At 31.2% G+C, this 71656-nt stretch overlaps 5 protein-coding genes across 10 annotated transcripts in view; 2 read left to right on the forward strand and 3 right to left on the reverse strand.

The window, feature by feature from the left end:
* The window catches only part of LOC133676857 (glutathione S-transferase L3-like), a 2814-nt gene extending 2118 nt beyond the window's left edge, over window positions 1–696 (reverse strand). Inside the window, exons 1-4 of the mRNA XM_062098637.1 lie at window positions 515–696; window positions 333–416; window positions 178–238; window positions 13–99 (exon numbers count right to left, since the gene is read on the reverse strand). Of these exons, the coding sequence (XP_061954621.1) occupies window positions 13–99; window positions 178–238; window positions 333–416; window positions 515–528 (246 nt within the window). The 5' untranslated portion in view covers window positions 529–696. The remainder of the gene's footprint in view (window positions 1–12; window positions 100–177; window positions 239–332; window positions 417–514) is intronic.
* Window positions 697–18830: 18134 nt separating this feature from the next.
* LOC133677261 (tRNA ligase 1) lies at window positions 18831–39849 on the forward strand. Of its 4 annotated transcripts, XM_062099177.1 has the most exons (27): window positions 18832–19237; window positions 19314–19661; window positions 19782–19832; window positions 20127–20209; window positions 20460–20559; window positions 20997–21075; window positions 21530–21653; window positions 23481–23587; window positions 23960–24088; window positions 24481–24545; window positions 24664–24828; window positions 25031–25191; window positions 25309–25340; window positions 25917–26077; window positions 26958–27037; window positions 27609–27674; window positions 27771–28060; window positions 29704–29811; window positions 30855–30952; window positions 31986–32046; window positions 33085–33161; window positions 33268–33339; window positions 33430–33506; window positions 36739–36819; window positions 37616–37718; window positions 37879–38037; window positions 39274–39849. In XM_062099177.1, exons 1-27 carry the CDS (start codon window positions 19091–19093, stop codon window positions 39664–39666), a joined length of 3417 nt encoding a protein of 1138 aa, XP_061955161.1. In that variant the 5' UTR covers window positions 18832–19090; the 3' UTR covers window positions 39667–39849. The 4 variants fall into 4 exon arrangements, with proteins under 4 accessions (XP_061955163.1, XP_061955161.1, XP_061955162.1 ...); XM_062099178.1 differs by lacking the exon at window positions 18832–19237 and having other exon boundaries at window positions 19645–19661; window positions 19782–19839; XM_062099179.1 differs by lacking the exons at window positions 37616–37718; window positions 39274–39849 and having other exon boundaries at window positions 18831–19237; window positions 37879–38031.
* An 8426-nt stretch (window positions 39850–48275) lies between these two features.
* LOC133677275 (protein MODIFIER OF SNC1 11) lies at window positions 48276–51654 on the forward strand. Of its 2 annotated transcripts, none has more exons than XM_062099205.1 (6): window positions 48276–48695; window positions 49368–49466; window positions 49579–49707; window positions 49802–49859; window positions 49982–49997; window positions 50269–51654. In XM_062099205.1, exons 1-6 carry the CDS (start codon window positions 48409–48411, stop codon window positions 50280–50282), a joined length of 603 nt encoding a protein of 200 aa, XP_061955189.1. In that variant the 5' UTR covers window positions 48276–48408; the 3' UTR covers window positions 50283–51654. The 2 variants fall into 2 exon arrangements, with proteins under 2 accessions (XP_061955189.1, XP_061955187.1); XM_062099203.1 differs by having other exon boundaries at window positions 48278–48695; window positions 49982–50047.
* A 2870-nt stretch (window positions 51655–54524) lies between these two features.
* On the reverse strand, window positions 54525–57754 carry LOC133676822 (probable protein phosphatase 2C 38). The gene is made up of 4 exons (XM_062098574.1): window positions 56722–57754; window positions 55826–56193; window positions 55267–55503; window positions 54525–54883 (listed from the first exon to the last, which is right to left on the reverse strand). The coding sequence occupies exons 1-4, from the start codon at window positions 56999–57001 to the stop codon at window positions 54644–54646; spliced, it is 1125 nt and encodes a 374-aa protein (XP_061954558.1). The 5' UTR covers window positions 57002–57754; the 3' UTR covers window positions 54525–54643.
* Window positions 57755–67637: 9883 nt separating this feature from the next.
* LOC133677130 (uncharacterized) lies at window positions 67638–69686 on the reverse strand. Of its 2 annotated transcripts, XM_062098965.1 has the most exons (5): window positions 69324–69686; window positions 69154–69226; window positions 68945–69074; window positions 68348–68772; window positions 67638–68239 (listed from the first exon to the last, which is right to left on the reverse strand). In XM_062098965.1, the coding sequence occupies exons 2-5, from the start codon at window positions 69186–69188 to the stop codon at window positions 68218–68220; spliced, it is 612 nt and encodes a 203-aa protein (XP_061954949.1). In that variant the 5' UTR covers window positions 69189–69226; window positions 69324–69686; the 3' UTR covers window positions 67638–68217. The 2 variants fall into 2 exon arrangements, with proteins under 2 accessions (XP_061954949.1, XP_061954948.1); XM_062098964.1 differs by having other exon boundaries at window positions 69154–69686.
* Between the last annotated feature and the right edge of the window lie 1970 nt (window positions 69687–71656).

Here is a 71656-nt window from a genome sequence, read left to right on the forward strand (position 1 = left end):
GGAAGTATTGACCTTGTTTGGAGGGTAAACTTTCTCTGAATACCAAGCAGGCCTATTTTGAAGGATTAGAGGGACTAGCTTAATCTCGTCCTGTAATCCCTGCACCCATCAAGAAGAAAAAATAAATAAATAAAAAAGGAAAGTGACAGCAAAGAACAGAATGGATTGATAAGAGACCTTGAAATTCCTGGTGATCCAAACTCGATGGGCAAATGGACAAGTGTAGCATGTATACAACCTTAGACACAACAAAAGCAACAACTAATTTAGAAACAAAATTCTTACTACTGTCAATCACAGCAACAAAAAAAGAAAAAAAAAAAAAAACAAACTTGGTAGTTCCATCAAATAGTGGAGGTTGCTCTGCAGTCGCATCCAATGATGGGGGCAATTTTTCTGGTAAGCTCTTATCCAAACTTCCAATGCAGAAAACAAACAAAAAAACAGAGAGAGATCAATCAAACAGCAAAACACAAGTTGAAGAATTAAGAGAAAGCAAGCTACGGCTTCTTACGCAGCAGCAGCCATGGCAGTGACAGTTAAGAGGTGCGCGTGCGTGGCCTTTTTTTAAAGGTGCAAAAGAGTGGTGATTTGGGACAGAATCGTGTCTAGATACAAAATGATCTGGGTTGGGTTTATATAGCCGTTCATGACCTTAGCAATGACGAAAGGGATACGTGATCAGGCTCATCCAGCCATGATATCGAGTTTCATCCGGAAGGATATGCGTTTAATTAATTAGATTTTAAATTTATTTTTAAAAAATTATTAGATTATTAACTTTTAGGATCATAAAATTAATAAAAAATCCTAATATTTATATTAATTAAAAAAAATGATCATTGTGGAGCCTCCAAGTAGGACGAAGGAGGAGGAGGTGACGAAAAACAACATGTTACAAACAGGCACGGCACCCAGTCACGTCCCATCAATTGCATGTATCGTATTTCGACTCTTGATATTTTATCAGCATGGAACTCAGAGCAAGTGTTCATACAGTTTCTTTGGATTTTGTGAGACTTTTCAAGAGTTGAGATTTACTTGACATTGGAGATTATGCATTGTTCTCATATTGTCAAGTAACTTGTTTAAAAAATATATCCGTTGTAGTTGATTTTCTCATGAGTTCTGATAATAACATTTGAATCTTTTGAAACTTGAAAATAAAATTTAATTTTTTATTATAAATTATTATTGTACGAGCAGAAATATTTCATTATAACAAGGACGGCATAAGAGGTTTAACAATATAAAAAAGGTAAGCCATAACATTAGCAATGAAAAAGTAGTTAAACATGATTTTTTTTTCTTATAATATATTTTAGAATATTTAAAAGTGTAGTAGCTATTATTTTTTAAAGTGATTTTTTTTCAGAAATATATCAAAATAATATTATTTTTATTTTAAAAAAATTATTTTTAACATCAGCACATTAAAATAATCTAAAAATATCAAAAAATAATTTAAAATAAAAAATATATAATTAAAAAAAACACATGAAGAATTTTAATTCTCACTGATCATGCTCAAAAAAATCTTCTTTTAGTCTTATCCGTGAAAGGTGAGAAAAAGGATAATAATCTGGGAAAGAATGACAAAAAAAAAATGAACACATACTATTTACTTGAATAGTATTTTTCTTAAAGATATTTAAGCTACGAGCCAAAATATCAAAGTGTATTGGAATAGCAAGTGTGACAGGTTCATAAAAGAAAATTTTAAATTCTAGATTAATACTTTTAAAGTAATTAAATTTAATTATGATATTTAATTTAAATTTAATTGATAAATAAATTAAGTTCATATATTTTAAAAAAATAAAATTCAATTCATTTTATCTCCTATATTACTCTCGTTATCTTTATCTTGTTATTTCAAATATCTTTAAAAAAAATAATAGATAGATAGATATTAAAAAAAAAAAGTTTTAACATTAGGTTTTTTTCTTTAATGTCTCTACTTTATTTTTATATTATTTTTAGATATTAAATTTCATTCAGAATCTTCACATAAAAAATTTTATTAAAACTTTTTAGTTGAATTAATTCAAAAATTGCAAATAGTTTTTATGTGAAATTAACTAGAATGAAAGGGTCTCATTTCTTTATATATACCATGGTGTCTAAGAAATTGGTTTTTGAGACAAAGATGGCAATGGCCTCTCTCTATTATATCGGTGCTTACGTGTTTGGAAATGTAGTTGTGGTTGCTTTTTAATATATTTTTTATGCCGAAATGCATTAAAATAATTTTTTTATTTTTAAAAAATTATTTTTGAGATTAGCATATCAAAATAATCGAAAACATACAAAAAAATTAAATTTTAACAAACAAAAATCAAATTTTTTGATAACGCGATTTGCATCACGTTTCCAAATAGTCAAATATACATAAAAAAATATAAAATATGTTTGAAAATGCAACAGAAATTAAGATTAATGTTAGGTATAATTCAACTGTGTATAAATGTTACTCACAAAAATTATTTTTTCTTTTTTTTTGGGGTATAAACCGCAGCCTCTATTGTATTTTTAAATATACTTATAAAATATAAAAATTACATGGAATTGATTATTTTATTGTTGTCTCCAGAATTACACTATATATTCTCAATTGCAAACTCTCCTATGTAATATATTACAAATGAGGAACCATAAAAAAATCTCACTCTCACTCTTCTTTCTCTCTCCAAGACATTCTCTTCCCAAAACAAAAGTGAAAAAAACCCCAGATCGATTTAACCAAATTAATTTTTTTGAGATTGTTTGTGGAAGAAAAGAAGCAACATATTTGCGAGACTGCAAGACGAATATTTGGCAGTGGTTGGACCATGGGTGATTTATGAACTGCGATCGGTTCGCAAGGGAATGATTTGTTGTTTGCATGGTTGAATAATGGTTGTGCCATGGCTCCGCCATTGCAAACACCTTGTTTCTAACAATGGTTAATTCAGTTTTGGATTTAAACAAACTACGGTTCAGTCACATGAGATTTAGCTCTAACTTGTTTCTCATCCCTATCTATCTATCGATTGGTTTTCAATTTTATGGATTAAATTTTCTGTTCTGCCTCGAACAATATGGGCAACCAAACATCGGGAAGGTATTGAAATAAGGTTAAGAAACTATTCTGCAAAATTTATAATAGTTTTCTGATTTAGAATTTTATTTTATTTTATTTAGAATTTTTTGTTATTTTTTCACAATTATTTAAGAAATGTTTTACCTATTATAAATAAGGTTATTTAGCTTATTTTTATTTTTTTTTTATCTGGTATATTGCTTGTGTGTGAGAAGATACTTATATTTTTTACTTCTCTAGCGAACTGAATTAAACTTATCGAATAATAATTGTTTTTATGACATCTTTATTATACTTTTTGTTTATGATTTGCTAATTGTTGATGAAAATTTAATGTTTTGTTTTGGATAATTTATATATTATATTTTTATTAAACTTGATTTTTAGCTTTCAAGAATTCTGTTTATCTTCATTATGGGTTACAAAACCTTTATATCCATGGGTTGGCATTAGAAAGCTTGTATGCAGTTTCTCTTTTATTAATACAAAATAAAAATAAATTTCAATTATTTTTTTATAAAAAGTAGGCATACTCTAGCCTACACTGAACAATCCCATTACATCTTTCTCACCTATGCATATTTGTTAGTATTAAAAGAAGATAAAACTCTTTAGGAAAACACCGTGGCTCCACACTTAAAAATATTGTTTAGGAGAACAGTGTAAAGGAAATTTTACCCCTATACCTAAGAAACCTAACAATAGCTATCAAAGGCATTGAAGTTTTTTTCACTTGGTTTATTTATCATTATAAAATTATTCAGGAATAAATAAATTTTTTCTTATCTTAATTGTACAGTGAAATGACTAAATTTTTTAAAAAAATAACAAATTTAAACCTATCACTAAGGGACATTTTTGTATTTTTACAATGGTTTTTTCGTTATTATAATGTCAACTACGAGGTAATTTGATATTTGCACAAATATATAAAATAAAATAAAATACACAATGAAATGAATAAAATGTCCTTGAAAGAAAAAAAATTAAACTAGAGTCAAGGGTTTTTTTGGTATTTTTACAATGGCTTTTGCATTATTGTTAAGTCAACTCAGAGAAAATTTGATAGTTTCCTAAATAAATAAATAAAAAAATAGGTGCGTATATGACACCAGGAGACATATGGGAGGTATCTGTGCACTTTAGGTGGCTTATGCAACACCATGTCATTAAAAGCAATGTCATGTCCTTTTTCTTTTAGTATGACGTGTATCTTTGATTATGGTCTGATTTGTCATAGTGAGCTTTTCTTTATTTTTCTTCTTTTCTCTCTCCTCCCAAACAAATTACAGTTTGATTTCTATTTTTTGTTCATAATCATTTTGTAGAAGTTTTATTTGTTTCTAATTTCATTCTTCAATTTCAATTTACAAATATTATGTTTTCCAACTTGGTTCTCATTGTATTAATTTCTAATTTCTTTTCTTGGTTTTTTTGGAAAAGTTATTATTCTTTTTAATTTCACCCTTCAATCATAAATTTATTTTTATTTTTATTTTTTATGTCAATCTTGATCCTAATTATTTGATTTTATGGTTCCTTTTGCTAAATTAATTTTTCTTTTCAATTTCACCCTTAAATCAAATATAAAACTTATTTGGTACTTAAATTTTGATCTTCATTCTTTTAATTGTTGTTTTTGTAATCCTCTTATAAAATTAAAATTCTTTTTTTAAATTTCATCTTTCAATATTTTATTGATTGAGAATTGAACTTCATTATTTTTTTCAAAAAGGATGGTTCGGGTCTAACGACTTGGGTCATGCGTTTGAAAAGTTAACATGATTTTTTTTTAAAATAGCTTTATAATTCTTTTTTATTTTTTTATCACCTTATTCCAATGTTATGATCTAGGCCACAGATTTTTCAGGATATCCTAGTTGGCTCGATCGTGATTACGAGGATTATATGTTTGTCATGCTAACTCAAGTTAACCAAGTTCAATTATTTTTTGTCATTTTTTTACCCTGATTTGTTCTTCTATATTTAATGAGTTGTGAATTAAGATGCATTGTTTGTTCCATTTTGAAGAAAAAAATATTTTTCTTTTTAAATTTGATTTATCTACTGTCATTTTCTATATTTTTTTGTTTAGTTGAATTAAAGACAGCTTATTTGACCCACATACATCTATGACTTGAGTCACGTGTTTTTTGTTCTTTTTTAAAACACGCTTGCAGCAGCTGAACATCATTTTTTGTAAGAAAAATAGTTTAGTCATGCAGCGGAGCATGGACACCAAGTTTAATTCTTACTATACTGGTATCAATATATAAGTTTAGAATACTTTCACGAATAAGTTGAATAAAACAACTAAGTTCAATAAGCCCGTTAATTTAATAACATGATTTTAAAAAAGACATCATAAATAACATGGAAAAAAACTCAATAATTAATCATACTTGAGAGGAGAAGAAAGAAAAGTTTGTCGAGGTCTTACCATCGCTCAGTCATGGACATTGCTCAACCACCAGAAATAACTTATTAAGATGATTTAAATGTTATTGTGAAAGGCTCCATGTAGACATCAAGAGAGGTTGCATGCGTTGTCATAGCAACAAGCTAGAAAGCCAGCTATTCAAAATATCAACATCTCATACTTATATTCAATAATTTAATTTAAAAACAAAATTTTCAAATAAAAGATAAATCGAACAGACAACAATAAATAAAAAGATCCAAGATAACTTACATCATTATCAAAATAGTGAAAAATTCTATAAAAAGCAAATAAAAAAATAACAAAGTCCAATCTTAAATTAAATAAATGTTAAGGGATGAAATTGAAAAACATGAGCTTAAAAAAACAAAAAAACAAAAACTAAGCAAACCTAAATGAATTTTCTAAACCTGAGTAATTTTCCGAACTCCCAACCATAGTTTTGAAACTTGGCCCAGCCCGACGGGTTGACCTAAGACTGAAATTGGTTCGGGTTTAAGAAAAAATAGGAAAAGTCAAAACCCGGGGTGACCCAGCAAAACCTGATCAAAAACCCAGTTGCAACCCATTGATTTTTTTTACCAAAACAATGTTATTTTGATTTTTTAAAAAAAATTAAAATTGACCTGGTGACCCGGTCAAAACCCGAAACCCGGGCCGGCCACCGAGTCGAGTTTAAAAACTCTACTCCTAACCTGTGAAATCCTAAACTCATGCTCAATCAAGAAGGTTGATTTCCAACAAATTAAATGTTGGAACATAAAATTAAAAAAAAAAGATCAATATAAAAAAGTTGCCAAGATAGAAAAAATAACAATTAAAATAATGAGAATCAAATTGGTAAAAAAAAAACTTTAAAATGATGAAAATATAAGAAAAAAATAAAATTTTAAAAATAATCTCAAATAATAAAAATTAATTAAAAAAATGAGACTAAATTTGAAAGATATAAAAAGTAAAAGAGAATAAAATTAAAAAAAAACTTAATTAAATAAATTATTTTAAATAAAATAAATAATAAAAAAAATTAGAGATAAAATATAAAGAAATAATAAAATGAATGGCTGTTTTTATTTTTTTTTAAGGTGAAACATAAAAATCAAGAAAAAAAAAGACACATGGCCAAACAGCGTTAATTTAGAACACGTGCCGTACCTGGATGGAAGGAAAGCCAAGAAAAATCTAATGTTGCTCTGGAATGCAATGCTTGACTACTACAAGACATCTCATGTGTCACTCAGAAGGACATTTCACTTGCTAACACGTGTGCGTCACAAGCAGGCCATCTTTTATATATATATGTATAAAGTGAATTGCTGAATATCCCCTCTAAAAACTACATTATTACAAAAATAACCAATCATGAAAAGATGCAAAGACCACGAGACCAAAGCTATAAAAATTTTGATTCTAAAGGCAAATGTGTCATTTAATTGTTTAGAAAAAAATATATAAATAAAAAGATGATAAAGCCGCTGGATTCAAGTTTAGAAACTTTGTTTTAAAGAGAGATTAAATAATTTTACAATGTTGAATAAAAGTACAAAGACTTTATTACTCACGTCTAATTCCTAAATGACTCTTTGACAACTTCAAAAAGACTTTCTGCCTCCAATGCAGAGCTCAATGATTTCGGAGTGAAGGAAAAATTATCAATTCATTATTATAATCTATTGGTCCATTGTTAAAACCTGAGCATTTATAATTTATTTTTAATTTAATAATTATTCACTTTCAAGATTTTCTAGAGAAATTTTATAGTATTAATTGTCTATCAGTTATTCCATGACCTCATTTAGAAGAAGAAAATAGATATAGGTAGGAGAGAAATTTTAGGTTGAGATATATTTTTTTTTTCTTGTTAACGTAGGTGTCCAGGTCAGTTTGCGTGTACCATATAAGTCTCTAGCGGTTATCATATTAGCAGCCACATGGTTTAAACTTGAGACAACAAAGGAAGCAAATTCCTTGATTTTATGCTCATGAGTTGTATTTTCTCCCTCTTTTCTTTGTGTCCGTCTCTTTTTTAAGATGAATCTATTGAGTAATTTTAGGTTGAGATATATATATTTTTTATTAACGTAGGTGTTTGGGTCAGCTTGCGTGCACCTTAACTAATCTCACGGGTTATGAAGTTAACAATTATATAAGTCTCTAGTGGCTATCATATTAGCAATTATAGGGTTCAAACTTAAAATAACAAGAAAAACAAACTTCTTGATACCAAACTCATGAGTTGTATTTTCTCTATCTTTTTTTTGTGTTAGTCTCTTTTTTAAGATGAATCTATTGAGTAGCTAATAAGATGGTACATGAAAAAAAAATTTATGGATTTTCTGTGAGAAAATCAACTTGCGCTTCTTTTAGATTTATATTTTATTTTTTAGTTTTCATGAAGCAAGATTGTCAGTTTTGTTTTTTTCGTGCTGGAATAGCTAGTATATCTTATACCAATTCAAAATTGAAATAAAGTGGAACAAATTTTATTTCCTACGTAATCTCAAGTTATTCCATATTTCCTGCTTGCCGACGAAGATATTCTAGATGTATTCCCTGCGTTTTGTTCCGATTATTTTTAAAGCTACCGAAGTTTTTGTCATCGCTGTTTGAGTATCGCTCGAAGTTGATTGACACACCAAAAACCCAGGCATAAACCACGTAATCAAATTACTGCTCCTATTTGAGAGCAATCAAGGCACAAAATCCGGACCCATTTTAATCCTCCAAAACTCAATCAACATGGTTTTGGCCTAAGAACCTCCACTATCAATACTGGATTTCCTTCACCATTATTTAAATTATATTCTTGGTCCTCTAGTTTTGATAATTTACAATATTTACCCCTCCACTCTAATTTTGGTCATACAAGACCTGTATATTCGGCAACAATTATCAGACCCGACTTGAGAATTGACCCGGCTAAGAAACTGTATTTCGAGTTTTATGGATCAACCTCGAAAAAAAAGTTATCTACTCTGAATCTGATCGCTGTGCATCCATTATGAGGAACTTCAACTGTACTCACCTTTAGTGGATCAACAAGATTATATCTTGAAGGATCCTTATTGGGGTCAAAATTCCCAGATCCCCATCCAACCACGTAAAAGCTTTAGCCATGTAAATGGATGGGATGGTTATCAGCAGCTAATACATTTGTCCCTTGAAGAGTGATCTCAACACTTGCATTGTACTCCAAAACCCTCACCTCAGTACCAAAACTTGGTGTCAAAAGGTTGGCTGGGAGATTCTCAGCAGTGTAATTGAACTCATTAGGAGGCTTACGAGGAAAATTCCTTTCAAAAACACCAGCAACCCCATAATAGTAAGCTTGAAGGATATCCAAAGATGGAGGAGTTACAGAGCTAATGTTAAGGGACCCGCGCAAGGTTTATCAATACTGCAGTTAAGGAGGTTGACAGATATGGTAAAGAGCAAACGAGTGTCAACTTTTTGTGGAACGTGGGCTTTAACTGGACTCCGAAACTGCTTATGCCTGTGTTCCATTGTATGGAGGAACAGGTGAAAATGAGGAGATTTCGGCGGGTGATAAATGCCATGGTATTATATATATATATATATATATATATATATATATATATATATATATATATATATATATATATATATATATAAAACACCGGGTCTCGTCCGGTTTGCCCGGGTAATGAGTCGACTCATCAGGTCAATCAGATTTGCTGGATTATTATACCATTTAATTTTTTAATAAATCCAAATATATCCAATCATCAGATCAATCAGGTTTCAGATTAACCCACTAGAATACACCAGGTTTAATAATTATACTTCCAGTTATCCATCAACAACAGCATCAACTTTGTTTAATTGTGAAAACAAATGAGGGGAAAAAATCAATACTTTCATAATGTTCCGGTTTGTGTTGTGCTCCATGGTACAATTTATTAAGGCAATAATAATTTGTATTTTTTTAATTGATTCTTGGGTTTTTATACTAGGGTTGAGAAACACTTTCATTTTGAAATTCCAGATATGAGATATTATTAATCCCTCTTCTTAAAAAATACTATTTACTTGAATAATATTTTTCTTTCTTTGTTTGTTTTTTTTTAAATTGTTTTTTTTTAATTTCAATTTCATCTTTTAATATAATTTTTATTATTCTTTTTAATTTAATATTTATGAAGTTATTATAATTTCATAATCTAGCAGCATGTTTGACTACTTAACTTGGTTGACTCAATTTTATTTTATTTTCCTAATTGATTTTTTTTAAATTTTATACTTTAATATTTGGTTGATTGAGAATAAAAGTTTCATGATATGTTTCAATTTGCTTTCTATAAGTTTGTCTCAATTTCATAACTCAGGTCACATGCTTGATAGATTAACCTAACTTGACTCAAGTTGTTTTTTGTGTTCTTTTTTGTAATTGATCTTTTAATTTCAATTACATCTTTCAACATTAGATTTATTGGGGATTGAACTTCATAATTTGTTTCAATTTGTTTTCTATTAGGTTATCTCAGTCTCGTGACCTGGTTTGTGAGTTTGGCAGATTAACTCACATTGACTAAAGTTATTTTTTTAGTCCTTCTTTTAATTGATTTTTTTTTCAATTTTATCATTCAACATTGGATTTATTGGAAATTGAGTTTTATAATTTATTTTGATTTACTTTCTAACTTATCATAGTCTTATAACCCGACATACTGATTGACAAGTTAAGAAGAGTTGACCTGAATCGATTCAATATGTTGTCTTCTCAATATTTATAAAATAACATTATTTTAAATATTTATTTTGAATCAAATTATGTTTTTATCGATTGTTTAGATTATTTTTTAAGTTATCAAATCGATTAATCATGTCAGATCAATTCTCATATAATTTTAAAAAATCTTCTACTAAAAAAAACATCAATAGTACATTTTATTTTTATGTTAAAAAAACTTATTATACAATATACTAAAAGAGCTCAGTGCCCTTGTTACTGTTTACCTAGACACAAAGCACTGTTGATTGGAGCAATGTAATGACAGAATTGCCCTTACCACATAGAGTTGCAAAGACTGCAGGGGGAGGGTGGGGTTGTCTTTTTATTGGGATGCATTTAGCATTGAATGGATGGTTTGGAAGAAAACGGTCAGTGCAAAATTTGGTGGAGCATGGTGGGGCTGCAGACACCTGGCACTAGAGCTATCATGCCTTGGGCCAGACCCGCACACCTCGCTGCAGACCCAGGTAAGCGGTTCTGTAGGCTCGCATGCTAGATGCAAACCAGCACGTCTGGGTCTCTTCTGACCTGTGCTTGAGGTCTACAGACCCTCGAGAGATCGCAAACTCGTGTGGCTGGGTCTGCAGACCTTACAAAGAAGAAAAATGAAAAATAAATATAATAACAATTATTATTGTTGTTGTTGTTGTTGTTGTTGTTGTTGTTATCATTAATAATTTTTTAAAAAACAATTATTACTATAAAACCTGGGCCAAGAAAGTTTAATATTATTATTAATATGATAAATATTATTATTTGTATTCTAAATATTATTTTTATTTTTATTATAATTAAAAGTATTAATATTAAAAATATTATTATTTTGATTATAATTAATATTATTAATATAATAATTAATAAATTTGTAAAAAATATTATTAATATTGAAAAACAATAATAGATTTGATTTGAAAGGTAAAATTAAGAATTATTATTATTATTACTATTATTGTATTGTTATTATCATTAGTAAATTTTTAAAAAAATGTTATTATTACCATCGAAGAAAAACCATAATTTTTTTAAAAGATTAAAATATATAAGAATTTGGACAGACAAGTTAAATATTATTATTAAAATTAAAATAAATATTATTACTATAAAAAACATAGATTTAATTTTAAGAGTATAATAATAATAATAATAATAATAATAATAATAACAATAATAATTAACTTGGGTTAGGCATCCCCTTTCAGACACAAGAAAATTAGGGCTGGAAAGAGGCACCTAACCCAAGTTGCTTGAGTGTGTTAAGGGCGCAGACTAAAATCATTTAGGTCTTACAGCCCCGCCTGACCCTATGATCTGGGGTGCGGTGTCCGGATCCAAAGTTGTTGGGTCCGACGTCTAGACCCATAGGTAATGCATTCGCATTCGGACTAAGGCTAATGGATCTGGTGTAAGGATCCAATTTTCTTGGATCTTGTGTCAGGAACTAAGGTTAATGGGTTCAACGTCTTGTCCTAATTTTCTTGAGTCCCGCGTTAGGACCTAAGGATAATGGGTCCTTTGTTAGGACCTAATTATCTTGGGTCCATCGTTAGGACCTAAGGATAATGGGTCCTTTGTTAGGACCTAATTATCTTGGGTCCATCGTTAGGACCTAATTCGCTTGGGTTCGTTGTCAAGACCCAAAGCTAATAAGTCCTGTATCAAGACTCAACTCTCTTGGGTCCAACATCAGAACCCAAGGGTAATGGATTCGATGCCCGGACTCAATTTTCTTAGGTTCAATAATTCAAGGCTAATGAGTTCGGTGTCTGATCTCAATTCTTTTAAATTCAGCATTACAGTTAGACTTAACGTTTTTAAATCTTAGATTTTTTTAATATTTTTTATAAAAATAAAAAGTTGCCACGGGCACCTAACTAATTTTACAGAGAACATAACGCGAGTTATCTAATAATGGTAGCTACTGCACATATCATAAAATGCCACTCTTGTTGTTCCAAAACTAGGGCCATGTTTGTTTCCCGGAATTCATTTTCCGGGAAACCACTTTCCAAACTTTCCTGTGTTTGTTTGTCATTAGGAAAGTTGGTCAACGGAAAACACTTTCCGGTCAACGGAAACACTTTTCGGTCAACGGAAAACACTTTCCGGTCAAAGAAAAATTTGGTTTGATTTCTAGGAAAGTGTTTTCCCTTTTGGCTGTGTTTGTTTTCCAGAAAGTGGTTTCCGGGAAACCACTTTCCAAACTTTCTTGTGTTTGTTTGCTATTGGAAAAATTGGTCAACGGAAAACACTTTCCAGCCAAAGGAAAATTTGGCTTGGTTTTCAGGAAAGTGTTTTCCTGAAAAATTTGGGCGGAAAACACTTTCCGGAAGTTGTGAAAAATTTAGAAATGTCATTATTTGCTAATTATATCAAATTTGATCCTCAAACTTTTGATTGTTATATATAATTTGTTTTGAATATTTATTTTTTAATTTCATCTCTTAAAATTTAATTTTTATATTAATTTTGGTCCTTATTTTTATAATTGCTATTTGCTTTTTTCTTATCATTTTTTTATTGAAATTTTTTATCTATCAAATTTGGTCCTCATTCTTTTGATTTTTACTTATTTTATTTGAAATAATTTATAAAATGTTAATTATTATTATTTTAATTTCTTCACCTTTTATTTTTTTTAATTTTTTAGATTTGATCTCTATTATTTTGATTATTATTTATTTTATTTGAGATAATTTATGAAATTATATTTTTTTTCAATTTCATTCTCATTCAACTTTTTAATTTGTAAGATTTGTTCCTCATTATTTTAATAAACTTGAAAAAATAAAACATTAATAAGTTATTTTCCAGCTCATTTTCCATAACATAACCAAACACTGGAAAGTGTTTTCCAACTTATTTTCCATTACACTACCAAACATCAGAAAATACTTTCCCGGAATTCACTTTCCCCGGAATTCACTTTCCAAAAAAAAACTACTTTCCTGCAAACAAACGGGGCCTAGATAAAAAGTCGTATTGGCAGGATTTAGGTAATTTTAGACCAGTAAAAATTTCAAGTTGTTGGCCCCTCTCGTGTCATATTGCCATAGTTCTTTCTTTCTTTCTTTCTTTCTTTTGAATTTTTTTGTTACAGCAACTTTTCAGATGTATTTGATGAAGATCATTTTATCAATGCTCTAGCTAATGGTGTAAAAGTCATGACAAAGCTTCCCAAGGAAATAGATAGTTCTATGAAAAAGCTTAAATATTTTAAAAGCTGGTCTGGTATGGATTGCTACCAGGAAGGGGATAGCAAGCATCTTGGTTGATTGTAAGTATATCAACTGGAAGTTTCACTTGGTATCAATGCTGAAATGATGAGAGTACAGTAGATATGATATAGTGAGAACGTTCTGGACTTCGCTGCAAGTCAGATAAATTTTTTTAAATATATAAAAAAATATTAAGAACACGAAGAATTTTTAATTATGTTATTAAACTTAGTTTAATGAATTAATTTTAAAATTTTGCAAGCTAACTCTTTATCTAACTCGAGTTTCAAATCAAATTGCGTGGGAGTTGACCCGAATTAAATTGATTGATTTCATGAATCAAAATGCAATCTTGATGACCAATAAAAATATGATTTAGCTTTTAACAAAATTTCAAGAAGATACTTTTTCACAAAAAACTATTAAGACAATGACAAATTATATCGATTTTAGTCCCTAAGCAAACCGTGCCATGAATTTCATTGGGTTTAATAATTTATTTTTTATAATATATATATATATATATATATATGGTCACAAAATTGAGCACCAACCTAAATAAAAACTTATTTGAGATAGTAATAACCCTAAAAAAAGCAAAATAAATAAATAATAAAATCATGCAGTTTATTTCCAAACTAATCCAATATTGAAGGATAAAATAAAAAAAAAACTATTAAAAACAATTAACAAACCAAAATTCAAAAAAGTAGGTGAACTTGTCAAACCTATGAACTGGGTAACTTAGACTAGTATGTCAAACTTATGAACCAGGTTATGAACTCTAATGGGATTTTTTTTCCCAAAACTATTTTTTATTTAACTACATGATAAAAAAATATACAATCGCAAAATAAAACACCAATCAATATTGAGATATTGTAAAAAAATAAGTGACAAATAAAGATCAAAATATTTAATATCACAACATAGGTTATTTATCTTGTTGTGTTTAATGAATTACTCTATCAAAATAAATTTATAATAGAAAAACACATAAAATTTGTATTAGAAACCAACACACACATTAAATTTATTGAATAAAAAAATGCAAGGTTACACATATATGAAAAATCTTATAAAAAAATCAATATTTATAAAAAAAATTAATTTATATAAAATTAAAAAAAATTACAGATGAATCATACGTACTTCTTTAAAAACTAAACATACTCAATATCATTAAAAAATCATCACCAACTAATTAAAATACGAACCCAAAATTTATTTGAAAAACTAATTAAAATAAGTGTTGTTTGTTTATCTCTAAAATCCGCTCGATAGTCACCGGAAAAAAAGGGTCCTTTGTTTTTTTACCCCAAAACTCATTTTCAACTCCATTTTTGCCTAAAACACCTAGGAAATACCGTAGAGACCTTATTAAACCAATTCATGATCACGAAAAACATAAAAAAACCACCCTAAAACCTGAAATCCACCCAAAACAAAAAAACTTCTTGAGCTTATGTTTGATTTTTTTTAGATGTTTTCAAGGTGAAAAACACGTAATCTTAACTCCCTTCATCATATGAAATCATTTGACATATAAAACAACCATCTTGATGGCCAGATTTCTCACTAACGAATACTTTTTATCTCAAAGCCAAAATTCAACAACCTCCTTTAACTTCCCCAAATCAAAAAAGGACTCAGTAAACTGAAATTTGATACCAAAATTAAATTTTGTAAAATTCAAGGGATTGGTCACCTAATATCTGAAAAGATGGGGACTCAAATGAATTTTTGACTGAAATTTTCAATCTATCTTTCTTTTAATTCAACCATCCCTTGAAAAAAAAACATGCAATTTGACTCTAATTTGATCTTAAAATGACTCAATTGTGCAAAGAAAAAACAAATTTAAGAACTAACTTAAAATTTTTTAAAAATTGCATTATTGTAATCAACAATAAAATGTAAAAGAGTGAATAGTGTTTATATAAACATTAAAAATATCACACATTTTAGCTCTATATACTAGTTACATGACATGCGTGATGCCGCGGGTCAATTTTTTTTGCATAAAAAATATTAAAAAAAGCTAAGATCTAAAAGTGTTAGGTCTTTCTACAAAGCTATACCCAAGAGTCTTGGGTGTGGCTGCAATGCCTGACCTAAGAGTAATATTTATAATATTAATAATAACATTAAACTTGCATGACTCAAGTTTAAGTGGGTTTGGTTGCAATAGCAGACCCAATAGCCTTGGATGTGGGTCTGGCTGCAAGGTTGTGTCATAAAAGTGTGTTAATTAAATAGATTAATTAAAAAAACAAAAAAAAACCAACAAAAAGAAAAAAACTAATGAAGAAAAAGAAAAAAAATCTGAATTTACTGGGTTAACCCTTCAAAACAGGTTAACCCGTCAAACCTTTAATTCGTGTCATGAAAGTTTGATAATTAAATAGAAAAAAAAATTGACGGTTTACCCAGAATTAATTGGGCTAACCTGTCAAACCAGGTTAACCCGTCAAACCCGGAATCTATGTTATGAAAGTTTGATAACTAAATAGAAAAAAATTGAACATTAACAAACTAAATTAAACGAAAAAAAATTAATAAAAAAGAAAAAAAACAAAATAAACAAAAGGCATTAGCCTTTTCACCGTGGACTTTACTGTACAGTCCACAGTCAAAGGCATATAAACAGCAAAAAAGCAAAAAGAAAAAAAAATTCTCTAATTTGTCAAACCTAAGATAACTAAATAGAAAAAAAGGCATCAACCAATAACTAAATAGAAAAAATTTCATATTAATAAACTAAATTAAATAAAAAAATATTAATTCAAAAGAAAAAATATCAAAAAAAAACTTATAAGAAGAAAAAAATTAATGAAGAAAAAGAAAAAAAATCTAAATTAACTAGGTTAACCCGCCAAACCTAAGATCCGTGTCATGAAAATTTGATAACTAAATAGAAAAACATTTAATATCAACAAACTAAATAAAATAATTAATTAAAAAGAAAAAAAAGAAAGTATCAGCCTTTTCACCGTAGACTGCACTGTGCAGTCCACCGTAAAAGGCATAAAAAGAAAAAAAAGAAAAAAAAAAAAACTAAAGGCATCATTTTTTTCACTGTAGACTGTATACAATATTAAAAGATGAAATCGAAAAAACAAAACTAAAGAGGAAAAAGAAAAAAAATCTGAATCAACAAAACTAAATAGAAAAAAGATTTAATATTAATGAACTAAATTTTAAAAAAATTAATTAAAAAGGAAAAAGCGAAGAAAAAAAAACCTACAAGAAGAAAAAAACTAATGAAGAAAAAGAAAAAAAGTTTGAATCAACTGGGTTAAACCATCAAAACTGGGATTCATGTCATGAAAGCCTGATAATTAAACAGAAAAAATTTAATATTAAGAAACTATAGACAAAAAAAATAAACTAAAGGCATAAGTTTTTTTCACTATGGACTGCACCGTACAGTCCATAGTAAAAGGCTTAAAAAGAAAAAGAAAAAGGAAAAAAAAAATAAAGACATATGCCACAGGTTAATTTTTTTTTCTTGCATAAAAAATATATAAAAAAGCTAAGATCTAAGAGTGTTAGGTCTTTTTGCAAAGATATACCTAAAAGCCCTTGGTCTAACTGCAACGCTTGACCCAAGAGTAATATTTATAATATTAATAATAATATTAAACTTACATGACTTAAGTTTAAGTGAATCTGGCTGCAATATCGAACCCAAGAGCATTGGATGTGGGTCTGGCTGTAAGGCCGTGTCATAAAAGTGTAATAATTAAATATATTAATTTAAAAAAAAACAAAGAAAAAAATGAAAAGGAAGAAAAAAACTAATGAAGAAAAAGAAAAAAATCTGAATTAACTGGGTTAACCCTTCAAACCACGTTAACCCGTCAAACCTGGGATTCGCGTCATGAAAGTTTGATAACTAAATAGAAAAACAAAATTGACGGGTTAACCCAGAATTAACTAGGTTAACCCGTCAAGCTCGAGATACGTGTCATGAAAGTCTGATAATTAAATAGAAAGAAATTTAATATTAACAAATTAAACTAAACGAAAAAATTAATTAAAAAGAAAAAAAAAATCTTGGTTAACTCGTCAAACTAGGTTAACTCATCAAACTCGAGATCCGTGTCATGAAAATCTAATAATTAAATAAAAATATTTAACATTAACAAACTAAATTAAACAAAAAAATTTCATTAAAAGAAAAAAATAAAAAAAAGACAGCTCAACGTTTCATTTACTTTTTAGTATATGTTATAATAATAATAATAATAATAATATATTAATAATGGGATTGCGTTTGTTTCTTGAAAACTGGTTTTCAGGAAACCATTTTCCAAACTTTCCTATTTTGTTTGCCATTAGAAAAGTTGGTCAAGGAAAAACACTTTCCGGTCAACGGAAAACACTTTTCAGTCAAAGAAAAATTTGGCTTGGTTTTCAGAAAAGTGTTTTCCTTTTATTTTGGGCGGAAAACACTTTTTTTGAAGTTGTGAAAAATTTAGAAATTTCATATTATTTGCTGATTATATCAAATTTGGTCCTCAAACTTTTGATTGCTATATATATATATATATATATATATATATATATTTTGTTTTGAATATTTTTTTTTCAATTTCATCCCTTAGAATTTAATTTTTATATTAACTTTGGTCCTCATTTTTATTTTGCTTTTCCCTTATCTTTTTTTAATTAAATTTTTTTATCTATCAAATTTGGTTCTCATTCTTTTGATTGTTATTTATTTTATTTGAAATAATTTATGAAATGTTAATTATTATTATTTTAATTTCTTCATCTTTCAATTTTTTATTTTTTATTTGATCTCTATTTTTTATTTATTTATTTATTTTATTTGAGATAATTTATGAAATTATATTTTTTTTCAATTTCATTCTCATTTAACTTTTTAATTTATAAGATTTGTTCCTCATTATTTTAATAAACTTGAAAAAAATAAAACATTAATAAGTTATTTTCCAGCTCATTTTCTGTAACATAACCAAACACTGGAAAATATTTTCTAATTTATTTTTTATTACACTACCAAACATCAAAAAATACTTTCCTGGAATTTACTTTTCCCAGAATTCACTTTCCAAAAAGAAATTATTTTCCAGCAAACAAACAGGATTTATATTAATTTTCATTATACTACCAAATATAAAAAAATAATTTAATTTTTTAGAATTTATTTTTTTAAAATTTACTTTTAAAAAAAATACTTTCTATCAAATAAATAGGATCTAAAAGGCATGGGAAAGTACAAACCCCCCCCCCCCCCCCCCCATCTTTTAAAGTATCTATAATAAAATGTATATTATTTTAAATTTTGAATATATATATACATGCCCTGAAACCAGAAACCAGACTAATAAGAAAAATGGAACGCCAATTGTCAAAGTTATGAGAAGTGGCAATGTTCTTTCCCCTGCTACCGATCGCAAAACCGATTACCTTAGCTCACGAGGAGAAGGTCTTGTAAACAAAAATACAGCGCCGCTTCAGCCGCTCTTACTATTAAAACCCTCCACCACGCTCCGCCGGCACATCCAACTCTTTCACCGCGCCAATCAATCACATCCACTCGGTCTGCTTTGAGTTCGTTTAAGCGGCTGATGAAGCAGAGGATCCTCTGCTCTCGCATTTTCACTCTCCCTTTTTATTCTACAAACTTCATTCCTGTTCGAGCGTCCATATCCATAGCTCGCCTTTTCACTCTCCCTTCCCTTTCTCTTTCTCACCCCAATATAATCATGCCTCAGGTACACACAAATCCCAATTCTATAATAATTGATAGTGTTTTGTTTATACTAGTTGGATGAATTGGGGTTTTTGCAGAGAGGACAACAAAAGTGTAAAGCCGAGGCAGATACCGATAAGGCGGCTTCTTCTTCATCGATGCCAAGTGCGGTGGCTGAAGCAGTCACTAACAGAATTGGTGGGTTGAGTATAATAGCTGAAAACGAAGTACATAAAACTATTTCGAAGCCTAAGTCTTATCAAACAATTGCCAATGCTGATGTTGAAAATGTGTCCGAAACAACTCCAAAAAGCAGTGCAAGTTTGAGCAAAATATTCAAGGGTAATTTGTTGGAGAATTTTACAGTGGACGATTCGACCTATTCACTTGCTCAAATAAGAGCCACTTTCTATCCTAAATTTGAAAATGAAAAGTCTGATCAAGAGGTACTCTTGCTGATTTCTCTCTTTTGATTCTTTGTTTTCATTTTTTTTATGATTTAGATAATTTGTTGCTTGTTCGTCGCAGCTTTAACCAATTTATTTCTTCCACTTTGATATGCGCAGATTAGGGCCAGGATGATAGAGGTGGTGTCTAAAGGGTTGGGAACCTTGGAGGTAAAGGGTCTGTAAAACCTTTGTATTAAAAAGCTGTTGACTTTACACGCTATTTTCTGCCTCTTTTGTCTGTTTTAGCAAAACCCACAAAACCCACACATTATGGAATTGACAACATTCGGCACTTTGGACTGGTCATGAAGTGAAAATCCTTCAAACTTCAGTTAGATTTTTCCAGTCTTTCGTAGATATTATCTTAATCCAGAATTTTGGCTTATTGTTCTTCGGATGTTTTCTTCTAGTTTAGTGATATGCTTGACTGCTTGGCTTTGTTAGTAATGGCCTTTTCCACAGGTAACTCTTAAACATTCTGGGTCACTTTTTATGTATGCGGGTCATGAAGGTGGAGCGTATGCCAAAAATAGCTTTGGGAATGTGTATGTGCAAAATATCCTTCACCCTCTTCTCCTCTCTCCCCATGTCTAGCGGTTCTAGTGTACTGTTTTATCAATTTTATACTGGTGCTGTTTATTACTCGATTGCTCATCTTATTATCTGCTTTTGCTTAATTGGTGGGCAGGTGTGTTTCATGCACTGACTTTACCACATTTTTTATACTCCATCATCAATGGTTACTTTTACTAATTGCATAAGATGTAGCTTGCTGAACATAGTTTTCTAATGTAGATACACTGCTGTTGGTGTCTTTGTTCTTGGACGGATGTTTCAAGAGGCATGGGGAACTGCAGCTGGAAAGAAGCAAGTGGAGTTCAATGATTTTCTTGAGGTAATACTAGAAAAAGATTTAGAATGAGCTAAAAATGGAAAAGAGAATAGATTCTTCACGCCCCCTTTTGACCTGTTAAAAAAAAACATTTTTTTAGTCAATCCTACGTTGTTTGATGATAATTACACAGTTTCTGTTTCTCTCTCTTCTTCTCATCATTTATGTTCCCTTTTGTCTGTGGCATTTATGTTTATGAATAATGCTTATATCAACAATTTTAAGCCTCCATTTCTTTCCAGCTTTCCTTATCTAATTACAATGCTGGTTTGCTTGCTGATTTCTGATTCCTCATCTGGTTCAACGTTTTTCCTAGTGCATCATCTTTCTACTATTTGAGCATAATTCCTATTATCTTATCATTATATTGTGGCTCACCATCAAAACAGTAACATTAAGGTGCACCTGTCAGAACTAACAGTATCATTTCCTCCATTCAGATAAACCGCATGTGCATATCAATGGAACTAGTTACTGCTGTTCTAGGAGACCATGGGCAACGCCCTCGAGAAGATTATGGTAGTGTGCTTCTTCTGAATTTTTTGACTTAGAATTTCCAAGAATACTTCACATGATCTTTAAGACACCTACTTCCCATCATTATTCTTTTATAGAATTCATTGCAAGTTTGAACTTTTATTAGGAAGTTATTATTTGATTGATCTGGTTTGGAGTGAGAGCATAAGTTTTATGGTGTTGATTGGATGGTCAAAATTTGGTATTCATGGTTTTATTATGCCTCAGATTTTGGCAAGGAACTTCAAAAGAAGATGAATAGTGGGTGCAAATAATTGCGACCTTGTCATTATTATGGAATTGGCAGTGTGATGTGTACTTTAAAATTGAATTGACAAGTCAGATTATTGTGAGGACACATGTTTTCCCTTCTCCAGTATGTTGGCTACATTTAACTAACTCCTTTGGGCTTGTGGAATTTCTTTACTAATGCTTATGTCCTGTGTTCTTGCTGCAGTGGTGGTGACGGCAGTCACAGAACTGGGCAATGGAAAGCCAAAGTTCTACTCAACTCCTGAAGTGATTGCCTTTTGTCGGAAATGGCACCTTCCAACAAATCATGTTTGGTTGTTCTCAACAAGGTAATGGTCTGGAATCTGTATTGTTTTAGTCTGTTGTAAGAATTGGTTTAATATAGTGATTTATCTCTCAAATAATGGTTGTTATAGCTTTGATAGAAGACAGTCTCTGGAATTCTGAGATGTGTGTGTCTTACAATTTCAAAGCGGTTGGAACAGTTGAGGAAGGGTCAGAATTAAGAAATGTCATCTGATTAATCTGGGTGGAAGGAAGAGAATCAGATTTTGGAATAGAGTTCAAAGAGGATTTACATGAGATATCACCAAGGGAGAATTATAGATGAAATTCTTATCGATCAAAAGAGTAGAAAGATTAGAAAGAAACCAACACTGAGCAAGGATGGGGCACTAGGACTCAAGCAATACAAAATACGATTAATTTGACCAATATAATGTCCATAAAAAAAGAAAATTACCAAACTTTCTTTTGTATGACTGGTTGATTTTGGTCAAGAAACTTCATCCGTCCCTCCACTTTTGAGGTCCCTGCAATGTTGCTATGGATGAGCTGTAAGCCAGCATGGGTTTTCTTAACTGAGAATTTCCTTCATTGGGAAGCTTTTCATCTTGTGTATAGGAAATTTTCACAGAAGCCTCAAAATTGAACTCTTAATTGAGAACTGAAAGAAATCTTAAAGCACTGCATTCTAAGTGGTAAACTTAAATTTTCCTTGCTGGAAGAAATTTTGACAGTTGATGGCTGAAAATTTTAGAAATATGGCTAGACATTGTGTAAAATGCTGAAACATACAACCAGATGGCTGCATCAGACCTTTTTCTTCTATGTAGCTGCCTGGCTGGTTTCTGCAATGGAAGACTTGGTACAAAGAGGAAACTTTTTGTCTGCCCTTTTATGATCGCTAAATCAGGCATTCATTTTATTTTCTGGTTATGCCACAATAGTTTCATTATCTTCTGTTTCTATTTTCTTTGTTCCTTTCCTTTTTTTTCAAGTTATGTTTAAGATTAAGGAAATTACAATAAAGAGAAGTTTAAGATTAAGGAAATTACAATAAAGAGATTTCCTGGAAAAGGGAATTGTAGGCTGGAAGGATTTCCAAGTTTTCCAATTTACTTTTAATCTTATCTTCTAGGCTAACTTTTTTTTCTTTCTTTCTTCTCAAAGAGGGAATTAGGTTTCTTCAGTGTAGAAATGCCATATAATATCTTGTCTTGAGTACCAGAATTACACTTATTTTCTTTTATTGCACATGGTAAAAAGAAAGTAAAAAATAATCTCTTTATACTTGTTTGGTTCTTATTTTTCTCCAGAAATGAAGTTTAAAATCAGATCTTGTAATCTAGCTATCTACGTTTCAATTTTATTTTCTTGGCAGACTTCTTATTTTTCATCTTCTCAAAGAAGAATTAAGTTCTCGCCAGTAAAGAAATGCCATTGACATTTGTTTTGAAGACCAAAAAAATACTTTTCTTCTTTCCTATTTAGGGTGCATCTGACACAAGAAACCAAAGGAAAATCTATTTATAATCTTTTTGTAATATTATTTTCTTTCTGGAAGAAAGTTCAGATCATCGTAATTTAGCAATATAACTATTATGGTACACTGGAAGGATAACGGGAATTTTTATGCACCACTAGTCTTGGTATCATTAAATCCACTAACGTTATAAATGGCTACTGTTGGAACAGTCATTGAAAGAAATTGTTGAGTACTTTATTTTTTAAGCCCCAATTAATGTTTGATAAAAGGTAACTCACTTGAAGAAATTTTTATTACAAGTGACTTTTGAACTGCTCAGTGTGTGAATATGTCATGAAAACTAATTGAGATACATTTCTTAATTTATATATTTACTTTGTTAATCAAGGAAATCAGTGACATCCTTTTTTGCGGCCTATGATGCATTGTGTGAGGAAGGATTGGCAACAACTGTATGTAGGGCTCTTGATGAAGTTGCTGATATATCTGTGCCAGGTGGAGTTTTAAAGTAGAATGTGCTTCAATTATGTTGTGATTTTAGATTATTGAATTATATGTGAACTAATAAAGTCAGGGATTTTTGAAATTTCTCTGTTTTCCACTGTCATGAAATTGTGCATGAGGGATGGTTGTGGGAAACAACATAATTTTTTAACAACAGATGAAAAGGTGAATGGTATACATAAAATCTCTGCACTGTTGGGATGGAAGGGTGAGGTGTGCTTGTGCTCAGAATCAATTATTGATAATTCAGAACAAACATCTATTTTCATGCTTTTAAGTTACGTCATAATCCATGAGAGTTGAAAATGTAATTTAACTAACTTAAGATATTGATAGCAGTAATCAGCTTTTATGGTTATCCAGGTTCAATAGACCATATAAAAGTGCAGGGTGAAATTTTGGAGGGTCTTGTGGCTCGTATTGTTGGTCATGAGAGCTCAAAGCACATGGAGGAGGTATTGAGAGAATATCCTCCTCCACCAGTTGAGGGAGGTATGACGCTTTGCCTTGTGTACTGTGTTCACATCTCTTTTTATTTTTTATGGTCATTTGGAGACTCTTAGTCATCTTTTGATTTACTTACTGTTCTACTTTTTGAAGTTGACGAGCCCATAATATTTTTCATTTAGATGATACTTGTGTATCCTACTATGGTCCCTACAGTTTTTGACATGCATTTGGAGACGTGTATAGACATAAAATGCTTGTAATGGACCCATGCCTATCCTCATTTATTGGTTCACCATTTTTTGTGTCTTTGTTGAAAGGTCAATGCAATGCCCTCCCTTCCCCTTCTCTACCCTTGTGATCACTGCACAGACACAATCAATGAAACTCACTTTTTGATATTTCGGAATTACATCTAATTTGGTTTTATACTCCAGCTGGCCTTGACCTGGGGCCAAGTCTAAGGGAAATCTGTGCTGCAAATAGGTCAGATGAAAAACAGGTGAGTCAGAGTTATATTCAACCTGAAAAAAAAAGCATTATATTTGCTTTAGAAAATTAGATTGTAAAAGTAACTTAATTGAATGCATTGCTGTTTGATTTGTGAAACACTGCTGCAGCAAATAAAAGCCCTCCTACAGAGTGTTGGCTCTTCATTTTGCCCTAACTTTTCAGACTGGTTTGGGGTTGAATCTGGTGAGAGTCATTCAAAAAATGCCGACAGATCTGTTGTCTCAAAATTTTTACAAGCTCACCCTTCTGATTTTTCTACCACAAAGTTGCAGGTGAGGCCATTCAATATTATTATAAAATGTTGCTTCATAATTAATTTTCATGCTCTCAAAATAATGCAATCCTTCGGGACATTGTTGACTGCTATCATGGTTTGTGAATTAATTGAACTTTTTTGTGGAGCCAATATAGTGTTAAAAAGCTGCATATGATACTGGTTTCTGAAGTTGTAATTTTAATTCTTGATTGATCTAGGAAATGATTCGTTTGATGAGAGAAAGGCGTTTACCAGCTGCTTTTAAATGCTATCATAACTTCCACAAAATCGGTTCTGTATCTGTTGACAATCTTTTCTATAAATTGGTCATTCATGTCCATAGTGACTCTGCTTTTCGGCGATATCAAAAAGAGATGAGGTTTTTGTTTGAACATACAATCTAAATTCTTGTTTTAAGATCCTTAGTTTTTCACAAATAACGTTTGCTTTTATCTTATTATCCATGCTGCCTAATTAAACGATTTCCATGCTGTAGGTACAATCCGGGATTATGGCCATTATACCGAGGTAAAACTCTCGAATCTTGTGAACAAGGACGATTTAACTTTTGGTTGCATTCCAAAATTTCAGTTGTAATACATATCTTTTATTATTATGCTTATATGAAGTCTTGTATTTGGAAATGTTTGATGAGTTGCATTTTTGTAAGAATGCTATCTGATAGTGATTTAAGCATTGTTTAGATGTGAAGCAAAGTACTCAAATGTTTCCCAAGACATATTAGAGAATATAACATAATTGACGGTGCAAACTTGGATGTTCCAAACAGTATAAAGGCCGAGAAATACATGAGTTAATCAAGATGCAATTTTATATATATAAGCCCCATTGCCAATTTGTTATGCTCAATAACTGAAATGAATCAATGAAAGGGGACAAATGTCTGGTTGATACTTATAAAAATCTCTATATTATATGAAATGTTATCTCTCTCTCTCTCTCTCTCTCACACACACACACACACACACACACACACTCTATTTCTCATGTGGATTTGTTGGGTTTTTAGAGGATTGGGGGAAAATGGGAAGCGGGAGCTTATGAGTTATGCACAGTACTTCTAACACCTTTTTATGGATGTAGGATTTTTTGTTGACATTAACTTATTCAAGGCTAATAAGGAGAGAGCTGCTGAAATTGCAAAAAACAACAACATAGATGGAAATGTTAATGATAGAGCAAAAGATGGTTTAGCTGATGATGATGCAAATTTGATGATCAAACTGAAATTTCTTACTTACAAGGTATGTGCTCTTCAACATATTTTTATTTGATTTAAATTGTATCAGAAAGTATAAAAGTTTTGTTCGTGTTTGGAGGTTAGAAACTTGCAAAGCAATGATGCTTTTAATTATATATTTTTGTTAAGTGCTGCATTTGTTTGTTTAATTTTTTAAAACAGATAGATTATCACAAGGATTTCTACAAACATTTTTTTTTAATTTATAAAACTTACAGAATAGCTCAATTATTCCTCTACAAAAATCGTAGAATTTATCAATTCAATTTTAGTAATTTTTCCCCTTTCTCCTCAATGCACTTTTCCTTTCTGGTTATTTTCTTTGTATTTTATGAAGTTGCTTTTCTTTTTTAAATTGGCTTAATACTAATATGGTGCCTTTACTTTTCAAGAACAATTTTGTACCTTTTATCTCTACTTTAAATTTATTCAAGCATAAAAAAATATAAGAAAACATTATTAATGAATGTTTTTCCAATTTAGGAAACAGTGCTCCCATTTAAATCTGCATTGAAAATAAGAAAAGATGAAGAGAGATTAGGAAGATGAACCAAACAGGCTCAGCGTGTCCTTAAAAAAAGGGATATATGGAAAATCTCTTTTAATATTTCTCCATTTTTTTTTTCAGTAAAACTTGAAGAATCAAACTTTTCTAAGCTATACTGAAAAAAAAATTATGTTCTTGATAATTAAATTTTCCACAAGTAAATGTAAATCTGCTATATTTGTGGACATGTGGATTCATGTAGAATTTGTAAGCTTATTTAAGCAATATGGTACTGACTGGAGGAGAACTCAATAATGATTTAGAGTTCTATTGGCTTAATGTGATCTCAATTGTGATGTGCATCTGAATCTTGTTTTCTTTCTTTCTTTTAATGCAGTTGAGAACCTTTTTGATCCGCAATGGCTTGTCAACTCTTTTCAAGGATGGTCCATCTGCCTACAAGGCATACTATCTAAGGTTAGTTTTGTTCTAATTTGCTGTAATTTGTGCTGGAAACTTTGCAAGTGCATATGCTCCCATATGTAATTTGCATTAAAAATATAGTTAATTGCTGTCAAAATCTTTTGGATTCAATTGAATTCTTAAAGATTTGGGCCCATTTGTCTTCATGGTTTGAGCTTGCTGCATCAGAAATTCCTATGGTGCGGGAAACTAATATTTCTTTCAGAATATGTACCAATGAGAATCTTTACTCTCTTCATTCCTCAGTCATACTCCTCTAGTTATAATCATTGTTAGCCATTGACTGCTATGCATGATTGTAATAGCTTCTTTATTATCATACAGCTATGTTCAGCGCAACTGTTTCATGCAATTCTGAATGTTATGACTTACTAAACATCATAATACGGATTTGGTGTGTGATCGTGCAGAATGGTGCAAAAGGATGCATATAGCCTACCCCAACTAGTTTGGGATTGAGGCTTGGTTGTTTTTGTTGCTGCTTCTGTTTGTACTGCCATAAATTTAAATTTTAAAGTTTCATCCCCAGATTGTTCACCAAAAATCTATTCTATATATTTTACAGGCAGATGAAAATCTGGGGAACTTCAGCAGGAAAACAGCAAGAACTCAGCAAGATGCTAGATGAATGGTACTGTGAGAAGTACCCTGTAATCCCTGATGCAGCTTATTCTTTTCATACCTGGTATACATGATTGGTGAATAGAATCTCTCCCTCAATGTTCAGGGCTGTATACATACGAAGAAAATGTGGAAAGAAGCAGTTGTCATCTTCAATATACCTGACTGAGGCTGAATCTTTCCTTGAACAATATGCAAGTCGAAGTCCAGAGAACCAAGTTTTGATAGGATCTGCTGGAAGCTTTGTTAGGGCGGAAGATTTCATGGCCATCATAGAAGGAGGTAGGGACGAAGAGGGTGATCTTGAGATGGATAAGGAGGTGGTGTCCCCAAGTCCTATTTCCTCATTCAAGGAAACTGTTCAAAAGGATAAGGGTTTGATTGTCCTCTTTCCAGGTAAACATACCTCCCTATTAGAGGTTTAGCATGCAGTACAATTTTTTGTGGTCACTTATGGGGACCACTTATTTAGCTAATAGGAGATCAATGGGATTTCCACTGATTTTTCACAACTTTATAGTTTTGAATATCTTGGAGGCAATTAAAAGAAATTTATCATGATATTGTTAGTTTTCTAGTTTTACATCTCTCTATATTTTTTCAATATGGAGCTATCCTTGTGTAGCTCTTTAAGTTACATGTCAGGAGCTAAGCAATTTCACTGAAGTTCTTGGTGTTTTAATTTTTATTTCATGTTAGAAAACTGTATACTTTAGAAAATTCAACTTTCAAATATAGAAGTAATTGTATTGTATATGTGGAATTTGATAGTAATTAACATTGTTATGTGTGAGGATTTTGCAATCCTGTTACATTAGAACCTGGTATACATTTCTAGCTGTTGACATGCTTCATTGCTGTTACACTTAAATGTCTCAATCATTTTATCATTTTCTTACAGTTACAGTTTATGTTCCGTGCATCATAGTTGTAAAATCTTACTGTCTTAGGTTGGGATTTATGTACAATTATTATTATTATCAGTAAATTATTTTCTTAGTACCTGATGTTTCGGCATATGGTTAAATTTTAAATCTGATGCTTCTAGAACCTAAACTCGGGCGCCAAACAGTTTATTTTTTCCAGAACTGTAGTCCTATTTGAATCCCACATAAGAACCTCTGACATTTTTTGAGAATTTGAAACTTGTGTTCTTGAAGAAGGACCTTAGTTTTGAGTTCAAGGATTCTGGAGCAAGTTTATGTAGTGCATGGGCTATTGTTTAATTTTTAAGTCTTAAAAATTTCATGAACTCAACTTTAGTTGCACTTGAATAAAAAATTATGAATACAATTTTCTGTATTTGAATGCAAGGATTCCAAGAGCAAGTTTATGAAGTGCATGGGCTAATGTTTAATTTTTAGTTTTTAAAAATTTCATTAACTTGACTTTAGCCGCACTTGAATAAAAAATTATGAATACATTTTTTTGTATTTGAATTAAAAATAGGAATTCCATTAATTTCTAACTATTCAATCGCTAGGGTCATATGTATTTTTTTAATTTTAAGATTCTTATTGAAGAAATTACAAACATAGTAACCTGAATGTAATAAATATGAAGTTATAGGGATCAAATTGTAATTTTTCATGAAATAGGTGTTATCCAGCTGTTGTGCTCTTCTTTCACCCAGTCCTTTGTTGACAGCTGGGCACCTCCATCACTGTTGCCTAAGATACCCAACTTTTAATGTATTAATTGTTAAATTATTGTTCATGTATTAAGTTAAGGAGTGCATGTTTTTCTTGCAAATTATACTGCATGCTTGTCTAAATTATCATACATTCTTTAGTGAAATTTCTTTTAAATCCTTATTTTAGAGACTATTGCTAAAATTTGTTAATGACTCATTCACAATATTGTGTCTGCAATTCAAAACCATTGTCTTTCATTGACAATCTTTTGAATGAAACTTGATGTTTACCTTCATTGCATGCAATCCCTTTCATTTGTACTCTGTAACTTCTATTGAGATTGCTTCTTTATTCTCTCATAGTGAGGGTTCACTTTGTTGTATGCTTTTGAATTTCTGTTTCCAGGAATTCCAGGATGCGCTAAGTCTGCACTTTGCAAGGAATTACTAAATGCCCCTGGAGGTCTTGGAGATGATCGCCCAGTTCATAGTTTGATGGGTGACCTTATTAAAGGTATTTGATTTTGGGCAAATTTTCCTTCAGTTGATATTCAGTGGGATTGGGCTGTTTGTTTATGATATTTGCTTTACTTTTTTATTTGGAAGGATGGCTTATTCTCCATCAAGATTTTGCAATTCCTTTCTCTATTAATACAATTTTCTTTTATCTTAAAACATTGTAATTAATTGTTTCTACATTATAATTTTTGTAAACTAACCAGAATTTAGCATCAATTGAATCCTCCCTTAAGGTGGATCCCCAATCATGGGGAGAGATAATGTGGTAAGATCTTCTTGATTTCAAAACTTCTGTCACAGCTGCTTGGAAATCCTTCTAGCATGAATGCGTTAATGTATTATACCCCAAAAATCTGATATTATTTGTGATTCCTTTGTTTTTTTTTTTTTTTAAGTTTCAAAAATTTGAGAGGTGGTGAGTTTTAGTTTGGATAACAGTAAGTTAATACTATGGAAGGAAGCATCAATTACGTGTAAGATAAGATATTTTCTGGAACAGGGAAAAAGAAATCAGAGAAGGAAAAAACAAGACAATCAATACAACAGGGTAAACCCATCTGACAGAAGATACATTAAAGAGCTTAATCTAAATGCCCTGAAAGCAGAACCATGCAAATAGGTCAAAAGTCCATCCTGTCCACAATAGTTGCTTTCAGAGAGGCATTCCAAGATACAAGAGTTCCAGTCTATATTCTTCAAAACTACTGCAAAAGAAGCATACTTTCATAAATTAAATGACCAATACTTTATTTTACTAAAAGTATTCTTTGTTATTATGGAATTATTAAAGGTCAAGATGTCTGAAGGAAAAATTGCTCTTGGAACATTAGTTTTCCAAAATGGATGATTATGGAGGGAAATGAGCTTGAATTTCCTAATAAGAATACAATATCTTAACCTTTAGTTGATTGCTATGGTTGCTTCTCTTTGTTCATGGTTATAGCATTCTCTTTAATTTCCAATATTTTAACCATCATTCTTAAAGGTTTGCTTTTTTACTTGTATACTTATTAATTTATATTTCATTGCTTTCAACAGGAAAGTACTGGCAGAAGATTGCTGATGAGCGGCGGAAAAAACCATACTCTGTAATACTTGCAGACAAAAATGCACCCAATGAAGAGGTTTGGAGACAGGTAATCTGATTTAACTTGATTACAAAAATTTAGTGGAAAAGGATGGAAGCAGTTTCATCCTTTGTTATTTTTGAGCTGGCCAAGAGGGTGCTATTTTGTTTTGGCATTCACAATGGTGTGGGAAGAATCTTTGAAGATGTAGTTTCCTGAACATTTCAGTTGGCTGGAGACAAAGATGTTATATGGAGTTTTTCTTTTGAGATTGTGGCTTTGCCTCTTTAAAAGTAGCTTTTGGCAGGATTGCACCATGTTTAGAGATGGAATCTTTTGTAGAAATTCTTTGAATTAATCATTAGCACCAAGGGTAATGTGGAATAGAATAAGAAGGTGATTTGCAACTTTACTGAAGGTGGCAAAGTCCAGTGTTAAATTTTGTTACAGGCTTTGTTGATATTTGAAGGTGTTTATGAAGGACCCAACTTTCCTTGGAATTCTATATGGAGGACTAAACCTCCATTTAGATAATCTACAACTTAGGGAGAACTCTTGAGTCTAGATAATATTCAAACTACTAACATATATGTGAATAAGTATTTTATGCACCAAGTTCATTTGTTAATCATTTGCTTTTACTCTGCAAAGTACATAAGCTTGTATAAGTTGTGGTATATGGGACTACTGAGTTCTCATTGGGTACGGCAGAGTCAGTTGATTGAGAATTAGTGCTTGGAGTGGTCGTGCTCTTTGTACAGGAAAAAAGACACACCAAGCTGTGCATTTTTAGCAAAACAATACCTTGAGTTGTGTTGGATGGGCAAAAGAAGAACATTTGAGGAAGAGTTTGCTCAACTCTGTTATGGAGAGTGCTTAGACTTTATAGATAATTTACATTGCATTTAGTTCAGATAATCTTTAGTTAGTGATCTTACTGCCTGTTTCTTTTCCTCCATAGATGGGCAGTATCTTGTTGGTTCCTATATTAGTATATTTTTGCGCCTCTAAGAGAGAGAGTTACTGAAACAATGACTGCATTCTTTGTTAATTGAATTTCAAATGACATGCATGTCTTATGATAGGCTTTTCTATTGTTCAGATCGAAGGCATGTGCCGGAGCACCCAAGCCTCTGCTGTTCCGGTCATACCTGATTCAGAAGGTTACCGTTCCCTCTTGTACCAATTATCTTAATTTTTGCATTCCATCTGTAGTGAATAGTAAGACTTCAAATCATTTCTCTGTCATTATTCACTGGTAAAGATTTAGCTGGATGCTTATTTGTAATTGTATTCTTAGTGGGCTGCTATTGTTTCTCATGATGGTTTGGTGAATTTCATTTTTAAGACTACAAAGCTGTGAAATCAGAATGCGCATTGAATTCTTGGTTAAAACCCCAGATTTAGAAAGCTCTCCACTGATATGGTTATATGCATGTTCTTCCTTTTAGATAGATTCTAGTTTTTAGAACGTTAAATGCCTTCATGTCTAGGATAAATCATTGCAACTGATTGAATGCTCTGGTATGGCCCGCAGAAGCATTTTTTTATGTTTTTGGTTTGTTGTTTTATTGAGTGGAGCATCTTGTGCTCTAGCCTACTCTGAAAGAAAATAAAAACTAGTCTTGTTTTTTCATTCTTCATAACTTTTAGTTCTTTTATAATGAGTGCTTGCTCAAACTTATAAATTTTTCTTTTGAAGATAATAAAATTTTCAATGTGTGCTAGCCATTTACCTAGAAATACAAATTGCAGTGAATCCCATCAAGTTCATGTAAAATGGGCTCTGCACCTTTATCTTTGCTCTGTGTATCAGCTACAATACTTCACTGTCATACATGTTTTCAATAAACTAGGACATTCAAGTGCTTCAATACTCCTAATCTTCTTCGAGTATTACTTTCAAATGGTCAATTCAACTTGATCAGGAATGAAAGTATATCAGTCAGGGACTTTAATGTAATTTTCATGTTTATAAGCTTATACTTTATATAAGCTGGAAGGCACCAACTTAGATTACTCGGCTATCAGATCCTCTCAAATCTCTCCTCACTTTACATATAAACTTAAGCAATCAGATTGAAAGTTGTAATCTTTGCTTTTGATTTTTCATTGTAATTTATTTTTCATATTGTTTGTATTTAACTAATAATTTCTTTTTGTCAGTGATTAATGTTTCTTCCTCGCTGTTTACTTTTCAGGGACGGATTCAAATCCATTTTCTCTTGATGCATTAGCTGTTTTCATGTTTCGTGTGCTTCAACGTGTTAATCATCCGGTACATGCCATTTATACTCCTTTGGTTGGTAAATTTACCAGACCCAAATGTAAATTATTGTCTCTCATCTTTTTAACACATTCCTCTTTGCTTTGGACTTTTAAAGGGGAATTTGGACAAATCATCTCCAAATGCTGGTTTTGTGCTGCTTATGTTTTATCACCTTTATGATGGCAAGGTATTGTTTTATGTTGGCATGGTCTGGCCTCCGGGTGTTCCAGCATTTGAATCATCTTTTTTTTATCATCTTTTCCTTTCTCTTTTTCAGAACCGCACAGAGTTTGAGAGTGAACTAATAGAACGTTTTGGCTCTCTTGTCAAGATGCCATTGCTGAGACCAGATAGGTAAGAAAACTTGAATGTGAGATATTTGGATTCTCCTATATTGTTAATTATCTCATCTTTCAAATTCTGGTTCTTTCTTTTCTTTTCTGTATCTCACTTCTATTATTAAGGTCACTGCTCTAATCTCAAGTATTTTCTTTTTAGAAGTGAGGTTCTCCCAGTTTGTTCATAACTCAATGTCTTGTGCCCTTAGGCATGCACCATCTTCCTATAATGAATGTCCAGTGGTTTCATTCTTCTAAGTTATCATCCTCATGATAAGAATCAGACATATAATTCTCGCATAATTTTCACGTTAAAAATAATCTGTTGTAAAAATTGCATTATTTTTATAAAGAATCAGCAACTCCAGCTCAAAGCATTTGCTTTAATTCATTTGTCTTTCATGTGGTAAGTGATCATCATTTTCAAGGTTTGCCCAAGAAGTTAAAAATCCATTACAATTTACATCTCAATGGCAGATAGCTAGCTAGTTTAGTACAATAACAGAAAAACTAAATGCCTTGATAAATGCAGAAAATTCTTTACAGACCAGGTAACCTCTATGCACTAGAGTACACAAATATCAAGCATATACTTCTCTTGTTGGAAAAAAACACTAACAAAATTACATATTAATATCTTGCAGTACCTATGTAGCCTATCTCTATACTCGTATCAAACATGCAAATGTTTCACTTTCCTCTTGTGATGCATAAGCAGAGTCCTCTATACTTGCAGTTGAAGTAAAGAGTCTAGAATTCTAAATTAACAAAAACTAATTTGGGAGGGAAAAACACTGTTCACATTGAGAGAGATTAACGTTCAGTGTAATAGTTTAATGATGGTTTTGCTCTTCACACAAAAAATCATTGAATTGGCTATTGTGGACAGTGTTGTCTTTTCACAAGGTTCATTAATTATTATTAGATTGGGAGACTACTTGGTCTTTTCACAATTCTAAAGTATAGTAAAATGACTAAAATATTATTGAAAGCAAAATTTTAAAACTAGAAAAAGAGGCCTTTTGTATTTTCAACCTGTTTGAGGGGTAATTTATAATCAAGTTGATTGAGGAGTAATTTAATATTTTAATAAATATAAAATATAATTAAACAACCAAAAGTGGATGGCGTGTATAACCTATTTGCTAGCATGTGGGAGGCCCCGATGGTTTTATGGTGGCGCATGCGGTGTTAACCACCAGCAAAAACTTCCTTTTGTTATGTCATTAGAATTGTCGTAGAGTCTTATTCCTATTGGGATGGTGCATGAAAGCAGTGGTGGAACGGTTTATCGTTGGAGGTGCTTTTCTTTTTCCCTCTTCTCTCCCCTTGAAATTTGTGCTGGACATTCAAAATTTGTATTCAATTTCATCATTTAATCCTAATTTGTGATGTTATTTTTTTTTTCAATTTAGTTCTCATTCTTTTGATTATTTTTTGGGTCTTTATCAAATTGATTTTTCTTTTCAATTTCACTGTCCAATAAAACATTTATACTTGTCTTCCAATTTATTTATTTTTATTTCGATTTGATCCCTATCCTTTTAATTGCTCTTTTTTTTGGGTTCTTTTGTATTATTGATTTTTTTTTTCAATTTCATCCTTCAATATTTGATTAGTTAAGAATTGAACTTCATGGTTTTTTTAGATAGGTCACTTCCAGTCTAACAAGCCATGTCGTGGATTTAAAGAGTTAATTAGGGTTGATTTTTTTGTTTTTTTGTTTTACCGATTTTCATTTTTTATTTTATTATTTAGCATTGATTTTATGAAAAGAACGAGCTTTGTGATTTTTCTCGTTTCCTTTTCTATTAGGCTATCATGTTCTCATGATTTGGATTTCAAGTTTGGATGATTAACCAGGGTTGGCTCGACTTTTGTTACCTAGGTTAAAAGTTTGTTATGCTAACTCGGGTTTACTCATTTTGTTTTCCCGTATTTAATGGCCGGGAGTTGAGTTACATCCTTTTCCGAAGTTATTGTGATTATTTTTTTCAATTTATCTATTTGGTGTCATTGTCTATTATTTTATTATATAATTAAAATAAAACCAACTTATTTGACCTAGTCGGGTCTATGACTTAAGTCACAATTTTTCTTCCTTATTTGCGACTCTTAAACTTCATGTTTTAAGCAAAAAATATTATCGAGCCTTGCAGCATAAAGTAGGTCCATATAAAAGAACTTGCTTTACATTTAGATGAACAATAAAGTAGGTGCATGGCACCCAATTAAAGTAGGTGCTTTGCACCCAATTAAAAATTTTATCCTCAACCTTTTTACTAATCAACTGAGTTGTTTTTAGACTAGTCAAGTCAGTTGGGTAACGTCAAGAAGACTCCTACACAGTTTAATTTTAAACTCGAGCTAGGTGATAGGGTTTTTTCTGTCAATTTTGTTTTTTTTTTTTCAATTTCACCCTTGGATTTTTTTACTAGTCGGGATATTTTTAGATCGACCAAGTCAACTAGGTCACATTAGAAAAACTCCAACACGATTAATTTTAAACCCGGGTTAGGCAATGAATCGGGCCAGGAGCTTGCAAAGTTGAACTGTTGGGCCGAATTTAATAATAATACCAAATAGTTCTCTATGTCTTAAACATTTTTTGTTATTTTCAAAATAAATTTTAATCCGACCTACAGTATAACATGGATATGTGAACTCCTATCGTGCTAACATTGTGGACAATGCCTGGTATGTGCTGACCGAATTATATTTGACCCAATCTTGACAAGCCTTGAATAACAACACCAGAAAACAAACTGTCCTTTGATTGTACCTCTGTCTATATTTAACAGTGAATTGTGAACGAGAAGAAATCTAATTGCACAAACTTAAATGAATTAGAAAGCTAAATATCCATAAGCATGAAGAGTGCAGTAGTTTCATGTCTATGTAGAATGTTGACATTTGAAACTAATGGAACCTTGGAAATAGCAAAATGGTGAAATACAATTTTGCACTGGAATGCAATGTCTCAATCAGAGGTCTTAAGTTGGATTGGAGTTGGCATAAGATTTTCACAAGTAGCCCAGCTTCGTGACATCTCCAAGAGTGGGTTTTCAATACATTAATGATTTCATATTTTTTCGTAAGACAATTACAGATGCAGGCTCTTTTTATTGTTTTCCCCATTTTTGTGTTCCCCTGTGTTTGCGTTTGTTTTACAGTTATTTTAGTTTCATTTACTTCCTGTACTTTGAATGTTGAATCTTTTGTTTGGTTTTTTGCCTTTTCATTTGCAGGAGTTCTCTGCCAGATCCAGTGAGATTGATTCTAGAAGAGGGGATAAATTTATACAGACTGCATACTGATGCACATGGAAGGTGTGCATCTATAATTTGTATAATGCCCAGATAGTTTGCTTTATGTTATGCATAGTAGGATCTATTTGAGGCATGGCATGCATTTATATTACTCATTGCTCCTCTTAGATGCATGCATCATGGAATTTCTAACTGACACCTATAATAAGAAAAACTGAGCATTAAGAGACAGAACTCTTCTTTTTGCGAAGTTGCTTGGAATAGAATAATGAATTAAAAACAAAGTATAAATTCATTGATTTTTACATGTGTACTACTTAAACACCAATAAATCTTTTCCGCAAATTAGTTTCTTCTAGTTGTTAGCACCCCACCCTCGTTCCCCAACACCACTTTTTCAGGATCTTATCCGGTGTTGTCTCATCTATTCTAGCAACTCCTCTTGCACCAATTTAGACAATCATCACGTTGAACTCTTATTTGTTGTTGATTACAATGAGTTATCGCTATTTTATCTGGAAGACTTAGTGTTGACCAATACTCCATTATCAGTAAACAGAATTAATAAACTATGTAAGAGTAAAAACTGTCTTTCATTCTCTGGTGAAGAGTTCCTATTTTTGCCTGATGCTGTAGTTATCACAGCATTCACGTCACTTCTTCTGTCAACTATTACCAAAGGGCTTCTAGCATCATTATTAGTTGTCATCATTATAATAATGACAGGTGACCTCAATAATAATGTATCTAACGTGCAATAGAAAGTACATAATAAGCCTCTAATCAAAAATATTTTCAACAGTTATCTCATTTTGAGTGAGGATAGTTACATTTTTGTTGTTTGTTCTGTGCTTAGATTGGAATCCACCAAGGGTTCATATGGAAAGGAGTGGGTTAAGTGGGAGAAACAATTGCGTGAGATTTTAATTGGTAGTGCTGAGCACCTAAATTCCATTCAGGTTTGCATCTTCTATTTTGTCTGTGCTTGTTATCTTTGTTGGGTCGCCAAATATTATTGACTGGAAATCACCATCCGCCTCACCTTTCTAGGACAGAACTCAAGCTCCAATGAAATAGCTAGTGCACTAATTAATTTCTTCATAATTTATATCCATCCAGGTTCCATTTGAGTCTGCAGTAAAGCAAGTGTCAGAACAGCTACAGAATATCATCAAAGGAGAATACACTCCACCGAGCACAGAGATGAGGAAACTTGGCACAATTATTTTTGCTGCTGTCAGTTTGCCTGCTACAGAAATCTCCAGTCTCCTAGATAAGGCAAGCATAAAGTTGTGTTGTTATTTTCTTCTGAGTCTCTCTGTTAAGGGCACTGGGTTTGTGGTTTAAATGACAATTTTTAGTTCCTAAAATTAGACAACGCTCACTCGTATGCATAATTAGATCTTGAACTCTAGTTTCATTACAAATGTTTTCATCATTCCATCCTTTTTCTTCAGCTTAAATATGAAGGGCACTGGGTTTGTGGTTTAAATGACATTTTTAGTTCCTACAATTAGACAATGCGCACTCATGATACCTGTTAGGAATGCATAATCAGATCTTGAACTCTAGTTTCATGACAAATTTTTTCATCATTCCATCATTTTCTTCAGCTTAAATATTCACCAATAATTGTGCGGGAGTGAAACTTTAGTTTTTTTAATCATCCGAAGCTATTTTACAAAATGGGTGCTATGCCTTCCATAAAACTGTGGTGATGTGTGTCGGTTATTTACCATGTAAACCTAAAACACCCTTTGTAGGGCTAATTGAAAAACCAAATAAATATACCAGAAGAATTTTTTCTCTACCCAATCGCTGTTGTAAAAATCACACTGCTAAAACCTGTTACGCCTCTCCCCTTTAGTGATCTCTGAAAAAAAATAAAGGAAACCAGAGTTTTATTTAGTTCCACGATGCAGAAAGGAATATATATAAAAAATTTTTGCAATGAAGTTGGAAAAATTGGACAGAATTAGAAAAAGGATGTTAAAGTGAAAATTCTATAGTTCTACTGGAGGGAGTTAGTTTAATGTGTGAGCATTGACATTCAGGGACTGGTATCTGTTAAGGTTCAGACTTTGTAATTAGAATTTTAGATGCTTGTACGAGAGGCTGGAGGGAGTAGTTTTTTAATAAAGCCTGTGAGAATCTCATTGTCCAAGTATATGCCGAATCAAGTTTAAAAATGAAGTAAGGCTTGATATGCTGCGTAGTGAGACAAATCAGATGGGTTCCCAACTTCAGTCCATTTTTCTGTCGGTAGGTAATAATAAACATAACAAAAGCTATATTTGGAAGCTCATATAACTTCCTCCTTATTTCCCCTGTGTTTCTTCTCTTTCCCCTTATTCATCCATGAAGGCTTTCCTTAATGAAAAAAAAAAAAAAACCTGCCATTGTACAAGTCATACTAGACTATTTCTATCTGGAATTTGGCATTCTCTTTCTTTCTTTTATGGCTGTAGAAGCTATAGTTTCTGGTCTAACATTGACTTGTGTCTATTGAAATAGTTGGTTGAGAACAACCCCAAGGTCAAAAGCTTTCTCAAGGACAAGGACATGGAACACAACTTGAAGAAGGCTCATCTCACTCTTGCCCACAAGCGAAGTCATGGCGTTACGGCTGTAGCTAGTTATGGGCATTTACTCCATCAGAAGGTCCCTGTGGAATTGACTGCCCTTCTTTTCACTGATGAAATGGCTGCTCTAGAAGCGGAAGTTGGTTCTGTTGATGGTGAAAAAGTTATACCCAAAAATGAGTGGCCGCATGTTACCATATGGACTGGAGAGAAAATTGCGGCCAAGGAGGCCAACAGATTGCCTCAATTGCTTCTGGAGGGGAAAGCAATTCGTATTGAAATCAATCCACCCTTCATCATATCTGGTGAACTAGAATTTTATTGAGTTCTTTGATCATTCTTTTCCTGAAGTATACTGGTCGTGGTAAGGTTTTGATTGCATTTCTGTAAAAAATGAGTGCGAAAGTTCTCACAAAATTTTGTAGGAAATAAGGGTTATACAACTTGTAAGAATAACAGTGTAATAGAATTTGTTATTTATGTGTCGTGCCATTTCTCGACTTCTTTATGCGTGCTAAGCCATTCTCCGGATCATGATGACTAGTTTTGTTATTATGTTCGCTATTTCCTGGTTCAGTCTCAACAAACACAACTAGTCGGGTATTTGCGAGAGCAAAATGATGTATACTGCGGCAAGTCCATTAACTTAGCCAAGGTGATGTATATAGACTAACAATTCATTTTATTGCAGCTCTTTTTTGCCTCAAGTGAATCCGACTCTTTAGGCAGAGGTGGTCATGCTAGGAGCGAACTCTGAACATTATGAGAAGCCTTGAATGCGACAACTCGCACCAATGCTTTGTCACCAAAAAATAATTTACTATATAAACTAAAAGAGGAGTACTCTCACAAAGCACTAAGAAACCCCTAAAAAAAATTTATTTTGATGGATTAGACTTTTATGCTCAAGTAGTTTTTTGAGAGAAAATAATTTTATTTTTTAGATATTGAAAATAAATATGTAGTAAAAAATGAGATTGCGAACCTGTTTTTATTGAAGGATTTATAGGGATTTTATAGCCTATAAGTCTTGTCTTTTTGTGAAGATAAGGGGTTGAAGTGTTATCTTGCTCTTATAAGACTAACAAGAGAAAATATTCCTGACACATGCATTAAATAAGGATAAATGTTTTCTATACATCATTAATAAAGGATGAATGTCAGGTTCTACTTAGGGATGTAGAGAGATGAATACTCTTGATTTTAATATTTTATGTTAATGGTTACGGGAAAGAAAACAAACTAAGTATTAAGGACCAATAGGGGGCTTAGAAAGATCATCAATTTTACATCTATCTGGCTCGATGAGATGCTAAGTCTAGGGATGTCGGGTTTGACAGTCTACTAAATCCATGTGTAATTGGGTCAGTGCATTGATGAGCCTAGAGATATTGAATTTGGCAGTTCATTGAACCCACATGTACTTGGGCTTAGCGTGTAATTAAGCTAAATGATGTTGGGTCTGACAACTCTTCGGACTCACATGTATTTGGGTTTCATGTGTAGCTGAGACTAGAGATGTTGGATCCTTTTTAAAACATGAATTTTAGGTAGAAATGTGTATAAAACACAATAATCCATCAATAACCCTCCAAGTCTTTGTGTATTTAATACACAAAGACTTTGAAAAGGTATCAGCTTTAATGAAAGTCTTTTTACTTGATTTGTTTTTCCCATTAATAAAATATCATTTACCTTCCCCATGAGATTTGTCTTTGCAAAATTGTTGGGGTTTTTTGTGACCATGTGTTTTGTCTTTATTTGAAGGAGATGACAAGTTGATCTATTTTCTTTAAAAGGGGGTGTTCATTAGGAAACAAAACGACGACGTGCATTTAATGCAACAATTAAATAGACTTATGGAGATCTGAGATGATATGAAAGGTCATTCATCCAATAGTGATGGTAAAAGGTTGTTTCTTTTATAACCCTAGTTGTTTTTGCTTATATCTTTTCTTTTACTTTCACTTTTTATAATTTCTGAAAAACAGTTTTACTGAAAATCCCGAGCCACCTTTGTCTTAATCTGTTAAGAAACTCTCATTCTAGGTATTTCCCACCAAAAGCTTCTTTTTTTTCTTTTTTACTCTGAACAGAAATGGATTTGAAAAGGCTCGAACCTATCCCTAAAAATAAAGATGTTGTTGCCTTTGAAGAGGAGTTAAGGTTTCAACTTGAGACCAAAGGAAAAGGTAAGGGCAAAGGCCCATCCGACTAGGTCTCAAAACTAGAGAGGGTGGTGAGAGTGTTTACAAATCACCACACCTTTAACGTGGGTGAAATATTCTATTTATAGTTACAAAATTACATGTACAATTAATTGTAATCTTTAAAAGAATGGAAATAATCTTTTAGAATCAATATATAGCTATAATCAAGGATCAATGCTTCTAACAATAGTAAGACTACATTGTCATCAAAATAATTTGTAATTGAATCAATTAGCTTCAACATAATCTGCAATTATATCTTTGACATATTCCTTAATGTTAACACCCTCATCAAGCTAAGTGTGGGATTTGATTGCATGTGAAGCTTAGTACGAAAATAGTAAAAAAAAAGTAATTAACATAAAAGGAGAGGTGGGTTAGAGATAGAAACCCAAAGATCTCACAACAAATGAGTAAGCCAAAGGAGTTCAGCAGTAGTATGTACGAGTGCATGATATTCATATTCACAAATGGAATGAGAAAAAGTTGGTCATTTTTTATCATTCCAAGAAACTAAATTATCACCAAGAAAAATAGAATACCCAGAAGTTGAACAACGAGTATTAGGACAACCAGCCCAGTCGACATCAAAGTAGACAGTGAGAGTTGTAGATGCGGTAGAGCGTTGAAAACTGATGTCAAAATAAAAAGTGTCTTTAACATATCAAAGAATGCATTTGACAACTTGAAAATGGTTAGTAGTGGGAGCATGTAAAAATTGGATGACTGAGTTAACAATATGAGAAATATCTGGTTGCGCGATAATGAAATATTAAAGAGCACCAATAAGAGATCTGTACAAGGTGGGGTCAGAAAATAAAGGATTATTGGCAGAGAGATACTAAGAGACAACCATAAGTGTAGCAACAGGTTTGTTGTCAAGTATCTTAGCTTAACTCAGGGTATCATGCATATATTTGAGTTGGATGAGAAAAAGTTTATCAGTAATAGGTATGGCCTCAAGTCTAAGAAAGTAGTTAAGAGAGCCCAAATCTTTAGTAGAAAACTCAAAATGAAGTTTACAAGTGAAACTCTCAAGAAGAGACATGTTGTTTCCAGTAATAATAATGTCATCAACATAAAGAAATAGATAAATAATAGCAAATTACTTATGAAAAACAAATAAAGAGGTGTCAACACAACTGTAAGTGAACCCAATTCAAATAAAAAAGGAGCTGAACTAGTGAAATCATGCACAAGATGCTTGCTTGAGACTATAAATGAATTTTTTTGACATGAAAGACATGATTAAGGAAGCAAGGATTGACATAGCTAAGAGGTTACTTCAAATAGACATTTTCATTGAGAGTGACATTGATGAAGATATTTTTGGCATCAAGTTGATGAATTGGCCATTGATGGGTGACAACAAGAGAAACAAGAACAATAACAACCTTCATAACAGGATTGAAGGTATCAGTGTAGTCAAGACCAAGTACCTGCGTATAACCCTTTGCGACAAGACGCGCCTTGAGTCTGTCAATGTAGCCATCAAAATGATATTTGGTTCGGAACACCTATTTAGAGCCCACAATATTGGTGTTGGCAGGATGAGGGACCGAGACCCAAGTTTGATTATTTTGCAGAGCTCATATTTCTCAATCATAATAGTAAGCCAGACGAGATTCTTAGCAGCAAATTTGAACCCTTTGTGTTCAGTGGAGGCTAATAGAGCTATAATAAGACTAATAGAGCTATAATAAGACTGGAAAAGCATAAGGCAATATGATTTGCAGGATGACGAGTCCTAAAAATACTAGTTTTAGCACGCGTAACCATTGGATGAGAATTGAGTAGATTTGAACTAGAAGATAACAATTGTGCTGAAGAGTCCGCTGCTATTACATGAAGATGTGAATTAGATGCTGAAATGGATGGATTTGAACTAGAAAATAACAATTGTGCTGAAGAGTCCGCTGCTACTACATGAGGATGTGAATTAGATGCTGAAATGGATGAAAAGGAACTTACAAGGGGGCCAGTGACCTGTTAAAACTCATTACATGGATCAATTTAAATAGCATATAGATTGGTAGAGGACTAGGTAATTATGGAACTCAGGTATTTAGGGGATAGAAATGGAAGTGCAATCGAAGAAATACTTGGTTATAGAAAACTAGAATAGTCTAAAAAGGTGAGGGGCTTAGCTTGAGAGGTAGAGTTGCATGGAAAATATATTAATCAAATTATGCATGACGAGTGATGTAGATCCTAGAAGTAAAAGGATTTAAGCAACAAAAGCCTTTATGAAATGGATTATAACCTAAAAAAATACAAGGAACATTGTGAGGTGAAAATTTATAAGCCATATAATCATGTAAATAAGAATATACTCGACAACCAAAAAGATGAATATTAGCATAATTAGCAGATCTACCAAACAAAATTTCAAGGGGTGACTTACCATCAAGTAGAGGAGTAGGCAAGCAATTGATAGTGTAGGATACAACAGATATGAGATTGTTCTTACTATTAGAGGGCATCTCCCCCTGAAGTTAATAGTACACTTCATTTAGAAAGTCAAATAGAAAAAGTAGTATTAAAACAACTAAAAAGCATGGAGTTTGTTTAATTATTTATATGAATAATGAATTAAATTCATATATTATGTAAGTATTTGTTAACAAATTTGTTTCATAACTTAGTTGATTAAAGTGCGAGAGTTGATTCTTGAGGTTTAGATTCAATTCCTTTGAGGCGAAAATGATCAATGAATGCTAGTATGTATAAGTGGTTAAAGAGACAAACTAAAAAGCTATGGAACTCACCACGCAGGTTATAATTTTGTTCGTTGAATATTTTTTTTTAGTCTTGTTTGTTTTTGTATTTTTAAAATATTATTGAAAAAAATTGAATTTTATTATATTTTTTTCTTTACTTCAAATAAAGTTTTTTAGTGTTTTTAAATCATTTTGATGTGTTGATGTCAAAAATAATTTTTTAAAAATAAAATATATTATTTTGATGTATTTCTAAAAAAAACAACCACTACCATTCTCTCAAACATTTCATAAAAGATCGAGCATGCTTTTTCTCACCCTATCACAGGACTTTAGTTGACGTTAAAAGCCAAGAAAAACACAGACAGTCCATTCTTAATTATTGAAGTCTAAAAGGTACCACATGAACCTGAAACTTATTTCTATATTTATTGTTCACTTCAAGCAAATTAAAAGTGTTTTTTTTTATTTAGCTTTTATAAAAACAAATAAAAGAAGCATAATTTAATATTTTTTATATTTTAAGAATCATTCTTGGAATAATAGAGGAAAATTGCAGGATTTGTCAAATTATTATTTTTTTATTAATTTTTTGTATCATTCAAGGTTGTCAATATTTTTTTTTGTTGTACTTTTGGTTTTTTTTTTAATTTAATTGCATCATTTAATGTTAGGTTTTTATTAAATTTTATTATTCAGTATTGAATTGATTGAAAATAAATTTTCATATTTTTTATCACATAAAAAAAATAATTCAAACCTAATAGAATTCATATAGAGAATCACGAGTTTGACAGGTTGATTAAGGTAAATATGAGTTATTTATTTTTGTTTTCTTTTGATATTTTTTTTTTGACTTGTCTAGCTGACAAGATCATGTTGAGGTAACTTACACGTGATTTAACTTAAAACTCAAGATAAACAAAGGGTTAGGTTAGGAATTTTTCAATTTAAATTGTTATGCTAAGTTTAATAATAATATAAAAAATTACGTATAATCTAGACATTGTTTTTCATACATTCCAAAAACTCTTGGTCAAGGTCGTAGTGATAGAGCGGGCAGTAAGCTAATTTTATTAGTATCAAGATCAATAGTTAGAGTTTTATCATTATGGATTTTTAATATCAAATACATTGGCTTTTTACCCTTCACACCAATCTAGAGCATTCAAGGGAATTTAATAAAATTTTCAAAGTGTTAACCCAAGGTTTGAACCTAGAAAGTTACGAAATGGAGCATATCATTCTAACTATCGTACCATCCTCCTGGGATTTATTCATGATGGTATGATGTAAAATCACAAACCTATATTTAATAAAGGAAACAAATCATTAATGATTGATATTCTTGGCTATATTATCAATTATTACTCCCCATATAAATAATAGTTATAATGATATTTGTTAAAAATCCTTCATCCTATCAATAATGATTTTTTCATAACTTCTATATTTTTAAAAAATATTGGCATAAATCAAGCCTGATTTATTGTTATATGTGTATAGCTTGATTACATGTTTGATTGCGGTTTTAGAGCTAGCTCAACAAAAGTGGACAGACTTTAAGTATGGAGCATAATATTGAACAAGCATGAAAAGAGAATATCTTAAAATATTATTTATTGAAGTGTAAAAGTATTGAGCTTCAAGTGATAAAAAAAACTTGAGTTTAATTCTTGCATTATAATTTTAAAATGGATTAATATATTTGAAGATAATAATAATAATACTCTGTATACTTATTAGAAAAAAATCTTAGAAGAATCATAAGTGCACGCATAAACACATACACCAGAGTCATATGAATCTAGTTGGATAGAGAAACTTAAGGAAAAATGAGGTAAAAAAAAAAATTGACTTGTAAAATTTTAGAACCAATCAAAGTAGTAACAAAACTAACCTAGTAATGCCCAGGACTAGCCAAGTAGAGCCCATACCTAGCTAAGTAGAATTTGTGTAAGATTATACAATATACTAAAGGAGTTTAATGTTTCATTGTTTATCCTTTTACTGTTTATCAAGACACATAGTACAATGAATTAAAACAATATAATGATATAATTGTCATTGCCAAAGAAAATACAGTATACTAAAAGAGTTTAGTGTTTCATTATTTGCTCTTTTATTGTTTATTAAGACACAAAACACTAAGGATTTGAGTAGTGTGATGATGTGGTTGTTATTGTCAAAAAAACTTATTAGGCATGCAGTTAGGGGTGGAGTTGTTTTTTTCGTGAGATATATTTGGCATTGAAAGAATGATTGGGAACAAAATGGTTCTTTCATGTTTTTTTGGATTTGGCGCTGGGAATGACATGATTGCCAAATACCTAACATTAGGGTTAGACATGTCTACTATATCCTAAGTGCTAGGACCAGACCCACGCGCTTGGGTCTGACATCACACATGGTTGCCAGACCCAAGCAAACATATCTTCATTATTATAAACAAATCGTCACAAAAATATAATTTAACGTTTTAAATCTAAAAATTTATATCATATCTTTTCAATGAAAAAGTTCATGTTTTATATTTATAAATTTGTTATTCCTTCAATAGAAATTTATCTTCTATTATTATTATTATTATTCAAGTAAACTTGGGTCAGACATGTTTGCCAGACCCAAGTAACGTGAGTCGAAAAATTATTTATAAACAAAGTATAAATAATTTATAAATAACAAACCATCACAAAAATTTAATCTAACATTTTAGATTTAAAAATTCAAATCATATCTTCTTACTGAAATAATTCATTTTTTTATGTTTATGAATTTGTAATTCATTCAATAAAAAATATATTTTATGGTAGTTATCGATATAGTTTTTGTTCAAAAGTATTTTTTTATTTAAAAATATATTAAAATAATATTTTTTATTCTTTAAATTTATTTTTAATATTAATATATTAAAATAATTTATAAATATAAAAAATAATTTAAAGCAAAGAAAAAAATATTTTTTTATCTTGGATCTGGCTTAGCCGTCATACTCAAGTCTCTTGAAAGGTAAAAATTAAAAATTATTATTATTGTTATTGTTGTTCTTATTATTATTATTATTATTATTATTATTATTATTAAATTTAAAAAAATATGTTATTATTATTAAAGAAAAACCATAGATTTGATTTGAAGAGCAAAATTAAAAATTATAAGAACTTGGGTCTGACATGTTTAATATTATAAATATTATTATTTTCATTGTTGTTAATATAATTCTTAATACTTTTTTTAAAAAATATTATTAAAATTGAAAAAAATCATATATTTAATTTAAAGGATAAAATTAAAAATTATTATTATTGTTATTATTATTATTATGATTATTAGTATTATTTTTAATAATAACAATCAAATCTATGGTTTTTCTTTAATAGTAATAATATTTTAATAATAATATTATTATTATTAAAAAAACCATAGATTTAATTTTATTTATTTTGGAAAGAGTTTGAGCAACTGTTACTTTTATACAATAAACAACAAATAATTTTCAAGGTCCTTATAAATAACTATAATTTCTATGTATTTTAACATTAATAATGAGCAAGAAAACGTGAAGAAAAGTTTGGAAAATATTTTCTTATCATAAATATTTTTATTGAGATCTTTATTGGTTATATTCTTATTATAATACTATAAGAACTTTAACTTTGTAAAACTTTAGAGTAAAAACATGTCTAAATAAAATAAAAATAAATATACAATCTATAAATTATTAAATATAAAAATAAAATAAATATAGGGTATATAATTGGGTTAAATTAATCGTGTTTCAAAATTCCCAATCTATAATAACTATTTCTTATATTTTTTTTACTGATTATTATTTATATTAACTGATTTTGATAGATTATAATACAAATATTACATCTTTACCAATATTTTTAAACATCCGTACAAAGAAAATAATGTTTTAGACTTTTAGGCCCCAAACCAGTACTTTGACCGGTAATAAAAAAAATTAAAAAATTCAAAGAGAATCTCCCACAAATTTATTACCCCTTATACCCGTTCCTCTTCTTTCACAGGTTCATACTACTACATCTAGCAAAGTAACAAGCATCTTCCAATCCACTCCAAATAGCCGAACCCTCTCTCTTTCTCCAACTTTCACATCTCTTTACTCTCTCAATGGCAACCAAAACAGATAATCCTTCAACCGCCGCCGTTGAAGATAACCCTAGCGAAACCCTAGACACGGCAGTCCTTGATTCTACCAAGCCAGATCGAGGCGAAGATTCTACCAACACCGCATCATCCACCGTTGAGTTAGCTACCGAAGGGCCTAAGAAGGACTCCGAGAACTCAAAGAGCGCTGCACCGGTCACCGACATCGAGAAGAAGATCCGCCGCGCTGAACGTTTTGGAATTACTGTTCAGCTTTCCGAGCAAGAGAAACGCAATTCTCGTGCTGAAAGGTATATAATATATTTTTCTTCGTGTTTTAGGTTTATTAGTTTTCATTTACTATTTTGAACTTTTCAATTAGGGTTTGAATTTCTTTCCTTTCTTTTCGCTTGGATTAGTGGACCTTGATTCAAAGTTACATACATAATACATGATTTAAGTTATTCTGTGTTGTTGTGGATTTTTTTTGGCCCAAAGTTTAGATTACATACGCGTTGTTCTAGTGTTCTTTTGGGAGCTTAACTGGTTTGAAAAGTAGAGGGTATATTATTTTTGGGAATGAAAACCGTAACTTCGCTTCTTTAATGGTCCGAGAGACTGATCTTTGAGTTGTTTAGAAAGGTGTGCATTTGGCTTGATCTGTTATAGTATTTATAATACAAAGTTAATAGTTGGAGTCCATAAAGCAAGTCATGGGGAACTTTGTTTCAACATTTGCATGCATTTGCCACTGCTTCGGCCCTGGTGATTCCAGCATGAGTCTCTGAAGGAGTTTATGCTTTGGTGTGTATGCTTGTGCTTATGTGCAAGTGAAAATGTGTGCGTTTGTGGGAAGGTGTTGTATGGATCAAATGATTTTTTAGGTGCCCATGGGATTTTCCCCATGGAAATGTCTGAAGAACTTGATTTCCTTTTTCTTTTCACTAACTGAAACTTTCATCGGTGAACCTATCATGCTGTAGGTTTGGCACCAGCACCGGCACCGGCTCTACAGCACAGGGGTCAGAGTCAGACTCGGTGAAGAAATCAGAGGAGCTGAAGAGGAAGGCTAGAGCAGAGAGGTGTTATTCCATGTCGCATCCTGGTGTTAAATAGCTTTAGTTGAATTGCCCTTGTTTTTCAGTTTACTGTTCTCACAAGTTAGTCCTAAAACTTATTATTTTGTTTCTTCAGGTTTGGGATTCCTGTACCACCCGCAGCTAGTGATGAGGAGGCAAAGAAGAAATCTCGTCTTGAAAGATTCACACCGGCTGCTAAATCAAATACCCTGGAAGAAGACAAAAGGAAGGCAAGGGCTCTCAGGTATGTTTAACTGCAAACTGCTCTGAGTTGTTCAGAATTTAAAATGCTCGTGATTCATAAGAACCATGACTAACATGCTACTCCATGCTTCCAGGTTCTCACAAAGTTCATCTGGTTCTCTATCCATAAATGGCAAGGGGGATCTTGAGCCAGTGAGACCTTCTTTCTTGGATTACTGCTCCTTTTTATTTGAAAGGATAAATTGTTATTTATATTTATATTATTTCTCAGTACTGAACTTTTTTTGTTTTTTTCTCTTGCTTTCTGCAATCAGAAGGCAGCTATTGCAGGTGAGGCTGGTGGAGGGTCTTGAATTGACATCTCCTTTACTAGTTCTTAGGTATTATTTGAGATTTTATTTTCTAATTTTCAGCCATTAATTTTTTTGAGAGAATAATTGTCAAGTATTTTTTTTAAAAATATGTTTTGCATTGGAAGTTAACCTCGTATTGACTTGAATTGACATTTTATCTGTGATCAGTTGTTGAGTCATGTTTATTTAGGTTTTAATTTTGCTAGTTCACTCAATCTTAATTTTTGTTCTGTTGTTTGTTTTGGCAGGTTTAGTGTTCTAACATGAGATTCTCCTAGTGGTTTCTATCCGCCTTTTCATTTTTCAACAAAAGAACTCCCAGATGCAGCACTCTTCATTCTCAGATAAATCTCTTGAAGGCATTTGACATGATTTTGGCACCTTCTGTTTCATATTAGCTTTTGGTGTTGTTTTCTTGGGGCTTAGAGGAATCAACAGTGCCTTCGAGTGTTCACTTTTCTTGAAATCTTCTAAAAGTATCAGAAGTTCTGAATTTTGAATCTAGGAAAAATGTTAATGTTTTAGCCTATTCAAGGAAAGTATCTAGTGATCTTTTTTCCATTGGACAAATTCTCCGTGACAAGGACATGTCGCTAGTGTCTCATATATTCATGAAGCTGCATTTTCATGATCCAATATTATTAGTATTGACTAGATGCTGTGTGTTGCATTGTGTCATTCATGACCTCGAGATTTCCAACATGTTTCTTACTTCATTAGGAAATGGGGATGATTCTTAGGACTCAATAAGTGATCCAGAGAATGGGCAGTTATGAATAAGATTACATGGGAAGTCTTATTTTGGTTTAGGCATATGTCCGTGGATTGCTATTTGGCAGTCACGGAAGCCTATAACCAAAGCAAACCAACATGGGTAAGTCTGCTCTTTTGAATTGAAACATTTGAGAAAGGCTGCATTCTTTTTTTTGTCATATAAAGCATGCATATGTTTTCATCCTTTTTAGACGCAAGTGAACTAGAATCAGTTATTTTTCTTAAATTTGTTTCCTTTTCATTTATATATTCATCCAATGACCATGCATTAGAACATGTTTACACGAAACTACAAAGTCTTCTGATGTGTAAGATCAGGAGACAGATGCATGCAGTACTTACTGCTGCCATTCAACTGTGGATCATGAGGTGTGTATGTCCAAAACTGTCATATTTGACATTTGGTTTGAACATGTTGAAGGTAAAGTTTTTAGAGTATGTCAGAGAGTTGTGCATACAGGTTGATAGTGGGCTATAAAAGGAAATGTTTTCTAGTTATTGATTCAGAATTTCTGATACTCTTTCTGGTATTTTGAGATCAGTGAACGCTTCAAAGGTGTTATTGATTTTTTAGGCCTCACGATGAATTGCTCTGCAAGGTAGGCTACTGGGAATGGAGGATATCTTGATATTGGGTTGCTGATTTAAGTATGTTTCCTTTTTTAATTTTAGTTTTGAGTATGACATGATTACAAATTGTGTAAACACTGCATCTGAAGTTCTTGTAATTGATGTTGGAAAGACCAGGTAACATGATTGGGAGAATCTGTAGAATATGTTGTTCTTGTTGTTTTCTTCTATTTGTTCCCTTAGTATGTTTGCAACATCTTCTATATATATATTTGGTGGTGATTTCTTTTGCTGGTTGTGAGAAACTATTTCTTACTCCATTTTTTCCATGCATTTTCAAAAGTATAAAAAATTTCCAAAACTATATTCAATCCATTTCATAATTTTCTATTATTTTTATTTATTTATTTATTTATTTTATTATGTGTGACAAGATAAAAAAAAACTGAAAAAATAATAAAAAGAACAAAAAAATAGGGAGTGAAATGGGAGGAAATAAAAGAAAGGACTAGGATGACTGAGAAATAAATAATACAAGAGATCATAATATAAGAGGAAATCATATAAGAAAAATATAAATAGAGAATGTAGACAAAGTTTAATAGATGTTACAGCACATCATTGCCCATATCAAGATATGATTAGTGGAGCACTGGTTGTGGCCTAACAGTGAAAGAGACTTGTTTTTTTTTTTTTTACCAGGGTTAAGTCTCATCGTGTACATTTATTATTTTTACAGTGTTTTATATATTTGCTGGGCTTGCAGGATGTTTAGTGAATCTAGAAATTAATTATGGTACATGTAAGCTGGTCTGAACAACTGTGTTACCAAAAAAGAATGAAAGATATGACCAGTGGAATATATATTTTTTGTATAGCTTAAGTGCTTGGCATTCTAAAAGGGAGGAGATTGAACTCAGGGAGAGCAAGCAGCAACCTTTCTGCAAAGCTTGAACTTGTATTTTACAATATTGAATGAGTTAGCTTAAAACAATACTTCAAAGGGGAGCGACTTTCAGGAATTCTGATGGAATGGCTTTGTATGAGATGGCACTCTTGCTCTAGTTTCTCTGAGTTGCCATATTCTAAATGGTTCTCATTGTAATAGTTCCTCATTATTAAAAAGGTTGATACGCTAAAAGGAAAAAAAAAAAGGAGACAATGATTCCAATAGGTCTAAAGAAGTGCAATAACAGTAACTAAAAAATTAAAAAAAAAAAACTGGGGTTTGTAATGATACTTTATTGGTCAATGAATTACCTTTATTATTTTTATATTATTTTTTGTCATTTTATTTAATCAATTTTATTCTCAAATATTTTTTTATTTTTTGATTTAATACTTTTGTGATCTAATTTCAAGAGATAAAGTTTTAGATTATAATAAAAAGATAAAATTAAAAAAAGAACCGTAGAAAATGAAGAAAATTTGTACACGGTTTCAAACTTCTTACAATTTTTATTTTGATCTGAAAATTTATTTTATTAATTTTTAATTTCTTGATTTAAAAAATAAAATAGAGACTCATTTAAAAATAATGAAAAAAAAAAAGAATTCGTTAGTTAACTAAATTTCAACAACTAAAAAGAAAGATTTTTATGTCAATGGGTCTCTCTTTTTTAGAGGAGTTGAATAATAAAGATAATTTTATTTTTCTCCTAAATATGATTAAGAAAAGTAGATTGGGTTCTATTTGGTTTGTTTTTATTTTTTTAGTGTGATTTTGGAGTGTGTGAGGTTGTTAATGTGGTTTTTTTTAAGGTATCTTTCAAGGAGTTTTTAGATAAAAAAAATTGAAATTTTGGTTTTTGATTTCTAAAATTGAAACCTTTATTTTTTTTTTTTATTAGTGATAAGTCATCTACCACTATAAAAGACCTATCACCTGCCTAAAAAAACAATAGCGGACAAGTTTTCTTTTCTAAGGCCGACCACTCAGTGCTTAACCAATTTTATTATTATTTTAATTGTTACTTGAAATTTTTTTACTTAATACCTGTTTTTTACTTTGCATTAATTTTCTTATTTAAATTTTAATTAATACTCTCTCTAATATTTTAAATCTCTTGTTCATCGTTTTGAAATAGTAGTTATTTTTTTGTTATAATGTTTCAAAGAGATTATTCTAGTTTTTTTTCTAATTTTTTTCTTTTATATGTCATATAAATATTCATGATATATTTATAAAATAAAAACCAATCATGATAAGAAAAATAACCTTTAAGATAAAAAAAACCTCATAAATTAAAAATAAAAGTCATGATTAAATATTTATATACTCATATGTCCTTTTCTTTTAGGAGAAAGATTGACCTTTATTTTAGCTTTTAAATAGTATTAACAACTTTTTTTATATTATCGATTCATTAATTTTTTATTGAAATTTAAATTAATATTTACTTTCTCTCCATTTTTTTTAATTTTTAATTCATCTTATTTAAATATTTTTTATTTTTTATTTATAAAACATTTCAAAGAGATTATTATAATTTATATTTAATTTTTTTCTTTTATATTAGTTATAAATAGAATTTATTTGCATGATGAATTTATAAAAATAAAAATAATTTGTTCTTGTTAAGAAAAAAATAACTTTTAAAATAAAACAATAACAACACATAAATTAGAAAGAAGATTCAAGGCTAAATATTTGCATTGTCAACCTTTCCACTTAAGTTTTTAATTAACATATATATATATATATATATATATATATATATCATTAAGTATATATAACATCTTTGTGTTTCATAATTAAAAAAAATTATGGTATAATAAAACACATCCATAATATTAATACATTCTTCAATTACATTATAGAAATTAACTTGAAATCTTCAATTACATCATAGAAATCTTATATGCAACGTGAACAATATATTTGCAAAAACATGTTTATAATTCTGAATTAAAAAAAATTCATAATATTTTAAAATACATCTACAACATTAATAATTTTTATTATTATATTCAAAATTAACTTGAAATTCTACCCACAACTTCGTGGCGGTGATAAAACGAGTTCATAAACATCTATGATTTAGCTTCATTTTAAACTTGCCCGGTTGCATTTAACTGCAGGTTATGTACTTAACAGATCTGTTTTCAGCCAAAAGTTCCAAAATGTTTTTGGATTGTCAATTGGGGTAACAGCCAGAAATCTTTTGAAGAGTGATGTTCATTGACATTGTGCGCCCCACTTTTTGGGGTCTCAAGAAACAGGATGTCTTTCACAATCTTCCAGCAATAATCTAAAGATGGGGATAGAGAGATCAAACACTAGAATCTTGTCTCTGAGTAAGATATAGTGGCGGCGCTTCCTCCTCTTATCGATAAGGGATGGCCACCGATGGAACTTCTACTGATCAAATGAGAATCTATATACACAACTATGACACTAATATCATCATGAAAATGTCTCCGGACGCCTCGTTCGATCCTTTTCAAATCTGTGTACCTCATCTCTCTTTTCTTTGCAGCTTCCCGAAGGGCAGCTTTGACAAGCATCTTGGCAATTCCCTGCATCGTAGAGATGGAAAAGGAATCAAGTTAATGCTTTGAAACAGCCACACCTTCACTTATGGGCCTATTATGGAAAATTGCAATGATCATGACAGTTCATTATTACAACGCGTTGTTAATTTGGAAATTATAAACTACATACAACGGTGGAAGAAAACAAATGCTGTCTAACTGTAAGAACACCCAATATTGGTTTGTGATGGAAAATCAGAAAAAGCAAGAATCTAGTTAGAGTTACTTCTGGTCAGGAGGCAGAAAATTTGAGGTAATTACAGTTTAAAGACTATGCATCGTTGCTATGTGAACTGCTGGATAAACAGCAGTCAAGATGATTGAACAGGTTTACACATGATGTCATGGGGAGAATGGGATGAGCTTACCTTCCGGGGGAAATTTTGGACAATGTCAACAGCCTCCTGATTGCTAAGATGCTCCCATAGACCATCAGAAGCAAATATGAGGAATCGATCTCCTGGTTGGAGTTTGCGCACTAGTATTTCTGGCTCTGGATTTAGGATTGGCTTGTGGAAAGGTTCGGGCAGTCTAAACTTTGGTTGTAGAGGCTCTCGGTTGAACTCTGACTTCTTAAGATAGGCATCTCCTATGGATCTTGAAACCTGCAAGGATAAATGTCAGCAAATGGAAAATGTTTACCTAAAACTGCTTAACCATTCAGATTGTTAAGTTCTCATGAAAGGAAATAACAGAACATAGTATCCTTCTAGTTACATATTTATGAAACAAAAATTAAATCAATTTTCTAATGAGCACAACGCTACGGATAGCAGAGCATTTTCCCCCTTCTTCATGTGTTTTCCTGAACACGCTGAAACCTCATGCATTGAGCAACACTCAAACCGCATTTTAGCACAAAGTTCAACTGATATAAACCTTCTCCAATCAGTCAGGTGTATAGGAAAGAAAATGCAAGGAAATTACCTGTATGATGCCCTTCACGCGCCAAACTTTGTGCTTCTGCACAACAATCTGTGAATCATTGGGATGCAGACACCGGAGTTCATTTCTCACAGTTTCTATATTAGCATTGTGCTCCGTAGATAATTGTAATGCTGTAACTTCCCTGGTTCCTCTTTCTGCTCTTCCTAAAACCACTCGGGAGTCTCCTGCATTTGCAATATATAACAATCCATTGCATATGACTCCCACCAAACAACATGATCCAACAGATGCCATATGGGGCTTACTAAGCCACTGCTTTTTCACAAGTGAAAGAAAACCCTCTTCTGTAGATGCAAAAGCCTTCTTGATAGTAATTTCCGATACATCTTGTTGCTCAGAAACAATTTCTGCATCACAAACAAACAGAAAGTTAGCAGCATTAAACATCTGCCTATCCAATAGAAAGATAGCTACATCGTGTAGGAAACAGGGCATCTATTACTGATCAATGCTTTAAGCCAGTTGAGAAGTTAAATATAGATTCATACAAAATAGATCCAACAGAAAGAATAACAACTAAACTTTTACAGAAACGAAACATTGATCCTCAGCCCATCCACTTGGTGTGCACATGAGTCCCTTTACCCTTTAAGATTAAAAGTGTGAGGTAAATTAGACCATGAAAAACTATTTCCTACAGCCTGTATGTATGTTCCAAGAAAATGCATCTAGCTTGCGAACATCAGAACTCTTTAAACTTGACCAACCATTCACGCTACCTTCATTAAGACACAATACTACAAGATAACATCATTCACTAGATTTGAGTCATGAGCATGATCTTAAAGAATCAAGCAAACAAAGCATTACTAATTAATTACGAAGTGGTCCAAGCAAATAGTAAAATTAGCAAAACAATTAAGCTGAAAACATACTTTTGAAATTGGAGAAAACGTTGTGGTTGATAAACTTTGAAGCCTCAGTTCCTCCATGTCCATCATATACTCCAACAAAAGTCCCCCGTGGACCTGAATTAGTTGAACTCAAAGGCCCTGATTCTAGTTGGCTTTGATCCTCCATCACGCTATTGGCTTGAATTACAGCCATCGAGAACTCTCCATAAACATGGTTCCCCAAATTCTTGTACCACAACAACCCATCAACCTTCTCAGTGGCATCATCCTCCACACAAGGTCTCCAACAAGGTTTAACCATTTTGAAGAGATCACTTAGACCACAACCACAAGCAACCAACCAACTTTATAATAGTAGTATTACTTACTTCCACATTATCCAAATGAGCCAGGAACCAATATATTCACAAGACTAAATCTGAAATCCAGTTCCTGCTGATGCTCCAATCTTACAGTCCCAGTCTTGAAACTATATAGCCACAGAACTCAAGACACCATTAATAAGTAAATTATCATGTAAAGACCAAAAGGGCATGGGCTAAATTAATTGAAAAGAGTATAACGAGACAAGGAGGCAATTGTTTTTAAGTGAGTTCAGAGAATATAGAGATGTGCTGGTGCCATGTACCTTGAATCTGGGTTAAGTATGTTTGGTTCTTTCATGTATGCCATATTTCAAGAAACAGACTTAGCTGGAAAAGAACACATGGATTTGGTAGTGGCAGAGTTTGGTCTGAAATTAGAGAGATCAAAGGGAGCAATGGATAAGAGACGGGGTTTTTGGAGATTTTTGACAGAAGATCTTCAGTTTTGTTGTCAGATGAGATTCAAGGATGGGAAATAAAGAGATTTTAAATTACAATTCCTGACATTATTGTTTTTTCTATCTTTCACTTGGGTTCTCTACTTCTTCTTTTTTTCTATGGTGGTCTAGTGGTGCTCCCCCCCACAAGGTTTCCCATTCCATGGCCGAGATTCTCAGTTTTCTATTCATTGCAATTCATAAGCAATAACACACTGTTTTAGGTGCTCTTATTGCTCCATTTTAGGCTTCCACTTCTTGTTTTCCTAGTTAAGCAGAAAACAATGAGCTGAGATGTTTTTACTAACTCCATGTTTGTTTTTCCGAAAAGTAATTTTTGAAAATTATTTTTTTAATTTATTTTTGTTTATTTATCATTAAAAAATTTGATCAATAAAAAATACTTTTAAGTCAAACAAAAATTTAACTTGGTTTTCAGAAAAGTTTTTTCCTGAAAAATTTAAACGGAAAATACTTTTTGGAAGTTGTGAAAAATTTTAAAATATCATATTATTTACTGATTATATTAAATTTGGTCCTCAAATTTTTGATTGTTATATATATTTTATTTTGAATATTTATTTTTTAATTTCATCTCTTAAAATTTAATTTTTATATTAACTTTGGTACTTATTTTTATAATTGTTATTTGCTTTTCCCTTATTATTTTTTTATTGAAATTTTTTATCTATCAAATTTGATCCTTATTCTTTTGATTATTACTTATTTTATTTGAAATAATTTATGAAATGTTAATTATTATTATTTTAATTTCTTCATCTTTTATTTTTTTTATTTTTTAGATTTGATTTCTATTATTTTGATTATTATTTATTTTATTTGAGATAATTTATGAATTTTTTTTTCAATTTCATTCTCATTCAACTTTTTAATTTGTAAGATTTGTTTCTCTATTTTAATAAACTTAAAAAAAATAAAACATTAATAAGTTATTTTCCATGATATAATTAAATACTGGAAAGTATTTTTCAACTTATTTTTTATTATATTACCAAATATTAAAAAATAATTTATTTTTTTAAAATTTATTTTCTATATAAATTACTTTTCAGTAAATAAATGAGATATAAATTCATCATTTTAGAATATTGAGCTGCCCTTTATTTTCCCTTTGCGCTCCCTTATCTCTTAGGGCATCTGTAATGTGTGAGGTGAGAGAAAAGTCAAAGCTAGTAAAAAAATGAACTAAATAAGTGTATCTACGTGGAAAGAAATGACTTTAAATTCTTAGAAGAAAAAATAAATCACTTTCTTCTCTTTTTTTAATACAATTTGCTCTTCAAATTATTATTTTTTCATTGAAGTACACCGAAAAAAATATATTTATACAGACTTCAAAATAACATCTTGCCTTGAAGATGCTCTTAGCTATTAAAAATTAAATCTTTTGATAATTTACAAAACTAAAAATCAAATATCATAAATTAAGTAAATTAAAAGAAATTCTAAAACTTATGGCAAAAACATTGTGGATGTATATAGTGAATCTACATTGTTTCTCTCATTCTTCCCCTCTCAGTGCAAAAATGAAGGCCAGTAATGAGGGTATTTTTATTTTTTCATAAGGACACATGTACCTTTTAAAAAATTATTAGGTATAAAAAGGTTTTTTTAATTTATTTTAACAATAGAATCACTAAAATAAATTTTTAGAAAAAAAGGAGTTTTTGTTTAGGGGCTATGTGGTCATTTTCTTTTAATGAACAATAAAAAAACTTAAATACCTTTGGAATCAAACAATTTTAAAGCTTGATTGGAGGGGCGTAGCGTGGTGGCAAATGACTTGAGATCTGCACAGCAGGTCTCGAGTTCGAGTCAGGGCGTGCACCTCTTGTAAGAGTCTGGGACAGACGAGGTTTTACTCACTCACCTGGGCCCACAAAGTGCGCTTTCCGGGAGGTGGAGTTTCCTCGAATCCAAAAAAAAATTTATTGGAGGGGCATTTTCATCTTTGTATCTAGGTTTTTTTTTTCTGGGTAAGTTTTGTTTATTTTCAATTTTATCCTTCAGTTACAATTTGTTATATACTGTTTTTTTTTCAATTCGGTCTTTATTCTTTTGATTTTTAATTTTTTTTTGTTTGATTCTTTTGTTAAAGTTTTATTTGTTTTAAATTTTATCTTTCAATTGAAATATTGTGTATTATTGTTTTCAACTTGGTCCTCATTCATTTTAGTTTTTTCTTTTTTTTGTTAAAATTATTTTTCTTTTCAATTTAACCCTCCAATATAAATTTTTTGTAGCCCTCTCATTTATTTTTTTTTATTTTTACCATCATTATTTTAATTATATATATATATATATATATATATATATATATATATATATATATATATATATATATATATATATCCTTTTGTGCAATCAATTTTTATTCATAGTTTCATCATTTACATTTGCTGGGGATTGAGCTTGTGATTTTTCCATTTAAGGTGTTTTCAGTACAATAACCTAGGTCAATGGTTTGAAATATTAACACGGGTTGACAACCTTTCTTTTTTTTGCTTATTTTTTTTATTTTATCATTTGATATTATTTGTTTTTTTTTTAAAAAAAATTGGTTTGAGGTTTTTCTCAATTTCTTTTTTATCAGGATCTTGGTCTCATAACTTAAGCAACGAGTTTTGCGGGTTAACACAAATTAACTCACCTCTTATTACCCAGGTTACATATTTATCATGCTAACTCAGGTTGACTCATGTCATTTTGTTGTCCTTTTATTTATCCAATTTTCATACTTCCAAGGTTTTTTTTCCAGGTTATTGTGATATTTGTTTATAAAAATTCTATCTGTTTACTAGCAATTTTTTTTTATCATCTAATTAAAATAGAACTAACTTATTAAATTTAGTCGGGCTTGCAACCCAAATTGTTTGGTTTTCTTGTTTCTTTTAAATGTGTTTACACCACCTAGACTATCACTGTTTTTTTTTGTTTTTTTATTTTTATTTTGGTTTTTATTTTAATTAATACATTTTTTAAATGTCTTTTAATAAATTAATTCTTACATTTATGTTTCTATTAATATCCCTCCTCTATGATTTTTTTATTTAGCTTATTTAGTCTTTTTTTAATAAAGGTTTTTTTTAAAAAAAACATTGTTTTGCATGTGTTTAATTTTTAAAGATATTATTCTGATTCATCCATAAATTTTATTTTTATTTTTTATATAGATGATTTAAAAAAATAAAATATATTTATTTTAATATATGTAGCCTTGTATGATATTTTGTTTTATTTTATTCAATCAATTATATATATCAGTGCATGTATGAGTCATCTTTGTCGCTTCACTTTAGTGTTTTCCATTTGCAGACATGTGACTAAGCTTGGAATTTGTTTTCTAATTAAACACTTGGATACAATGTTTTAAAACCAAGACCGGCCCGGTGGGTCGACCCAGGACCTGACCGACCCTGGCCTGGGAACGGTCCAGGTGGAGGCAAAAACCCGGATGGGCATTGGCCCGGGGAAACCCGGTCGACTCGGAACCCGGGCCACCCGGTCAAACCCAGGTGAGACCCGGTCAATTTTTTTTATATTGCCAGTCATTAAACGACGTCGTTTTGGCCTTTTAAAAGGCCAAAACGCTGAAGACTGAAGAAGAACGAAGCAATATCAGTTACAATTTGCAAACCTAATTGAAACCCAGCTGATCGCAGAGGACGTTTTGACAGAGGAGCAAAGGACTTCCCGCCTCTTCCTGCCGCTGCCGCTGCCTCTTCTCTTCCTTCAACCTCCGCGTCTCGGCCTATTGCACCTGCTGCCTCTTCCGGTTAGTATTGCAACTACTCTTTTTTTCATTCTTTTTTGTCTCATATCACTGTACACTATTAGACTTGAGAATTTTGAAGCATAAAAGTGTGTGAGTGCAAGGATTGTGAACTAACTCATATCTAGTCAAAGACATGTGCTTTATTTCATGGACATAAGGATTGTTAAATTGAAAACACAATCTGGGTTTTGCTCGTTTGATTAAAAGCAATTAATTGCGTGGTTAAAGCTTGAATTTTGATCTTTATAGATTAGTTTTTATCCACGGTTTTTAGCTCACATGATTTAGTATATTACTAGCTATTTTTAGCCATTTTCATATAAAAGAAAACCCCAAAAAAATGCAATACATGTTATGTGGAGTTGTGGATAAATATGCCGACTACTAGTTTTACAAAATAATACTGTCAGAGTAGTATTAGTTCAACTGAATCCGTGGTGTTCTTTAAGCCGTTTCAATGTCAAAATCCAGTGATCTTGAAAGCATATTTTTATTAAATATCCCAATGGCATGCATCCTTTTTTCTGTCTGCGTATTTTTTCTAAGAAAAATAAGGATACAAAAATTGTCGTGAGGTTTAAGTCCTGTGTGTCTCTAGCTATTTTTTATTTTCCAAGACAGGAATTAAACTCAAATGATCAATACTAACGTTTTTGTAATTCTGTTAGAGTTTAAAAGGGAAACATTTTGTAGGAAATTAAGTTAAATATTACAATAAAACAGAGTCTAAGAAACCCTTCAATAGAAAAGAAAAAAAGGAAATTAAAGGAGCATGCTGATGATTTATTACAATGATTGTGACGATGAAGTTTCAAAGGAGCATGCTGATGATTTATTAGGTGTTGACGAGATTGATTCAATTCCATCGACATTTGATCCAAATTTTGCTTCTATGGACACAAAAGAACTTAATGTGTTCATTCAACAAAAATGAATGTCTTGTTGATTTAGAATTTATATTGTTGGATGTTTTGTTTTAAATATTTTAGAATTTATGTGGTTGGATGTTTTGTTTTAAATATTTTAGAATTTATATTTTTTTTATGTTTTGGATATTGAATTAAATTTATATTGTTTTATTATAATTTAAATTTGGTTTATGTAAGTGTTGCATTGTAACTAGTTATGTGTTTTTTTATAGGTGTTTTTTTTTTGGTTGATCAGGTCAATTCATCTGACCCGTGACCCGATCACTTGACCGGGTCAATAACTAGGTCGGGTTTCAAAACTATACCGGGATATAAACCAAACCAACCCCCGTTAATTTGCATGGAGCAAGTATGGGTCTTCTCTTGGTTCATTATAAAAGGAAAAGGAGGTGATCTGTGTGTCTAACTGCTTTCAAGAAAAGGAGGTGACAACCGGGTCCCGTGAGTTCAGACTGAAGTGAAGTCACAAAGATATCGTACATGCACTCAAATATATATATATATATATATATATATATATATATATATATATATATATATATATGTGTGTGTGTGAACAAATGGGAGTAGTCAGCCATTGTAGTGAACAATATCTCCGGTGCTATGCCTGCCAACAACCCTGCAAGTGGCATTCTTTTTCTTTAATGGGCTGACTACAATACTATCTATCATGCATCTACAATTCCATGTTGCCTTCGGTCTTATCAGAAAATTATTAAATTTAAATAGAAATACTAACAGAATAATTCTATTAGTAAATTTCAGTTAATTTTATTGATAAAAATAATGAAAAAAAAATTAAAATAAAACAAAAAAGTATTAATACCGTCAGTAAAATCTATCCATAAACTTGTTGGTAAACTTTTCACTTCTCCATAACACTGTTCATTATGTCAATTACAAAAAAAATCATCAATGGAAGATTTTATCAGTATTTTTCAAAAAGCTTTAGAACTATTTATTTCCCACTTGCACTGTTAATTACTATTCTTTACAGATGAAATATCTACGGATTGAAAAGTTGTCGGTGTTATTTGACGGGTTTTTGAATTTTTTTGATGAAATTCAATATTTAAATTAAATATTACAGATGGAATCATCAACGGATTGAAAAGTCGTTGGTGATATTTGACGGTTTCCGGAAATTTTTGATTAATTTAAAATTTTAAAATAAATATTAGAAATGGAATTATAAACGAAATGATTAAAAATATTAATATTTAATTATCCGTCGGTAAAATACCTCAATAAAAGGCTAGAATCCCTCATTTCAGAACAGATGGGCCTACTCCTCCTCCTCCTCCTCTTCTTCACCTTATGTAAAAAACATCAACATTCATTTCTTTTTTTTCTCTTCTCTTCTCTTCTCTCCTCAACTCTTTCTCTTCTCTTCTACGCTCATGTATGTTTTCTTCTCTTTTTTTCTTTTCTATTCTCAGTGTTTTTTAATTAACATACTTTATAAATTTATTTATTTTTCTTCTCAGCTTCACTAGCAACTGCATTAAGGTAATATTTTTATTTTTTCTTCTTCTTTTGTGTTTTGTTTTTCATTATATTTATTTATTTTATCTTATTTTTAAAATTTTCTGTTTTTAATAATTGTATGAATGTTGTTGTAAGATTTTTTTTTTCATATGAGATCAATTTTTAGTTGATTTTTTATAGGATTTTTATTTTTTTAGCAATCGCAACTTCATTTTTTTCATATGAAATTATTTTTAGTTGATTTATTTATTTGTTGTTATTGTTTTTTATTTATTTGTGTTATTTATTTGTTGCAAATTTTTTTGAGTTGATTTTTTTTTCCAAGCAACTCAATTCTGAGTATTATAGAGTGTTGATTTATATTAATTTAATTATTTTCTAGTTTTGTTAAATAGATTTTTTAAAAATATTTTTAAATAATCACCGATGGAATTGCATACGGTATTTTTGTTGGTTATATGACAAGCTTCCCAAGGGAAATACCGACAGAATGAAGCGGATAATTTTTTTAACGCGCTTTTCCCATCAATAAATCCATCAATAATAATATTTTTTTATTACTGACAGATAAAAAATTACTAACAAAAAATTTACCAACAGAGCATTTTCATTTATGATTTCGTCAGTATATTAATTACCAATGAAATGATAATACCGATAAAAATTTGTCAGTAAATATGATAATTCTGGTAGAGAAGGTTCTTGTCTAGACAATTCAGTTGACCAAAGCTCAGCTTTTCTCGTGATGCCTAAAGTCTGTTTGGTATTGTGGTTGTAATTTAAAAAAATTATTTTATAAAAAGTACTTTTAGTTGAAGTTAGTTTGATATTTATATATGTTTGGTTAAAACTATGGTTAAAATTGAGGTTGAACAAAAAGTAATTTAATGTGTTTGGTTAAGAATCCTTTTTAAATTGAGGTTAGATATATATATATATATATATATATATATATATATATATATATATATATATATATATATATGTGTGTGTGTGTGTGGTTTTAAATTTAAATATTGTAAATTTAACTATTATTATTACATCATGAAATAAATAATACTTTATATAAAATATTTTTTTATTGTTCCATTAAACTATCTACAATTCCATTACGTACAAAATTTATCCGACAAGAACTACAGTTTTCATGATTTTTGGAGCGTGCAATAAAATTATGTAAAATATTATCAAGAATAAAATTGAGATCACAGTACAAGTAAATTTAATTCACTCTAAACTAGTTTTTTTTAAAAAAAATTATTATTCACGTTCACGTGAACAGTGCAAGTGGAATCAATTCACTGCACTGGTTTTTTATTTAAAAACACACTATTCACTGTAATGAACAGTGCATAGAAGGAAAACATGGATACACTGAGCAAGAAATAGGAAGGAGCTGCTTTCCTTTCCCTTGCATTTCAAACACTAAAATCAGTGGGACCTATGAATAATAAATTATTGTTTTTTATATTATCAAATAGATTGCGTCTACGTTTTAAACAAAACGCTCCGACAGGTTAATGAGAATTTACGACAGGTTAATGAGAATTTACATGAAGCAAATAATTGTATGAAATAGCAAGCATATTCCAAACGACAAGACATTGAATACAAAGTGAAGTGAGGGACTATGTGTTTTTTGAAGCTTCATCCTTACGCAACAATCAGTGTTTAAAAGAGCATATCAAAAGCTTGCAAGGAGGTTCTATGGACCATATGAGATTGAAGAAAAACTTGGAAAGGTGGCCTACAAGCTCAAGCTTCCACAAGGATCTTGTATTCACCTGGTCTCTCATGTGTCCCTTTTGAAGAAATAATTGGGTGAAACAATGGTTGTTGGTACTAATCAAGTCACCTCCAATAACTGAAGATGGTGAATTAACTAGGAACCAGAGGAAATATTAGACAATAATTAGGTCAAAAAAGGATCCAAAATTACCGAGGAATACTTGGTCAAATGAAAAAGATTCTAGTAGATGATGCTACGTGGGAAAACACTCAAGAAATGAAAGACAAGTTCATAAATATGAGCCGACAAGGTTTCAATTAGAGGAAGGGGTATTGATAAGCCAAGAAGATCATCCCAAGGAGTGCCCATAAAGAACCCAAAATATTTTGCGTAGGAGTTGTCATGTAGGAGAGCTGTGCACTTCACATTACCTTATCTAGGATGTCATGAGGGACATGCACATGATATCATGTAGGGGGCTTGCATGATCCAGGACATGATAACATACATGAAGATTCTGAAAGCTGTGGTTTGTTGATCAAAGTCCTCAAGCTTGCTAAAAAATAAGTCAATTAGTTGTTACATGCTTTTGAATAAATTTTGGCTCCCTAGTTGTCATTAGTGTCAAAGAACTATCTTAACTTAATAATTTAAATTATTAGATGAAGTTTCAAGATATAATTTATATTATTCTCTAACACATCCCTTCAAGTGAAAGCTCTTTGAGCTTGGAACTTGCAAAGACCCACATTACCTTGTGCTTAATTTTTATCAAATAAAAAGGAATGATAAAATTTAAACTCATGACAGTTTAGTCATTAAAGCTTGATACCATGTCAAAAAATAATCTCAATCTAATAGTTTAAATTATTATGTAAGGTTATAAAATATGATTTATATTATTTTTTAATAGTTAATATCCTATTTCATAGAGATGTTATAACAGGATAGTAGATATGTGATCTCAGTATTAGGATTAGGATTAGGATTAGTTGTCAATTCCTTTTTGTATTAAAACTTTTTATTGTCATTAATAAAGCAAGCTTATTCCAGATAAATTACTATATCTATTCTCACCCAAGTAGAATTCTATCTTCCTTAAAACAACTTCATAGCTTTGGTTGGTACCTATCACTTTGTAATTATGTGTTTTTGAGAACTGGGTGCTTGGAACTTTGATCCTTGAATCTTCCATGGGTATTGGGTTCATGACACTCGAACCACAGTCAATAGGTTGGCTTGGTTTTCGACTAGACGCAACCCAAAGAAAACGACTGGATTCTTTTCTTGGGCTGATGTTGAACTTGCAAATTGGAGAAGACCATGCTCCTCGGGTGCCTGCGAAGGTATAAGAAATTGTCTTAATAGGACAACAAAACATCGTCTTTGAAGTGTCTACAAGTTAATCCAAAAAATATGCACTGTTTTGGTATCTGGATATACTCATACACGTGATGGGATGGCATGTAATCCAAGGATAGACCAAAAAATGCTCATCAAGTTCAGGGAATAATGTGTGCAGTAAGAAAACTCGGTCTGAAGTTCTGGCAGGTTTACTATTAGAGACAAAACCTTGCTCAGTCCACTCTGAAGTCTTGTTCTGGTTTTCAAGGCTGCAATTTGAAGATCTGGGGGTTAAAAATCTTCACCGCCATCTTATTTTAAAGCTTTGTGCATGCTTCCTTAACTTCAAAAGCCATCAGTGACGCTCGTTCTTGGTTGAATCAGAGTGAAATGGATGTTAGGATTTGAATTGAGATGATAAAATCTATAAGAAGCCTCTTGTGAAATCAAAGCGGCTAGTTTTTCCAAGAAAGGGTTATCTGGTCTGGCACTAGTGATAAAGATGATCCTCATATATAAACTTCAGAAACAGAAAAGGTATGCTAGCTTACGAAGTCGCCAGCATCGTATCATCTTTTGTCCACTCTGATATGCTATATATGTAGCTTCATCAAAAGTAGCTTCAAAAACAACACTAAGGGCACCAAACCTTAACGCTATGTATTTATAGAAACAAATTAGGAAGCCTCGGCTGTCATCAGCCCAGTACTCCAGGTTGGAGCAAGTCACAATAATCAACAATGAAGTGACGCGTTTAATTTTTATATAATTTTTAAATTTATTTTTAATATTTGTATATTCAAATAATTTCAAAATATAAAAAAATAATTAATTTAAAGTAAAAAAAAATTCAAAAATACGGTTGGATTATATTATAATGTCAAATACCATCTTAATTAATCAAACTCGAAAAGAGAACGAAAACAAGAAAGAATACGACCTTCATGGACCCAGGTCCAGCATCAACTGGACAACAAATCCCTGATAATTCCCTACATCACATGCTTTCTTTGATGCTCACTATCATACATACGGCTTTATTATCCATGCAATGATATTAACTAATCACTACTCTACCCTCCTCATCACGTTTGCCATTTCTTGCTTCAATGCAAGAAGAACACAGGCCCATCCTAATGTCTCTTTCTGCTATTTGTGTTATTAGCTATATATCTCACATCATTAGCATTTAGCACACATGGATTCAAGTTGGGCCAGCTCTAATCATGTGTCTTCTCTCCATTGAGCTTTGTATCTGCTCCCTGGCATGCCTTAAAGCGTCAAGAACTTCAATAACACTTCTATTGACTGCCTTCAACTCACTTTTCTTGGTAGAAGCTGGCAAACTCAATGGGACTAGTGCCAATGAATTATTCACGTAAGCCTCGTTATCACTCTCATTTCGTGCATTTTTTTCCATCTCCACCACTTATGCTTTAATGCTCGCAGAACTGAAAGAGATTATCAGAATATTGACTTAATTAGCTTAAAGAAACCCCATTAAATTGTCATAGATAAAAGTGGCTATTGAAAAGGACAAAGCATGTTGAACTTGATACCTTTGATCATCAATCTTTGAATCTTGTGAACATGCAACGGTTTCATGCCTTGATTTATCTAAAGAACAATCTTTGAGGTTATTGTCAGCATTTGGATTTTGATTCTCTCCGATGGAATCGGAAACAGGACAAATATTTTGATTGGATGTAGTTGTTTCAGAGCCATTGTCTTTCATATCTTGTGAGTCTGCTGCGATTATGACTTGGGGCTTGGATTCAGATTCTTCGGGGTCTTTGTGGCCTGCAGTACTTGTGGATGATGCGCTACAAAATCCACTAATCTCAGATGAACTTGACTTCTCTGATCCCTCTGATGCAGGCGAAATCTTCAAGGACTCAAGCTTCTTCATCAAGAATTTATGCTTCTTTTCAGCTTTTTTCCTCAATTTGATCTCTTCTCTGAGTTTGTCCTCTAGTTCTATTAACTATACCATCAAAAAATAGATGAAAATGAAACTTGAGATCTTACAATTGATGCATTGTGGTTGTATATTGACATCCCAAATGCGAAGCATGCAATAACATCAATCTACCCAGAAGGAGAAGAAAAAAAGTAAATTAAAGGCCATCCAGATGTCAGGGATAGAAGGAGCAGACCTTATTGCCCATGAGCTCTGCCTCCTCTTTAGCAGTCTTTGAAGCTTGTCTCTCTGCAAGCAACCTTCCTCTCAGGCATTCTAGAGTCCTCAAACTATCCTCTCCTTCCATTTTCTTGCTTTCACGAATACTGAGAGGCAATCCATCTCACAATGTGAGAGATAAGAACAATTAAAGAAGAGAAAACAGAGAGATCAACAAGAGCCCACCTCCATCCTTTTCCATCCTTCCCAGTAGCTGTCATTTTCTCTGTCACTGAGCCTACTTGATGAGTTAAATTCTCTGGAAAGAAAGAAATGTGGAAGACATTTATCCCAGCCACTACTGTTCTCAGAACCAAAACCGTGAAAATTTGTATGAAAGATAGGGGAGGAGCTACCTATGTTCAAAAGCTAGTGCTTTGGTCTCTCTTGCTCATGTCAGGTGCCTGTAAATCCAACTTTGTTTATTACCACTGCCACCCTTCATCATTTTTGCTTTGGCTCGTTGCTCTTTTTCTCTTCGCGTTAATTTTCACCTCAGAAACCACCGTGATTTCCTTTCTTTTAAAACAAGACAGTGAAATCAGCCACTTTCACTGTGTGAAAACATCCTATCATAAGCTCCACCTTCAGAAGTAAACATAGGCAGACATTTCAGTTGGACCACTTTCAAATTTAGCAAATACAGAGGCACATACCGCTCACTACTCACTGGCATTTAATGGCATCCAAGAGACAATCCGTGTTGGAGAAATCAACGTGAATCAAGAGAGAGAGAGAGATCAACGTGAATCAAGATGTTTTATTATAGATTGTAATTTTAATTTTATTTTTAATTTTATTTTTTTCGAGTTGTTTTTTTAATTGTTTGTATTTTTTTTTTATGACAATTAAAATGTATTTTTTTTTGTCAAATCAGAAATGACTGTCATACCCAAGTTTATTGGGTTCAGCTTGACCGTCTTACCCAAATATCTTATGTCTTATGTGGCCGCCAAATCCAAGAATTTATAAAAAATAAAATAAAATTTAAAAAAATAATTAAGATTTCTATTTAGGATATTTAAATGATATTTTAAATGTTTTTTTATAAAAAATAAAAACAATTTATAAAAATACTTCAAGATAGTTTAAATATTTTTTAATAATTTTTTTTAAAATAATTATAATTTATATTTAGGATACTTCAAGGAAATTTTAAATGTTTTTCTTATAAAAAATTAATTAAAATTTCTTTTTAGGATACTTTAAAGATAATTTAAATTTTTTTTAAAATAAAAAACATTAATTAGAATTTCTGTTTAGAATATTTCAAATATAGTTTAAATGTTTTTTTAATAAAAAATTAAAAATATTTATAAAAAAATTAATTAGACATGACCGTCACACCTAAGTCTGTTGGGTCTGTCATAGCTGCACTTCTGTTTAAAATATTTCAAGAATAGTTTAATTTTTTTAATAAAAATAAAAAAATTATAAACAAATTAATTAGAATTTTTATTTAGAGTACTTTAAGTTTAAATATTTTTTTATAAAAAAATAAAAAGTTGAAGGCAACAACATTATTGTCAATGTATGGCTACATGAAAAAAAGAAAAAAAGAATCAGAATCTTGAATTATGTCACGGAGCTACAATCTCATTGAGCCTGACCCCAGATGTCCCTGAATTGTCTTCCTCTTCGACACCAATCAAGTTTTTTCACCACTTTTTTCAATAATTGTATTTTCCATTTGTTTTTACACTTACTCCTACTTGTCAGTGTAATTCCCATCTGTAATAATATCGACAGTATTTCATGTCCAGCTGAAGGAATCCTTCAATATAATATCGTCTTAATTACTACTACTGTTTGTATTGTATTTTTCTTTTCATCATCACTTCATTATCTTCTGCAACTTCAACATTATTTGGCATCATTAGCTGCTACTCGATCTATTGAAGTGTTGGAATCAGCTTGCATTGCACTCAAAGAAAGGAGCAGTGGCTAGTATTTCTTTAGTATTTACTAATGATTGATGACTATGGCAGCCATTCTAATTGATTTTGCATTATGAATCTGCCCACCTTACTAGCATGGCTTGGGCAAAGGAGCTTCATCAGCACTCAAACGAGCGAAAGAGCTATAACAATGATTGAAACTAATAAATACCCCTTTAATCAATCATCAACAAAATAGAAAAGAAAAAAAAAGGTAGATATAACACCACATTCAATATATGCTATAAAGAAAAATGTAAAATATGAAAGACATAATAAAATAGATTCAACCTACACTGCCCCAAATAACCAATGAGTAGTTAAGCCAGACCTTTCATGCTAATAGAGCCGAACATTGAAATTTATGAATAGAAATTAATAATTAAAAATAAACATAATTTTATAGACTAGTGGGACAGGTCTAGACCCAGTACACACCTTCTAATATGAGATAATTTAATCAAATAAAACCAAATCGATGCAGCTATGGCTTGTAGAAATAAAATATTCTAAACATTCAGGTGATAATTTTACACAACTAGATATGAGTCTAATCTAAAGAGACTATGTGAATGTTATAGAAGATGCTTTTATAGACCAGTAGGATAGATGTAGACTAGTGGGACAGGTCTAGATCTAAGAACAAGTCTGATCATGTCAAACTAGGTTAGGGCTTATAGAATTAGGAAAGTGACTATGGGTCCCTGACCAATATTGAAAACCAAATGCATGATTAGAGGAGACATCCCTTT

The sequence above is a fragment of the Populus nigra genome, chromosome 17 (genome assembly GCF_951802175.1).
Source record: "Populus nigra chromosome 17, ddPopNigr1.1, whole genome shotgun sequence".
Classification (NCBI taxonomy): Eukaryota; Viridiplantae; Streptophyta; class Magnoliopsida; order Malpighiales; family Salicaceae; genus Populus; species Populus nigra.

Bases quoted from the DNA above. Each gene is read 5' to 3' on its own strand.
- LOC133676822 (XM_062098574.1), bottom strand. From the start codon at position 57,001: ATGGTTAAACCTTGTTGGAGACCTTGTGTGGAGGATGATGCCACTGAG. The intron at 55,504-55,825 runs GTAATTTCCTTG...TTATCCTTGCAG, and splicing joins GCGTGAAGGGCATCATACAG to GTTTCAAGATCCATAGGAGA. The intron at 54,884-55,266 runs GTAAGCTCATCC...TCTACGATGCAG, and splicing joins TCCAAAATTTCCCCCGGAAG to GGAATTGCCAAGATGCTTGT.
- LOC133677130 (XM_062098965.1), bottom strand. From the start codon at position 69,188: ATGACAGCTACTGGGAAGGATGGAAAAGGATGGAG. The intron at 69,075-69,153 runs GTGGGCTCTTGT...ATTGCCTCTCAG, and splicing joins AAGGATGGAAAAGGATGGAG to TATTCGTGAAAGCAAGAAAA. The intron at 68,240-68,347 runs GTATCAAGTTCA...AATCTCTTTCAG, and splicing joins TCAAAGATTGATGATCAAAG to TTCTGCGAGCATTAAAGCAT.
- LOC133677275 (XM_062099203.1), top strand. From the start codon at position 48,409: ATGGCAACCAAAACAGATAATCCTTCAACCGCCGCCGTTGAAGATAAC. The intron at 49,467-49,578 runs GTGTTATTCCAT...TTGTTTCTTCAG, and splicing joins AGGAAGGCTAGAGCAGAGAG to GTTTGGGATTCCTGTACCAC. The intron at 49,860-49,981 runs GTGAGACCTTCT...TTCTGCAATCAG, and splicing joins GCAAGGGGGATCTTGAGCCA to AAGGCAGCTATTGCAGGTGA.
- LOC133677261 (XM_062099177.1), top strand. From the start codon at position 19,091: ATGAAGCAGAGGATCCTCTGCTCTCGCATTTTCACTCTCCCTTTTTAT. The intron at 33,162-33,267 runs GTACATGCCATT...GGACTTTTAAAG, and splicing joins TTCAACGTGTTAATCATCCG to GGGAATTTGGACAAATCATC. The intron at 36,820-37,615 runs GTGTGCATCTAT...TTCTGTGCTTAG, and splicing joins CATACTGATGCACATGGAAG to ATTGGAATCCACCAAGGGTT.